The 72,089-nt window shown below is 36.8% G+C and overlaps 1 protein-coding gene and 1 long non-coding RNA gene across 2 annotated transcripts in view; one reads left to right on the top strand and one right to left on the bottom strand.

Moving 5' to 3' along the window:
* Positions 1–31,630: 31,630 nt before the first annotated feature.
* LOC121978327 (probable L-type lectin-domain containing receptor kinase S.7) lies at positions 31,631–34,333 on the top strand (the record flags this gene model as incomplete). Its single annotated transcript, XM_042530687.1, has 2 exons — positions 31,631–32,819; positions 33,243–34,333. Coding segments are annotated over 2 exons (2,055 nt in total), but the record flags the coding sequence as incomplete, so codon positions are not given.
* A 22,800-nt stretch (positions 34,334–57,133) lies between these two features.
* LOC121975230 overlaps positions 57,134–72,089 on the bottom strand; it is a 15,453-nt gene continuing 497 nt past the window's right edge. Inside the window, exons 2-4 of the long non-coding RNA XR_006110291.1 lie at positions 69,198–69,250; positions 57,396–57,478; positions 57,134–57,302 (exon numbers count right to left, since the gene is read on the bottom strand). This is a non-coding gene — a long non-coding RNA (uncharacterized LOC121975230). The remainder of the gene's footprint in view (positions 57,303–57,395; positions 57,479–69,197; positions 69,251–72,089) is intronic.

Consider the following 72,089-nt stretch of genomic DNA (forward strand, 5'->3'; position numbering starts at 1 on the left):
TGAGATAATTTTATTTGTCATAAAGATTTATTGACAAGATAATTAATGGGTAAAACCCACCTCTTACAAATGTTTAAATTTTGTATACGTCCACACTATCGTGGCATGCAAAATTTTACGGTGTTTGAGGTGTTGGTGAATTTAAATAATATTATTTGAGGAATCAATGTTATTTTAAATTCAAAAAGTTTTGACCAAATATTTGATCAAAGACAGATCAACTATTAATTTTATTCGTCATAAAGTAAAGTTGACGAGATAATAAAATTAATGGATAAAATATCCTCTTTGATTTTGTATGCGTCCAAACTATCATGGCATACAAAATTCATGGGGATTTTAAAGAATTGATCCTGACCAAATATTTTTGTGATTTAAAATGTTTGTCAATCCCCTAGTTGTTATACTATAGAAAAGACTTAGTAGTCTCAATTGTAATGATTGGAAATAGGACTTGGACATTAAGGTTGACTGTCTTCTTAGAACTAAGAACAATATAGGTGTATTTAATTCATTAGTAGAAACATGTTTAATGGTGTTATCTACCATAACCTGGAGTGTGGATACAGATGCCATTAATCATGTCTGCAATTCATTGCAGGGTTCCAGGAAACCCGACAACTAAATGAAAATAAAAACACCGTCCACATGGGCACTACTGCAAAAGTAGCAGCTGTTGCAGTGGGAGATGTTTATCCTTTAATAGGAATAAAATATGGATTATTAGAAATTGTCTTTACGTACTAAGTTTAGAAAGAACCTGATTTCAGTTTCTAAACTATTATAGAATAGATATTGTATCTATTTTGATAACAAAGTTGTTATCAAGAAAAATAGAGAAGTTATCTATTCTGGTATGTTGGTTAACAATTTATAATCCAATAACTCTCACGATACAACAAATGGAAATTAGTAACACATCTTCTAACTTTAAGAGAAAGTAACCTTCGGAAATGAACCAATTATATCTTTGGCATCTAAAGCTAGGTTATATTAACTTAAGTAGGATTCATTGGTAGCTGATGAACTTTTGGGTTCATTAGTAGTGAAAATCTTTCCAACCTGCGAGTCTCACTTGGAAGGAAAAATAACCAAGAAGCTTTTAAGTCTAAGGGGTATAGAGTCAAAGATATGTTGAAATTGGTTCATTCTGATTTGTGTGATCCTATGACTATCCAGACAAGAGGTAGTATTGAATATTTCGTCTATTTTATAGACAACTATTCAAGATACAAATAAATTTACTTAATGTACCGCAAGACTAAGTACTTTGATTAGTTCAAATAGTACAAGGCTGATGCGGAGAAATGTTAAAGTAAAAGTCACTATGGTAAGATCGTAGTGGCAAGTACCTCTTGGGAGAATTTAGGAGTCACATATCAGAAGTAGGGATTCAATCCCAACTAACTGCACCTGGTACACCCCAACAGAATGGTGTAGATAAAGGAAGGTATAGGACTCTTATGGAAATAAGTAGATTGATGAGAATATTACCAAAATCATTTTAAGGATATACTCTGGAAACGGAAGAGAATATAGTACCTTCCAAAGACAGAACTCTCTACTCATATAGAATTGCTGAATAGGCGTAAGCCTATTTCGAAGCATATTCGGATTCGGGTAGTCCAGCACATATGCAGAAGAGAGACAATGATAAGTTGGATAGGAATTCACTTGTTTGTGGGTTATCCTAGAGAAATGAAAGTAGGTTTATAGTCTTAAAAATCAGAAGGTCATTGTTAACATCAATGACCGATTTTTAGAAAAGGACTATGTAATAAACCATGTGCCCATAAGAAAATTTATTCTTAAGGAAATAATAAAAGACATGTCTAATCTAGTACCAACTGTACAAGATGAGATACCACAAGGAAACTGCAACACGTATCACAAATGATACACAATTGCAGAAAGTGTCTTGTCATAGTGGGAGGGTTGTTAGACAACCTAAAAGGATTCATGTTTTGGGAGAGTTTTTGGACTCGATCCCTGGAGGACATGAACCTGATCTCCGGACATATGACGAAGCACTCCAAGATAAAGATGCAACATCTTGGCAAAGAGTAATGAATAACAGAATTAGAATATATGTATTCTAATAAAATCTGGAAGCTTGTAGAAACACCAAATGGTGTAAAAGCCTTTGGATGTAAAAAGGTCTATAATAGGAAAAGAGAGATAGACAGGAAGGTAGGAACTTTCAAAAGCAAGGCTAGATGAAAAAGGAAACTTTTTCACTGGTAACCATGCTTAAGTGTATCCGGATTCTTTTATCTATTTGGCAAGTGGATGTCAAGACAGCATTCTTTAATGGAAGTCTTGAAGAAAGCATCCATATAAAGCAACCAGAAGGGTTCATTGTAAAGGGCTAAGAGCATCTTGTGTGCAAGCTCAATCAGTCTATGGACTAAGGCAAAGCTTCAAGGTCTTGGAACATCCAGTTTATCAAAGTAATCCAGACCTATGGATTTATTGAGTAAACGGATAAGTCTTGTGTATATAAAAGGTGTGATGGAAACGTGGTGGTATTTCTTGTACTATACGTAGATAATATTTTTGGTGGTTGAAAACAATATCAAAATGTTGTCAGAAGTAAGGGTATGATTGTCCAAATAATTCGATATAAAGGACTTGGGAGAATGTATATATTCTAGGGATCAAAGTAATAGGGGATCACAAGAAAAGAATATTTTACTTATCCCAAGCTTCATATATCGAAAAAAAATCCTTGTTCGTTTTAAGCATGCAGAACTCCAAGAAAGGTTTCTTACCTTTTGGGCTTGGAGTAGCTTTATCTAAAGAGATGTCTCTGAAGACATCAAAGAAGATAGAGGAAATGAAGGCAGTTCTTTATGCTTCGACTGTTGGAAGCCTAATGTATGCTATGCACGAGATCAGAAATCTGTTTTGCCAAGGGCATAGTTAGCAGATATCAAAATAACTCTAGACAAGGACAGTGAACTGCAGTAAAGCATATATTGAAGTACCTTAGAGGCACTAGAGATTATATGCTAGCTTACAAGGCAGTTAATTTGGTCCCTGTGGGTTGCACAGATTTTGACTTCCAATCGGATAGGGACAATAGTAAGTCAACCTCGGGGTTTTGTGTTTACTTTAGGAGGTAAAGTAATGGAAGAGTGATAAGCATAGGTGTTTTTCTGGACTCTACCATAGAAGCTGAGTATATGGCAAGCCTTTGAGATAGTCATAAAAGCTGAATGACTCAATAACTTCAAGATAGACTTAGATATGGTTTCTGGTTTGTCCAAAGATTATTACAATTTATTGTAATAATATTGGTGCAGTAGCAAACTCGAAGAAACCATAAGTCTATAAGGCAAGTAAACACAATAGAGCGCAAGTACCACCCAATACGAGAAATCGTATAAACGAGGAGAAGTTGTTGCCGTCTAGATTGCATCAGGTGATGACCTATAGATCCTTTCACTAAGGTCCTTAAGGCAAGAGCTTTTGATGGGCATGATGAAGGGTTGGGAATCAGATGTATGGCAGAAGATATGGCAGCTTAGTCTCTTAGTATAAGTGGGAGATTGTTAGGATGTATACTAAAAGTCTAGCTTTTGGTATAAACATTTATCTAGAAATAAAAATCACATTGGTCAAATATCTACATTTATGATAAATGTAGTTGTTCAATTAATTTATATTGAAGATAACATGGTATGTGGTGTCACACACAGAAGATCATGATTATCGGTTCCTTATAAATTATAAACAGTCGCTCACGACCAAGATGGAAAGGAACAAATCATTGGAAGGTCGTAGTGTAATTAGGTAGTAGTTTATCTTAACTATATAATTACACTAATACACTTAGAGTGTATTGAGTAGGACCATTAGAGGTCGTTTCTTTTATACTGACTTTATAAAGGAACAAAGACCTCAATTATTATGGAAGTGTGTGCTCTTAATCCTAATATAATAACAAGCACATATATTTGATATTTATTTCTTTAATTTATCAATGGATGAGATTTAGTTCGATAAATCAATAAGCCCGATAAGTTGGGAAATGATATCACTTATAGTGTGTGTTGTTGATTATAGAAGGAAACTGTGTCCTAGTAATCTAGGTTGAGAATGCCCCCAAGAGGAGCTCATAAGGATTGTCATGTTAAACCCTGCAGGTGAACTTAGTCCGACATGACGATAAGGTTGAGTGGTACTACTCTTGGAGCTAGATATTAATTAAGTGAGTTGTCAGTAACTTACTTAATTAGTGGACATTTGTTATCTTAAACACAGGGAGACTAACACACTCATAATAGGAAGGAGCCCAAAATGTAATTTGGGATTGGTGCGGTAGTTCAATAATAGTTCTCTAGTGGAATGAATTATTATTGATAAAATTAAGTTGTGTGTTCGGGGCGAACACGGGATGCTTAATTTTATCGGGAGACCAAAACCAATTCCTCTTCTCGATCCCTATCGTAGCCTCTTAATTATAGAGTACTATACCCACCTATACCCACCTTCTTACCCATCCCATAGGGGCCGGCCAAGCTAGCTTGGAGACCAAGCTAGGGCCGGCCAAAGTTTGGTTCATGGGTGCTTCAAGGTGGCCGGCCCTAGCTTGGGTTCAAGCTTGGTTTGGCCGGCCCAAATTAAAATAAAAGGATTTTTATTTTTTTAAAATTTTCTTATGTGGATAACATGATTTAAAAGAGAGTTTAAAAATTTAAATCTTTCCTTTTATAAGATTCTACAAAAGATTAAGAGAAGAGCTAAATCTCTTTCCTTATTTGTAGATTAAAAGGTTGATTTTAATTTTGGTAAAAACTTTCCTTTTAATTATGTTCATGTTTTAAAAGAAAGTTTAAAAATTAAAAAATCTCTTTTATTAGTATCTACAAAAGATTAAGAAAAGATTTAATATCTTTCCTTATTTGTATATTGAAAGGAGATTTTAATTTTTAGAGATAACTTTCCTTTTTGGAAATTATCCACATGTTTAAAAGAAAGATTTTAATTTATAAAATTTCTTTTTATTAACCAATCATGAAGGGATTAAAATTATTGGAGAAATTTTTATAAATTTCTAGAAACAAATTAGGAAGTTTTAATTTAATTAAAACTCTCCTTGTTTTGGGGAAAGAGGTGGCCGAACAAATAAATTGGAGAAGAGAAAATTATTTTTAATTAAATAAATTTGTCTTTTCAGGGCAAAAGAATTAAGGAAGTTTTTATTTAAATTTCCTTATTTGCCAAGACCAAGGATTATAAAAGAGGGGGTAGAGGAGGCTTCATGGTGAACGACTCTATTCTATTTTTCTCCCTCTTTTCCTTGGTGTGGTGGCCGGCCCTTCCCTTTCTCTTCTCTCCTCTTGTTGTGGCCGAAATCTATCATCTCTTGGAGCTTGGAGGATGTGGCCGGATCAAGGAAGGAGAAGAAGGAGATAAAGCATGCATCCCTTGGAGCTTGGTTGGTGGAAAATTCTTCATCCTTTGGAAATTCTTGTGCTTGGCCGAAACTTGAAGGAAGAAGGAAGAAGGTGCCTAGGTGGTTCTCATCTTGGAAGATCGTTGCCCACACAACGTCCGAGGTTAGAAGAGGAATACGGTAGAAGATCAAGAGGTCTTTCTAAAAAGTATAACTAGTAATTTTTCTTTCCGCATCATACTAATTATTTTTGAAAATAATACTAAATACAAGAGGCATACGATTCTAGTGTTTCGAATTTGTTTTCGATATAGTGTTCTTTTGTTTTTCTTTTCCTTGTGATTTGATTGTTCTTTTCGGTTGACCTAAAGTTATTTTAGGAAATTAAATATTAGCTTTCCTTAAAAGGTTTTGTCTAGTCGGTGGTGGTTACTCCCATATCCAAGAAGGTCATGTGCCTCGCCACGTCAGTACTGGGAACCAATTTTGGAAATTAATATTTAATGGAATTAATAACTTGGGTGATTTGGATCAAACGTGTTAAGTTCCGCAGGAGATCCAAGTCAAAACCTAAAAGAACAAATAGATTAAGTTTTGGATCAAACGTGTTAAGTTCCGCAGGCGATCCAAAGTTTAATCTAAAAGAACACATGGTAGCTAGGAAAAGGTTCAGACCTTTGTACAAAATTTTTGTACAGTGGAACCATTAGGTTTTCCGAGTAGCAACCAACACTAGAGTCCCCGACTCTAGGGTTTTTGCCCGAAACTCTCGACCCACCAAGACTTTCCGCCTAGGGTTACCACCCCCTAGGAACTAGGGTTACCACCCCTAGGGTTTTCCACCTACCTAACCACAGCTAGAAACCTTATGAGGGTTGGAACATTTTTCTTCACATCCTTTCTTATAAATTTCCTTGATCTTCCCATCATCTTCTTAACATAATGAGTCACTTCACTTGCCGACATTTCATCATCACTATCCGATGATTCTTGCTCGGATTCGGATGATGAGGATTCCACATTCTTTTCTTTCTTCTTTTTCTTCTCCTTCTTTTCTACAATAAGAGCTATACTTTTCTCTTTTAAAGCCACATTAGCTTGTTCATGAAGTTCAAATTCGCAAAATAATTCATCAAGCTTAACTAAAGAAAGATCTCTAGAAACTTTATACGCATCAACCATTGATGCCCATAAGGTGGTTATAGGAAAGGATTGAAGAGCATACCTTACTGGGTCCCGATTATCAATTTTCTCACATATTACATGAAGCTCATTTACTATCTCCTTGAATCTACCGTGCATTTAACTCACGGTCTCATTGGTCTTCATAGTGAAGGTTTGAAGTTGCCCCAACAAGAGATCTCTCTTGGCCCTTCTTGATTCGCTTGATCCTTCATTTAACTCAATGAGTTTTTCCCAAAGCTCTTTAGTGGAGTTGAATGGTCCTACTTTGCTTAGTTGCTCCTTTGAGAGTCCACATTGTAGGGTTGTTGTAGCCTTTGCATTTGCTTGGGCCTTCTTTGCCATCTCTTTTGTCCAATCCTTGGTTGGAAGAGGTGCTCCCAACCCATCTTTTGGCTTCTCAAATCCATCTACAACACTAAACCAATTTTCAATATCATTCATTAAATAATACTCTATCCTACCTTTCCAATATGCAAAATCATTGTCATCAAAGAAGGGTGGTCTAGCGGTACTATATCCCTCTTGAAATGCCATCTTGATGCTTCGGTTGACGGTGAGTTCTTTCGATGCGATCCGGGCTCTGATACCAATTGATAGAACCTTTGCGTACGGTTAGAGGGGGGTGAATAGCCTTTCTTTGATTTGTTACCTACAATTCGTTAGAGGAAGCACAAAAAGAGATGAAATGAAAAATAATAAGAGAACAAGGCTAACTCCTCGATTTACTTGGTCTCCACCTTCTTGAGGTGACTAATCCAAGGCACACACACACACTCAATCAAGCTTCACTATGATCTTCTCCTTTTCGATTCAAGAACGAAGGTGGAGAAACCTTTATAAGATTATCTCTTCCTCTCACAAGATTAAAGATGAGCTTAGGAAGAAGAGAATGAGAGTATGAAGTCTTGGAGGTCACTTGGAGATCTTAACAGTAATTTTGAATGGGTTGAATTTGTCTCTCCAAGCTTCCAACCTTATATACAGGTTGCTAAAATTTTCGATACCAATCGACTGCTGAAACATGCAGTCAACTGGTAGCACGCAATGGCTACTGTTCCCGTTTAAATCTGTGGGAATTCTGTACGTCATCATTCCAACGGCATTATACCAGTCGACTGTTAAAACATGCAGTCGATTGGTGTCTGTGAGCTGAGCGGACAGAAACATTCTGTTCGCTCCCAGTCGACTGTAGCAGTCGACTGTCATAACTATCAGTCGACTGGGGTCAATTTACACATTCCCACTCATCCTCTCCGGAGTTGCTCTTGAAGTCTTCCTCCTCAGCCTTTGTCTCTCAGATACAATCAAGCCTACAACTCTTCTTCATATCATCTTTCACGTCGCCTTGAGGTTCACTTCCCTTTACTCCGATGCTCCTTGTCCATGGTCCTTCGGATGCACCATCCTTCACCAATCTTCAAGGACCTGAGTCATAAGATGAGACTTTCTAAGCTTGTGTAATTTACCAAGTCCTGCACAACTTAAATACATATTAGAACCAATATAAAACTTAACTTAAACTCTTTGACACGCACATCAAAAATAATGATCATCCTAATTAATCCTAGGTCGATTGTATCAACAATCTCCCCCTTTTTTGATGTGTGGCAATATGTTTAAGTTAGGCATAAGAGTAACTTTGAAAATTGTAAACATAATGTAAACATGAAACATAATATCCATAACTTTGAGACTTGTTATCATGAAACATAAAATCATGAAGAATAAAATTTATAACTTTGAAAATTGTAAGTATGGTGTAATCATGAAGCATAAAGCATAAAATCCAAGCTCCCCCTTAACATATGCTCTATCACATAATTTTAAATTATGAAGCATTTTAAATTATGAAGCATTTTAAATTATGAAACATAACATTCAAACTCCCCCTTAACATATGCTCTATCAACAAGAATAACTTTCTAACTTAAACTTGTCGCATCCTCTCCCTTTGACAGACATCAAAAAGGATAAGGAAGGAACAAATCCAGCGAACCTAACTAAATGAAAACAAGGCCTAAAAACACAGGATACTCCCTAAATAACCAATCATAAAACTAACAGTCGAACATAAGCAAAAGGAAGTAGACAAAAAAACATATAAATAGGCATAACAGTCATGCATAGATAAATATACGAAGTCCACAAGAGAACAACATCAGAGGTGTTCGAGGTGATAGATAATAAACAAATCAAAACCAAAGAGGCACCCGACACCAAGTAACAGAACACAGACACTACGTCGAAGCATCATCATGGGAAGGTCGACGGGCTGACCGGATGTCTGGCAGGAAGTTCAGCTAGGTCGACGGGTTGACCGGATAGCTGGCATGAAGTCTAGAAGGGTTGACGGGCTGATCGGACATTTGGCATGAAGTCCAGCTAGGTCGACGGGCTGACCGGATAGCTGGCACGAAGTTCAGACGGGTCGACAGGCTGACCGGACGTCTGGCAGGTAAGTTGAGGTAAGTCACTGGAGGGGAGTGACTGTGAGCACGCGTTCTCGGGAAGGGAACTTAGGCGTTGATCCAACTTAGAACCATTTTAGAACTCTAAGTTGAGATCTTGACTAGATTCCAATCTCGGTGAGACGGAATCTAATTACTAAACTATTCCTTTTTATAACTATACTATACTAACACTTTGTTTTGTATGGTAATTTGCATTTTACCTCGGACTAACACTTTTTTGCAGGTTGCTAGAAAAGTGGAGGTTCGGGCGCCCAGAGGTCCGAGCGCCTAAAAGGGATTCGGGCGCCCGAAATGTAAAAGTTATGACTTTATCGCTTCATCACGTGGAGCACCCTGATTGGCTCGGCTACGTCAGAATCCAGGCGCCTGGAAGGGATCCGGCCGCCCGGAGCCTCCTATATAAGGAGGGTGAAGGCCAGAGCAAAGAAACAACTCATGATAAGATCTTTCATTGTCTGCTCTGCTGTGCTCCTGCGACGCTGCGAAGGCTCTCCGATAAGTGTTATTTTTCTGTCTTCTTAATTATTGTCGGTATTCTTTTTACTAGTATTTCTATACCTCACTTTTGTAATCAACTTTTCGAATTGCTAGTGGATTACCCAATAAAAGCACTCGACAAGTGCGGGCCTTGGAGTAGGAGTCGACAAAGGCTCCAAACCAAGTAAAAAATTACTTGTGTTAGTGTTGTTCATTTTATTCTTCCGCTGTGCACTCGACTCGAGTTTTTACGATAATTCTAAATCTCTATTCACCCCCCCCCTTTAGCGAATTCTCGATCCAACGGTTTTGATGTGGTCAACTAAGTTATGTTAGGTCCTGTATTTTTTATCCTTGTGTCTAAGTGTGCAAGAGCTTTGAAACACAAGAAGTCGAGCGAAAGACGCAGCTAGCGAGAAGGATGACATAGGAAGGGAGTCGACGAGCTCAGTGCATCCGAAGGACAAAGTGCTGCAGAAGAGTACACTTGCAGACAAGAAGGACATGCACGACGATCCGTGGGACGAGAACCCGGGGAGGAAGACTGTGTTGGAGTGTATACTAAAAGCCTAGCTTTTGTAAACATTTATTTGTTAAAGTAAAAAGAATCATATTGATCAATATCTGCATTTATTTATTAAATGTAATTGTTCAATTAATTTATATAGTAGACAATATGGAGTGTGGTGTCACACTCAGAAGATCATATTGTCGGTTCTCTATAAATTATAAACAGTTGCTCGCGACTAAGATAGAAAGGAACAAACTATCAGTATAGTCGTAGTGTAATTAAGTATTAGTTTATCTTGACTAATAAATTACACTGATACACTTTAAGTGTATTGAGTAGGATCATTTAGGTATGTTCTTTTTGTACTGACTTAGTAAAAGAACAAGACCTTAGTTATTATGGAAGTGTGTGCTCTTAATCCTAATATAATAACAAGCACATATATTTAATATTTATTTCTTTAACTTATCAAAGGGTGAGGTTTAGCTCGATAAATCAATATGTCCGATAAGTTGGGAAATGTTATTACTTATAGTGTGTGTTGTTGATTATAGAAGGAATCTGTGTCCTAGTTATCTAGGTTGAAAATGTCCCCAAGAGGAGCTCATAAGGATTTCCATGTTAAACCCTGCAGGTGGACCTAGTCCGACATGACAATAAAGTTGAGTGGTACTACTCTTGGAGCTAGATATTAATTAAGTGAGTTGTCAGTAATTTACTTAATTATTGGACATTTGTAATCTTAAACACAGGGAGACTAACACACTCATGATAAGAAGGAGCTCATAATGTAATTTGGGATTGGTGCGGTAGTGCGGTAATAACTTTCTAGTGGAATGAGTTATTATCGATGAACTTGAGTTGTATGTTCGGGGCGAACACGGGATACTCAAGCTCATCGGAAGGTCAAAACCAATTTCTCCTCTAGATCACTGTCGTAGACTCATTACAGCCTCAAGTCCATCCAAATGTAAGGCTCTTCTTGGTGTCCAAGAAGTGGGCCGGTCCAATGCTTGGTGACCAAGCAAGGGCCGACCACATCCTCTCCTATAGGGGTCGGCCCTTTGCTTGGTGACCAAGCATAAAGGGGCCGACCACAATAATTCAAAAAGAGAGGGTTGTTTTGAATTTTTAAAATCTTCTCTTTGTAGAAAACTATAAGTTTTAAAAGAGAGATTTTAATTTTTAAAACTTTCCTTATTTGAATTAGGTCACATGTTTAAATAGAGAGTTTAAAAGATTTTAAAATTTTCCCTTTTTTAACCATCCTCATGGTTTAAGAAAAAAAGGAAAAGAAGTTTTAAAATTTAAATTTTCTATCACCATGTTAAAAAAAGGAAATTTTATAAGAGAAGTTTTAAATTTTAAAACATAGTTTTAATTTTTAGAACTTTCCTTTTTTAACTCTTACTTTATGAAATAGAACTTGTAAAATTTTATAAGAATTTTTCTTGTAAAATTTTATATAAAAATTATTTATTTCTTTCTCTTGTGGGGGCCGACCAACCTTGCTTGGTGCCCAAGCAAGGTGGCCGGCCATATTAAAATAATAAAATCATTATCCAATTAATTTTGGTGATTGATTCAATCAAGAGGAAAGAAAAGGAAAAATAAAAGGGAAAAGGAAAAACTCTTAGATGATTTTATTTTTTGTAAAAAGTTTTTCCTTATTTGCCTTGGGCAAGTAATATAAAAGAAGGGGTGAGGGGCTTTATGAGATACAACTCTTATTTTTTTGCTTGGGTGATCTCTTGGTGGCCAGCCCTCTCCCTTCTCCCTTTCCCTTTGCTCTCTTCTCCTTGGTGGTGGTGGTGGCCGAATACTAGAGGAAGAGGAAGGACTCTTTTGGGTGGTGTTCATCTTGGAGGATCGTCGCCCACACGACGTCTAAGGCGAGGCGAGGAATACGGCAGAAGATCTCGAGGTCATTAGCTTACAAAGAGAAGGTATAACTAGTAGTTTTCTTCCGCATCATACTAGTTATTTTCTTTATAAGAATTCTAAATACAAGAGGCAATTAGATCTAGTTTAATCGAATTTATTTTTCGATTTTGTGTTTTCTTCTTTTTCGAATTTGTGATTCGATTGTTCTTTTTTGTTAACCTAGTGTTATTTAAGGAAATAAATATTAGTTTTCCTTAAAAGGCTTTGCCTAGGCGGTGGTGGTTGCTCCCATATCCAAGAAGGTCATGTGCCTCGCCATGCAGTCCTGGAAGCCAATTTTGGAAATTAATATTTATGGAATTAATAACTTAGGTAGATTTGAATCAATAGTGTTAAGTTCCGCTTGCGATTCAAATCTAAACCATTAAGAACAAATAAGTTAAATTTGGAATCAATGATGTTAAGTTCCGTCTGCGATTCCTTATTTAACTTCTAAAGAACACAATAGGTTATTTAAGGAAAGGTTCGACACTTGTACAAAAATTTTTGTACAGTGGAACCGGTACGTTTTCCTAGGATTAACCAACAGACTATTCGAGGAGAAGGTCAAAGTTGGGTTTGGGTGATCTCTGTTAGAGTGTATACTAAAAGCCTAGCTTTTGTAAACATTTATTTAGAAATAAAAAAATCACATTGGTCAAATGACTACATTTTATTTGTTAAGTGTAGTTTTCAATTAATTTATATTGTAGATAATATGGTGTGTGGTGTCACACATAGAAGATCATGTTATCAGTTCTTTATAAATTATAAACAGTTGCTCACGACTAAGATAGAAAGGAACAAACCATTGAAATAGTCGTAGTGTAATTAGGTATTAGTTTATCTTGACTAATAAATTACACTAGTATACTCTAAGTGTATTAAGTAGGATCATTCTAGGTAAGTTCTTTTTATACTGACTTAATAAAAGAACAAGACCTTAGTTATTATGGAAGTGTGTGCTCTTAATCCTAATATAATAACAAGCACATATATTTAGTATTTTTTTTTAACTTATCAAAGGGTGAGATTTAGCTTGATAAATCAATAGACCCATATAAGTTGGGAAATGATATTACTTATAGTGTGTGTTGTTGATTATAGACGGAAACTGTGTCCTAGTAAATCTATGTTGAGAATGTCCCCAAGAGGAGCTCATAAGGATTGTCATGTTAAACCCTACAGGTGGACTTAGTCTGACATGACAATGAGGTTGAGTGGTACTACTCTTGGACTTAGATATTAATTAAGTGAGTTGTCAGTAACTTACTTAATTAGTGGACATTCGTTATCTTAAACACAGGGAGACTAACACACTGATGATAAGAAGGAGCCCATAAATGTAATTTGGGATTGGTGTGGTAGTACAACAATAACTCTCTAGTGGAATGAGTTATTGTTGATGAACTTGAGTTGTGTGTTCGGGGCGAACACGGGATACTTAAGCTCATCAGAAGGTCAAAACCAATTTCTCCTTTAAGTCCCTGTCGTAGCCTCATTAAAGCCTCAAGTCCATCCAAATATAAGCCCATCTTGGTGTCCAAGAAGGAGGTCGGTCCAATGCTTGGTGACAAAGCAAGGGTCGGCCACATCCTCCTCTATGGGGGCCGGCCCTTTTGCTTGGTGATCAAGCAAGTAGGGGCCGACCATGATTAATTCAAATAGGAGGGGTGTTTTGAATTTTTAAAATATTCTCTTTGTAGATATCTACAAGTTTTAAAAAAAGAATTTTTAAAATATAAAACTTTCCTTATTTGAATTATGTCACATGGTTTAATAGAAATTTAAAAATTTTAAAACTTTCCTTTTTTAACCATCCTCATGGTTTTAGAAAAAAAGAAGAGAAGTTTTAAATTTTAAATCTTTTTGTAACCATGGTTAAAAAAGAAAATTTTAGAAGAGAAATTTTAAATTTTAAAACATGGTTTTAATTTTTTTAAAAAAACTTTCCTTTTTTAACATCCACTTTAGAAAGAGAGCTTGTAAAATTTTATAAGAGGATTTCTTCTTGTAAAATTTTATAAAAATTATTTTCTTTTCTCCTTGATGATGTGGTCGGCCACCCTTGCTTGGTGCCCAAGCAAGGGGCCAGCCAATCAAAGTTTAAATCAAATCATCATCCAATCAATCCATGATTTGGTGATTGATTCAATCAAGAGGAAAGAAAAGGAAAAATAAAAAGAAAAAAGGAAAAACAAGAGGAAGATTTTAATTTTTATAAAAAGTCTTCCCTTATTTGCCTTGGGCAAGTAATATAAAAGAAGGGGAGGGGAGGCCTCATGAGATAACACAATTCTTATTCTCTTGTTGGTGATCTCTTTGGTGGTCGGTCCTCTCTCCCTCTCTTCTCCCTTTGCTCTCTTTTGCTCCTTGGTGGTGGTGGCTGAATACTAGAAGGAGGAGAAGCTCTTTTGGGTGGTGTTCATCTTGGAGGATCGTCGCCCACACGACGTCCAAGGTGAGGCAAGGAATACGGCAGAAGATCTTGAGGTCATTAGCTTGCAAAGAAAACGTATAACTAGTAATTTTCTTCCGCATCATGCTAGTTATTTTTCTTTGTTAGAATTCCAAACACAAGAGACATTAGATTCTAGTTTTTCATATTTGCTATTTGAATTTGTGTTTTATTTTTTGAATTTGTGATTCGATTGTTCTTTTTTGTTAAACCTAGAGTTATATAAATAAATTAAATATTAGCTTTCCTTAAAAGGCTTTGTCTAGTAAGTGGTGGTTGCTCCCATTTCCAAGAAGGCTTTGTGCCTCGCCATGTTTAACCTGGAAGCCAATTTTGGAAATTAATATTTAATTGAATTTATAACGTAGGTGGATTTGGATCAATAGTGTTAAGTTCCGCTTGCGATCTGAGTCTAAACCATTAAGAACAAATAAGTTAAATTTGGAATTAATAATGTTAAGTTTTGTATGCAATTCCTAATTTAACTTCTAAAAAACACAATAGGTTATTAAGGAAAGGTTCGATACTTGTACAAAATTTTTATACAGTGGAACCGGTACGATCTTCCTAGGACTAACCAACAATCTCAACTCCGGTTAGCCGGAACATCACCCACACGAAGAGATCAGCTAAGGAGTTGATCTACCTTGTGGAAGGCGCCTTTCATGGCTTAGAAGGTGTCTTTGATGAATAGTGTGAAGGCGCCTTCCAAGTTATTGAAAGCATCTTCCAGTGACCGTTAGCGAAGATAAAGTTTTATCTCCGCACGAATAAAACTTGCCACATTGGAGGCCCCTTCCAGCCTATTGAAGGCGTCTTCCAACCTCAGATAGAATATTCCAAGGGCTATAAAAAGACCTCTAGAGCTAGGAAGAACATAACTTGAACTACAACTCTTGAACTCTTTCCTAGTCTATTTCTTGAGCTGTCAACGTCTGTAAGAGACTTCTCCGCCTGCGACGAAGGAGATCTTCTAGTACCTTTTACTGCCTTGGATTAACAACCATTTAAGTTGTAACTAAGTTAATTTCTAGCATTCTTGCATCTTTCTTTTAAGTTGTTTAGTTCAGTTTTATTAGTGTTATTGTAATTGTGTTACTAATCAAGTCCAAAGTATGAGAAGGGGTTAATTTTATTTTATAGGCATTCACCCCTCATACCGGCCCCACTGCTCTAGCACTTTACTTTTTCGCCTATCCATTTTGTCTCTTATATACACAAAAAACTAATTATTCTCCTAATCATCATATATACTACCTCAATTGATTTATAGTGGGGGTTTCTATGCTCCATTTTCTAAATTTTAGATAATTAGTTTTTCTATCATATTTGTTCTTATCCGATCTTTGGTATGAGAACTTTTGTCTATTTAACACTAAACCTAAATTCTCATGGAGATGTAGTAGTCCTTTCCAATACGTTACAGCCGGACATTACAATGTGAACTCTTGCATATTTAGTACTACACCCGAGTTCTAGAGATGTAGCGGTCCTTGCTGAGACGTTATAGTCGGACTCTGCAACACGTTCTTTCCAGAGAATAACCTAGCGTTAGCACAATAGTTTAATGAATTTATTCATTGAATATTTGTCATAGTTTTAGCACTGGCCGATAATTTAATGCAACCCTCCTCTTTATTCGGGCTTAGGATCGACCATGACTTATTCGTCATGGACGGAGTTAATTGATGGATACTGGGACTTATAGATAATATAAAATTCCTATTGTAATAATAAAAAATAGTACAATTAATTAGAGAAGCAGTACCTATCTGATAGCTACATAACCCTAACTAGATGTAGCTTATGCTATAAAAACTAGTTTTATTTTTTATGATTCAAGTCCAATGATTGTACATATAGACCTTAAACTTGACTCTTTTATCAAAAAGTTGACATATGGTTGGTATATTTGTTTTATGCAACTCTCCTCAAACTAGGCAAAGATATCAACCAATCCAATTTGTTACACAAAGCTATAAATCTATTTTCTATGAGTGACTTGAAAATGGGTAAGTATATGATATTGAAAATTTATTCTTCTGAGTGAGTATATGAGATACTTGATCTCTTCCTTTTTCTCTCTCCTAACTCTCTTTCAAATGAAACACAACCTAAGGGATATTCCATCTTTGATTCTAGTATTGATGATGCTTGAGCTATGTTATGGTCTTTTCTGATTGAAATTATGCTTAAATACACGGATGGTATATTCTACTTCAAGAAATTACTTTATTATTTTGTTTATTGAAAGATATAGTCAAATGAGAAGTTGCATGAATAAGCATCAATGTGTCTCTTGAAGATGTTATTGATATTAACAATTAGATATCTAATTTGTACTCATCAGAGTCAAATTCTTGAAGACAATGCTGGAAATATTTGTGAATAATGTGGAATCCAAAGTACCTACTCTCGAGTTTTTTGTTCTTTGTTTGAAATATCTTTATATGTTATTTAATAAGGGTAGATTTTGTCATTTTGTACTTCAGTAGATGTGTTAATTGTGATGTCTCATCGACTTGAGTTGCACTAAGTAATAATAATCAGAGATGATATCTAAATATAGCTTCAACAAAATGTGCGCTTCAAATTTTTTTATTAGTTTATACAATAACTTTCTAATTTGTTTAAATTATGGTCAATGCGACATGACATGTGTTGTTTATTTAGTAATTGATCACTGTGGACTCAGGAGTTAAATATTGTCATGTCACTGGTACAACAATAATTAAATCTTTTCCCATTAGATAGAATCAGCTGTATGAATCATTTTATGTCATTGAGTTCTATCTCCTATTTTATCATCATCTATATTTAAATAAATTGTATCTTATTTTATTGTTGTTAACCAAGTCTTTTTTTATCTTCCTCTTCCTCTTTTGATATGCATATTTGTCATAGTTTCACATCGCCTAATTGGAGCATTTATTGATCGTATAAGTACATGTCTATACCATCTTAAACATGTCTCTCGGACTTTTTCCTCAATAGATGCAACTCCAACTTTCTCTCTAATGCTTTCATTTCTTATTTTGTCCATCCTTATCTCTGCAACTCTCATCTTCTGCTCATGTGTTCGAGTCATAGCCCAACATTTAGCTCCATAGAACATAGCAGGTCTAACTACGGTTTATAGAGCTTACCTTCAAGTTTAAGAAGTACTTTATGGTCACATAAAACATTCGACGCTCTCCTCCATTTCACTCATCCTACTTTTATTCTATGTAAGACATCTCTCTCAATCTCTCCATCGTTTTACAAAAATGATCCTAAATATTTAAATCTCTCGGTTCCGGGCAAACTCATCCTCTCATATCTTAACAATTGTCTCATTACTTCTAATATTATTAAATTTAAATTCCATATATTCTGTCTTTAATCTACTAAGCTTAAAATCTTTCCCTTCTAGTATTTCCCTCCAAGATTCTAGTTTAGCATTTACTCCTTCACGTGTTTCATCTACCAAAATAATATCATCTACAAACAACATGCACCATGGTACTATGTCTTGAATGTGCGCAGTGAGTTCGTCCATAATTAGTGTAAAAAGATAAGAACTTAGAGTTGATCCTTGATGTAATCGTATTTTTATTAGAAATGCTTCAGTTACTCCGTCTGAATTCTTTATTCTAGTCGTTACATCCTCATACATATCCTTAATTAGTTCAATATATATTACGCTAATACCTCTCTTTTCTAAAATTCTCCATATAATTTCTCTTGGGATTCTATCATAAGTTTTTTCTAAGTCAATGAATACCATGTGTAGATCTTGTTTTTGCTTCCGATATTTTTCAATTAATTGTCTACGAAGATGTATAGCTTCTGTTGTCGACCTTCCAAGCATGAACCCAAATTGATTTTCTGTCACTGTGGTCTTCTTGCTTAATCTTTTTTCTATTACTTTTTCCCAAAATTTCATAGTATGACTCATTAGTTTAATACCCCTATAGTTTGCATAATTTTGTACGTCTCCCTTGTTCTTATATAAGAGAACTAGAGTATTTATCCTCCATTGATCAGACATTTTTTCTCGTTTTAAATATCATGTTAAATAATTATGTAGGACATTCAATACCTTATTTCCCTAGGCACTTTCATACCTCTATCGGAATATCATCTGGTCCAACGGCTTTTCTATTGTGCATCTCATTTAAAGTTTGTTTTACTTCTGAAGTTTGAATTCTACGATAAAAATTAAAATTTCTATGCTCATTTGACCTACTTAAATTACCTAAGTTAAGTTGGTCACCTAAACCTTCATTAAAAAGTTGATGAAAATACCTCTTCCACCGCTTTTTAATTTCTCTATCGTTTACTAATACCCTATTATATTTATCTTTAATACATTTTATTTGGCTAAGATCTCTTGTTTTCCTTTCTATTACTTTAGCTATTCTATAAATGTCTCTTTCCCCTTCTTTTGTATCTAATTTTTGATATAATCGTTCAAAAGTTTCATTTTTTACTTCACTCACTACTTTCTTAACTTCTTTCTTGGCTATTGTATATTTTTTTAAGTTTTGCTCGTTCTTACAAACATATAATTCCTTATAAGCTATTCGTTTTTCCTTTACTTTCTCTTGTACTTTCTCATTCCACCACAAAGATTCTTTACTTAGTGGTGTATGCTCCTTTGACTCACCGAGTACACTCTTAGCTACTATTTTCAACTTTGATACCATCTTATCCCATATTGTATTAGAGTCATCGTATATTTCACCTAATGCTTGTACTTCTACCTTTTCCTTAAATATATTTTGCTTCCCATCCTTTAACTTCCACTACTTAATTATAGTAATCTTATATATTTTATTTCTATTGATACTATGTTTGAGGCATATATCCAACACTACTAACCTATATTGGGTAGTTAAGCTTTCTCTAGGGATGACTTTGTAATCTTTACAAATCTTTCTATCCTTCTTCTTAACCATAAGAAAGTCAATTTGCGATTTATTATTCCCACTTTTGAATGTGACTAAGTGTTCTTCCCTTTTCTTAAAAAATGTATTAGCTAGTATAAGGTCATATGTTATCACAAAATCTAATATAGTTTTCCCTTTCTCATTCCTCGTTCCAAACCCATAACTCTCATACACTCTCTCATATTCCTCATTTTTTACTCCGACATGCCCATTTAGATCACCTCCTATTAAAATCATTTCATTTGGTGGAATATTTTGTAATATTTCATCTAAGTCCTCCTAAAACCTTGATTTGGTAGCTTCATCTAATCCTATCTGTGGTGCATATACGCTAATTATATTCATAGTTTCTTTCGCCACTATTATCTTAAGGGCAATAATTCTATCCCTTTTTCTAACTACTCCTACAACTTCATCCTTTAACAAACTATTTACAATAATATCCACTCCATTTCTTACTTTACTCTTTCCAGTGTACCATAACTTAAAACCCGAGTTCTCTATCACCTTTGCCTTCTCGCCTATCCATTTTGTCTCTTGTACACACAAAATAATAATTCTTCTCCTAATCATCATATTTACTACCTCCATTGATTTACTAGTGAAAGTTCATATGTTCCATGTTTCAAATCTTAGATTATTAGTTTTCCTATCATATTTGTTCTTATCCAACCTATGGTGTGAGAACTCTTGCCTATTTAACACTACACCCAAGTTCTCATAAAGATGCAGCGGTCATTGCTGAGACGTTACAGTCGGACCCTGTAATGCGAACTCTTGCATATTTAGCACTACACCCGAGTTTTGGAGATGTAGCGGTCATTGCCGAGATGTTATAGTCGGACCCTGCAACGTGTTTCTTCCGGGGAACAACATAACATTAGCACAATAATTTAATGGATCCATTCATTGAATATTTGTCACAGTTTTGACACTGACTGACAACTTAACGCAACCCTTCTCACTAGTAATGATTGAAATATCGTTCCGTACTGAATGATATAGATGTTTTTTACTATTTTACTAAGGGAGTGAAATTGACACTATATGTGCAGCCATTTCGAGTGGGTCACACATGTGCATCGCGAGTAGCATGCGGGTTGAAGGCGTCTCGGAGGTGTTGTTGGACGCCTTTGGCGTCGCCGGAAGCATTGCCGAACACTTCTAGCGTCGCCGGAGGCGTTGCAAGGCGCCAGGGGCGTCACACAAACATGCATGCACAATGCTCCTATTCAAAATTAATATTGTGATTTAAATCATTCAATTAATTTTCAATTTAAACGTGATATTTCAAAGGGGTTTTTATAAATCATAATTAAATATTCTAATAAAAAATAAAATATATTTAAAATTTTAAAAAATAATAATAAATTTTATTAATTGATATTCTCAATTTTTTTAAATTTTAAATTTTATTTAAAAAATTTACAAAAATTCTAAAAATAATTATCGTAGAGACGTAGACTGACCCTGTCGTCTTCATTGTTTCTGTAAGACCGTTCAATACCAAATTGATGAATATAAATGCATAGGCTTTTTCTATTTATGGATACTTCAACCCACGATTATTTAATTTAAATATTTTCATTAAATTCAACATCAGCGCGTATCTAAGATCGAATTGTAACATCCATTTTATCTTTATTAGGTCTTAACCGTTACCGTTACGTCATGACTGTAGGAGCACCAGAATTGCCTTTTCATAATTACCACAAGTGATCTTGATACCACGGATCAAGTAGTCTGAGATGGTGTTAAGCACATGAATCCAGGAATTCAAGTATGAAAGGACAATGTTTATCCGGAACAAGGGACAGTATCTTTTATCTTCACCGATGAAACTCTATAATACTAAGATTTCACCGCCGGCAAGGGGGGCGACCGTCAATGTCATCCCCCACTGGATCAGCCCCTGCATGGATTGTTGCACGTCAAACCTATCCAATGTGTGGGGCTTTAGTTGATGAATTCATTGCATGGTATAGTTAGATTAGAAGTTCAAATTAGAACTTCAAAAAATTCACCTTCTCGGAAAATGTGTATGGAGTAAGCTTCAACAACATTGAGATATGCTTTGAGGGCTGGAGTCAGCTGAAGCCCTCGTCAAGCTCAGTCGAAGAAGGAGCTATGTAGATTATGGTGGGCTTAACTGCTCTCAGCCCTCACCGAGTGACGGAGTTCCAATCATGTATATATATATAGTCATCTTATTAACCTTGATGCCGGTAGACGGCCAACAATTCAATTCCTTTCTGACTCTCGACTCTCTCTTTCTTCTGATTTGATCAATTTATCATTCCAGATTTAGATCTCAAAACCCCTGCTCAATTGCTCTCCAGTGCTCTCCCTCTCCGCCTCTCACCTCTCACCTCTCACCTCTCTTTCCCTTTGACGTCGAATTGAATTTTTTATTATTAAATATATTTATTATGTCTTCATCCCTTCTTGTTATTATCCGCCCCTGCTTTCTTCAGGTATGCCTGACCCAGCCCTAGCAGCAGTTGCAATTAATCAGAAACTGTCCTTTAGAAGAAAGTGGATGTACGTAGCTAACTAAAACTATAAAAAGCTTAGGCATCTGATAGTGTTTTATCAGAGGACAAAACAGAGTTGTCCATTTGTCAGAGAGAAGATGCAATGCAGTAAAGTTATCACATTTGCTAATCAAAGATAGGTGAATTATCAAATATATATATATATATATATATATATATATATATATATATAAAAACTCATATAGGGATATATACTTAGATTTTCCATTAATGAAAAAAACACACATGTAAAATAGACTACATGGTATATTGACGTAGAAAAAATTATTGAATATGTTAATTTGCATATGAATATCATAATCAATCTTCTAAAACGATTTGATAAAAGAATGCTAGAAAATAAGTAAACAAACTCAATATTCTGAAAGAAGAAGACGGAAAATATTCTTAATTAATCAATGAAAACAGTCTCAAAATAACTAAACAAACATTTAAATAAATCAAAATTTTAACTTGTAAAAAATAAAAATACCCTTAAACTCTAATCCTAAAATTACTAAATATATGAACAAAAATATTTAGAGCCTCTAAAAAGATTCTAAATTATATATTTTTATTAGAAATATAGTCTGTTCCATCTAGTAATAAATATAAATCTCTAAACAAATTTCGATTTGACGCATTGATTATCTAAGTCAAAGTTATAAACTACTTTTGGAAAACTTCCTCAGTTGTCCACATCAGATACTAACCTTTAATATTTTCCCTATTACAATAATCTCCGTATGAAAATTAAGTTATTAAAGGAGTCACTGAAGTTGAATTATTAAGTTAGATTATAAGTCACAATATGGGTCTTCTATGTACTAGAGATAATTTGTACTCTATGTGATAAATTTTATATGACTTGAATGACATTATATATCTTCAAAATTAATGGGATATGTTTTACGAAATATAAACATAAAATAAACGAAACTTGAATATAGTGAAAGTACCATTTCAGGATGATTCTTCTTGCTAATGAAAAATGTGGTGATCTATAAAAAAAAATCTAATTTTATAGGGATCAAGTCCTATATTTAATGATGGATCCAATTCTACTATCAATCCATCATTGATCAAAGATTCAAACCCGTGAATATATTAATTAAATCACTTTATCGAGTTTGATACAATATAACATAATCCAATATGCTATTAAATTAACATGTAAATCCACCAATTCAGAAATTAAATCCAACGGTACATCGGTAAAAAGTTAATTTTATTAAGCATTATCGTGCGGCTCTCAAGAATTCTCTGATTACAGGAATACTGTTCATGAACAGTTGTATCTTTTGAGACGACATAATATCTTCCATTGCCGGACCTGAGATTTTGAGAATTGAGGTGAGCACATGGTGCCCTCAAAATTTAATATTCATATTTTTTTCAATATAAATATAATAATATTTGAAACATGAAATCTAGAAATAAAATATAGACAAAATATATCATCAAAAATAATATCGTAAGCAAATACTAAAAAAAATAAAAAAAATCCAAACAAAATATAAAATTCATGTTTCAAACTAGTGCATAGTCACTTGAATATTATTTGTCTTGCATTTTTTGGATTAAAAGTATTGATTAAGTTTGCATAATCTAACTTTCTCAAAAAAAAAAAAATCTTTATAGATAATATAGCTAACTCATTTAGTCTTTTTTGCGATATAGTTTATCGATAATAAGTTTTAATCAACTTCAACTTGAAAAAATTCCTTTCGATAGATGTAACTGGTATAATCAGCAAAACTTGGTAAGCAATATAGTCATTTAGATAACAATTGTCCATTATTTTCAAATAATTTAAGATACTAATTGCTCTTTTTGCTTCTCCAGGTAATAAGTGTCTTAATAACTTTAGTTCTAGAAACAAATTTGACTCATCAATATCAGAACGTCCATCATGTGTTAATGAATTTTAAAAATTGACACATGAACTCAAGAGACCATCATCATCAATAGATTACAACTTCTCCAAACTAAATAAAAATCCAAAGATTTTTTCATACTTTTGAAATTGCTCAAACTGAATTTGAAATGAAGAAAGAGCTTGATCAATTATAAATATGAAGTAATTAGCTCAAAAAGATTCGTTAATAGATTAAGATACCTTTTCACTGTTGATCTCATCAATTATCTTTTTTTTCGAATGATGCGCTTTTCTTAGAAAATAGGTGCAATTTGTATTTTACTTGCAATATGTTCAACTATAACCAAGGTTTGATCAAATTTATATTTTTTGAACTATTGGAGAAAAGAAATAAGTTTTTCCCTTTCTTCAGTGTGTGAATGTTTGATGAATCTATTGATTTATTCTCTCTTATTCAACGTTTTTTTTAATATGTCTATTTCTTTTCTACATAATCACGCTTAAAACTAAGATAGGATATTTTTTTAAATACAAATTAAGATATGACTTATTTATCAACTAATACTTATGAATTTCTTAAAATTGGGCTCAGGAACATATCAAACTAATAAAGTTTTTAAAAAAAAAAATTGGTGCCCCAAATTTTTTTTGGCCTGAGACACTTGCCTCACTTGTTATACTATAGGTCCGGCCCTAATGTCCTCATGGCATAGCGCAAACGGTGGGTGTATGGTATCTCTGGCGTAATGATCATGGGTCGATTCTCAGGAACTACGACCTGAGGTTTATCTCGTCATGCATTTATAGCTTGTGTATCTATATGAATCTTCCTCCATATTCATGGAATCGATACTAGGGAGATAGTTAAGATAAGAAATCTATTTTTTCGAGCCGACATAATTAAAAATTCAATGAAAGATTGAATGTGGAACATAAACTTATAAAAGAACTAGTACGGCTGGCGAAGGATAAACATGGCAAAAAATTAGATTATTAAAACAGAACTGGGCTTGCATGATTATTCATATATAGCCCACACCTCCCGCAATGTTGTCCCAAAAAAATAAATAAATAAATAAAACCGGAGAAGATCATCAATCTGCATGTTGACATGTTGTGAGCTGACTTTAAGTAAAAAATCAAAAACCTATGAACATTTTGTAAGGTAAGGTGCGAATGGGATATTCAAATAGCTTCGTACTAAGCGGTCCATTCAATCCGTCAATTGAGGTTGAATGTTCCAAATTATTAAATAATTTAAATAGATTTAATTAAAATTTTATCAATACAGGTGAACCTAAAAGAATGACAGAGGCCAAGGCGGACCAGACTCGGATGGGCCTTGAGTAGGAAAAAAACATGAAAAACTCAAAATAGAAATAGACATTAAATTCAAATTTAGTTATGAAATAATTAAATTTAATAAATTAAGAATTTTTTTTTTATTTTTATGGGCATGGCGTGTCTAACTCTCAATCTACCTTGGATTTGACTAAGTACCTGGATTTTTAAATTAAAATATTAAATTTTCTCTAAATTTATTGTCCTCTTCTCCGTTTTTCTTTTCTTTCCAGTATTCCCTTCTTCCCCTCATCTTATTATAATAATAATAATAATAATAATATATTTTATTATTGAAATCGTTTATTTATTATCAAAACTACATCCCTTATCATATCAATTAATTTTTATTTTCAAAATTTCTGTGATGAGATGGATCAGCTCATGCGCATGGCAGGCCAGTCAATTGACAAGATGGGATAGATTGACTCATCATCTTGACGATTAAAAAATTTTCAATCTAACAAAATCCAAGACGAATTATAGATTAGACGAACTATAACCCATAGATCTATTAATTTAAAAAAATATATTAAAAAAAATTATATCTTCAACATTCTATTTTTAAAATATTTCATCAATTAAATATATATATCTAAAAATAAATATTTTAAATATAAATGAAAGTATTCATACTTACTAAAAATTATTATTTTTAATTTCAAAATTATAACAAAGGAAAAAAATAAATTTACATAAAACTTAATTTACATGTATTTTTCAATCCGCGGACTAATACAAGTCCGTCGTAGGCCGACCCGCGCAGGTTGCGAGTCTAGGCATGTCAGCCCGCAACGAACTTGGGTTGATAAAATTCCAATCCAATCCGCTTGAATTATTTGGTGGGGCAGGATTACCCGATAGACCCAACCCAAATTGATAATTCTATAATTATAACAGTTATGATCCAATAGCCGTTACATAATTATAATAGTTACAATTAAGTAGATATTACATAATACTATAATTTTATAATCACTACAATTGCACAATATAATAGTTACGGGACTATAGCTACTACAATATAATATTGATTGACGTTGATTAAAAATAAAATACCAATTATGATTTATAACTATTATAATATAATATAATATAATATTGACCGATGTTAACTACACAATCAATATTGACTAGAAAACTGTTTGTATTATATGGTTATGTAATTGATACATCATAGACAAGGGCGTAGTCAGGATCCAAATTTATCTGGGGTTGATCGTTGATCTCCGCTCAAATTCGTATCTACGCATAATATGAAAATATATATATCAGAAAAAATTAAAATAATATTTAATAATGATAGTAACACGAAAGTATAAGAGATGACTAAAATTCAACTTGATGGATCAAATTGTAATCTCCCTATATTGATTATACTTTACAATTCTCCTTCCACCAGTGAAACAACTAATTTATGATGGTGCCGTTGGAGAAAGAAAATAAGAGAAAATTTGTTATTGGTTTGACTAGAAGAAGAGAAAAAAACTGCTATCCTTGCTTTCACTAAAAGATACATAAAATCATAGAAGAAGTTGGGCGGCCAAAAACCTAGTTGTTATGATTGAAAGAGGGCAGTAAAGTGTGGCTCGGTGGGAGAGGAAGAAGTAGAGAGCAGCTAGGGATGCTGCTGTTATGTTGCTGGAAAAAGAAGAAAACAATGGCAAGATTACATCTGTTGGAGAAGAAAGGAGTAGACTACAGTGGGAAAAGAAAAGGATGAGCGAAGAAAAACGAGAAGGGAAAAGAGAAAAAAAAAAAAAAAAGGCAAAGGTCGGCATCGTACGCGGAAAGAAATTTTTCTCAAGAAATATCTTAAATCATTATCATCAATTTAACTCATTAAATTTGGTTCGATTTTAATTTAACTATGTAACTTAAAATAATTTTAATTTAAACCGATGAAATTGCAGATAAGAGGGAAAAAAAAATTCAGATCTATCTGTTTTTCCATGATTTCCACCTGATTCCTCCACAATCACGGTGGGATGGCGGGAATCCGATAATAATTAATTATGATTCTTCTCTAGATTTATATTCTCATCCAGATTATAATCTAAATCGGGACAGATTACCGAAAGCGGCTAATGATGGATGGGACGACCGGGCTATCGGATGCCAAGTGGGGGGCGACCTTCGGTCGTCTATCCCAATCTAAACTATAATATGAGAATATAAATCCAGAAAGATATTATAGTCAATTGCTACTGGATTCTAACCGGAATTTGATCACAATTACAGAGGGAACTAGGAGAAAATCATGAAAAGGTGGACTACAGAATCTATAGGTCAATGAACTCACGGAAATGATCCGTGAATTAATTATGAGACTAAAAAAGATATTAATAAATATCATAGTTATTAAAAATTTTTGATGGGTAGAGTCCACCTTAGCCAAGGATGGCTCCGTCCATTTAACGTCTTAATAATGATTAGAATTGAAATAAATATATTAAAATGTTTATAAAATCATAACTACTATAGTTCTATATCAACTATTTGATCGTAAGAGATCCAACAACATCAAATATAAAAGTTATTCGGCAATTTACCAAAGGGCGCACTTGAAAATTTGAATTTACCAAAAGGCATACATTACTTTGGTATTTACTAAAGAGCGCATTTTTTTAAAAGCATTTCCTATTTTACCCTCATGATAATTTGACTTTTTCTATTATTTTTCTTTTCTTCATTATATTTCTCTCACTTCTCTCTCCTCTGTCGGCAGAATATAGGAATAACATTAGTCAATCTTTAATCACATTTTAATACATTTGAAGAAGCTAAAATAAATAATGGACACCAGATTTGGACTCCTTGCAATTTTAGAAATCCACAGGAACTTAAATGGGTGCAATCGGAGCTTTCTAGGTCGATCAGTGGGTTTCGATCAAAACCCACTGATGGACCTAGAGAGCTCCGATTGCACTCATTTCAGTTTCTATGGATTTCTAAAATTACAAGGAGTTCAAATATGGTGTACATTATTTATTTTGACTTTTTATAGATGTTAACAAGCAAAATCAAAGAATCGGCATAAAAGCCCACGTTGGGCCTGATATGGAATCATATCAGGCCCAACGTGGGCATGATATCTCTTCATATCATGCCTAAACAAAAAAAAAAAAAGAGATTTAGGGTTTTTCAAAACCTCTGGTCCACCACTAGGAGTGCCAAAAATAATAATGGACATCATATTTTCACTTCTTGTAATTTTAGAAATTCATAGAAACTGAAATGGGTGCAATCGGAGCTTTCTAAATCGATTAGTGAGTTTCGGTCAAAACCCACTGATGGACCTAGAGAGCTCCGATTGCACCCATTTCAGTTTCTATGGATTTCTAAAATTGCAAGGAGTTCAAATATGGCGTCCATTATTTATTTTGGCTTTTTATAGATGTTAACAAGCAAAATCAAAGAATCGGCAAAAAAACTCACATTAGGCCTGATATTGACTCAAATCAGGCCCAACGTGGGCCTGATATGGAATGATATCAGGCCCAACGTGGGCTTTTATGTCGATTCTTTGATTGTACTTGTTAACATCTATAAAAAGCCAAAATAAATAATGGACACCCATATTTGAACTCCTTGAAAGTGCAATCGGAGCTCTCTAGGTCCATTAGTGGGTTTTGACCGAAACTCACTAATCGACCTAGAAAGCTCCGATTGTACCCATTTCAGTTTCTATGAATTTCTAAAATTACAAGGAGTTAAAATATGATGTCCATTATTATTTTTGGCACTCCTAGTGGTGGACCAGAGGTTTTGAAAACCCTAAATCTCTCTTTATTTCTTTTTTTTTTTTTTTTTATTTTTTGTTGTTATTAGGCATTGGGCCTGATATGGGGAGATATCAGGCCCACATTGGGTCTGATATGAAGAGATATCAGGCCCAACGTGGGCATGATATCTCTTCATATCAGGCCTAAACAAAAAAAAAGGAAAAAAGAAAGAAAGAGAGATTTAGGGTTTTTCAAAACCTCTGGTCCACCACTAGGATTGTCAAAAATAATAATGGACACCATATTTTCACTCCTTGTAATTTTAGAAATTCATAGAAACTGAAATGGGTGCAATCGGAGCTTTCTAGATTGATCAGTGAGTTTCGGTCAAAACCCACTGATGGACCAAGAGAGCTCCGATTGCACTCATTTCAGTTTCTATGGATTTCTAAAATTGCAAGGAGTTCAAATATGGCGTCCATTATTTATTTTGGCTTTTTATAGATGTTAACAAGCAAAATCAAAGAATCGGCAAAAAAAACCCACATTGGGCCTGATATTGACTCAAATCAGGCCCAACGTGGGCCTGATATGATTCCATATCAGGCCCAATGTGGGTTTTTTTGTCGATTCTTTGATTTTACTTGTTAACATCTATAAAAAGCCAAAATAAATAATGTACACCATATTTGAACTCCATCGGAGCTTTCTAGGTCCATCAGTGGGTTTTGACCGAAACCCACTGATCGACCTAGAAAGCTCCGATTGCACCCATTTAAGTTCCTGTGGATTTCTAAAATTGCAAGGAGTCCAAATCTGGTGTCCATTATTTATTTTGGCTTCTTCAAATGTATTAAAATGTGATTAAAGATTGACTAATGTTATTCCTATATTCTGCCGACAGAGGAGAGAGAGAAGTGAGAGAAATATAATGAAGAAAAGAAAAATAATAGAAAAAGTCAAATTATCATGAGGGTAAAATAGGAAATGCTTTTAAAAAAGTGCGCTCTTTGGTAAATACTAAAGTAGTGTACGCCTTTTGGTAAATTCAGATTTTCAAGTGCGTCTTGTGGTAAATTACCGATTAAAGTTATTTTTAGAAGAAAAAAAAAATACTCATGCGAGATGGGATGCTATTCTCAATAATAAATTAAAAAAAAAAAACAAAACAAGAATGTCATCGTTTCAATAAAAAAAAGTCCATTTATTCATTGTGACGCTTTCTCGTGATGGTCTCGTCCTAAGGCACGCTGCCACCGAAGAAGAAAGGTTTAAAATGGAAAGAGAGTTCATATATCCAAATTCTATTTCGAACATTAAGATGATAATTTTTTCTGAATCTCATTAAAAGAATTTAATATATATCCGATCAAACAGAAGAGTTTTTTAGATTTTTAGACTCAATTAAATAATTAGATATTTGAGTATAAATATTTTTGAATTCTAATATGTAGATGGATGTGGTAAAAATCAGTAGCTACTTTCCTGATTATTTTTTAAAGAATTTAATAAATATTTATAAATTTATTAAAATAATTTTAATTTTAATATATATATATATATATATATATGATGATGTTAGTACAGGGATGAGAATAAAAATAAAATACCTAATGGGTTGTGATGAATATATATAATAGATGGATATGGATATTGAGGATATGAAATTCAACTAAAATTTTACTCATCGTCATCCCTATCAGCCATAATCCATGTACTTGTGAGATTCATTCAAGCTTCATGGATTGCATCATAGGTTGCCCCTATAGATTAGCGTAGTTAGTATTTGTATGAATGTTTGTTTGAATAGATTTCATAGTTAATTTTTTAACAGATACAAAATATCTCATTGGATGTCTGACCTCATTCACATAAAAAATCGTGTTAGTGTAAAATATCTCATAATTTACCTCTTATATTTTTTCGTGAGATCGATGATACTAAATCGTTTGAGGTAAATGATATCATATTTTATTATAATGGATCTCATCATAGATGCCTTCACAGATTGATATAGTTGACTCTGAGCATGAATATTTATTATAATAAATTTTGGAATTATTTTTAACTGATATAAAAATATTTTATTGGAGGTCGAATCTGATATAAACGATCGCTACCCTAAACTAAATAGATTGATATCGTTCCAAAAAATGTGAAGTCGTTTGAGAGGAACCATTGATCTGGCGATCTATCTTTCCTAGAATACATTGCGTCGTAGATAGGCAGTGAGATGGTTACAAATGTCGATTAGAACTGGAGGTGGAGCTGTAACACCACTCAGTGTCAACATTTTAAGACTGGTGGGGTCCGCTCAACTGTTCGGATGGTAACTGATTACGCGCTAGACTATTTGCCCCCATGTAAACTTTTCTGTTCCGTCTTTGGATTTGCCAAGACTTTGAGGCATGCGTTATTTTGGTAAAGCATTATATTTTTTTATTTAAGACTAGATATGTTGGTTCGATTGAATCAAATAGTGCTTGTTAGATTGATCAATGTGGATGAGCCAGAAGATTGAACAAGTTGATTAATTTGGCCCGGTTAGACAAGCTGGTCACCTTGGATGAGTCGGTCAAACTAGTTGAGTTAGACCGATTAACGCGTTTCCTTCCGGTCCTTTCATTCATGGTTGAGGGACACTACGGCTTTTATAAAATAATATATGGAGTTTAAGCTTCCGCCGTGGCTCGCCGTTTCTTTCCTTACGAAGAAGATGGCCGGCTGCCCTCTTCCACCTCTCCTCCGTCTTCCCGTTCTTCTCCTCTTCCTCCCCCACCTCCCCCACGCCTAATCCCAGACGGTCACCACCAGTGAAGATACCTTCTCCCATAGCGTCCCTAACTTCTACTCTTTCGGCAACGGTGCTAATTTCTCGATATTCAACGACTCCGGCTACAGCCAGGGCACCCGCTATATCGCCTACGAAGACTCCATCTACCTCTTCAATAAATCCGGTCGAGTCTCCTACAACATGCCTTTTAAGCTTTGGCAGATGGACTCCTCTTCCTCCTCCAGCGCCACAACCAAGCAGGTCATGTCCTTCAAAATAAACGTCTTCCGTATTGGCAACATGACCCCAGGCGAGGGCATGGCTTTCCTCGTCTCCTCCAACCTCGGCCTGGCGCCGCCGGGGAGCCACGGTGCCTTTCTCGGCCTCACCAATGCTTCCCTCAACGGGAACCCTGGCAACCACTTCGTCGCCGTTGAGTTCGACACCGTCAGGCAGGCCGATCTGGGCGACCCCAACGACAACCACGTCGGCCTCGACATCAACGGTGTGAACTCCACGAAGACATTCTCCGATTTGAACTTTTCGATCGCGCCTGTGAACGACACCAACTACACCGTCTGGATCGATTACGATGGTGCGATGCGCTATTTGCGCGTTTACATGGCGATCGAAAACAATCCAAAGCCGGCCTCCGCCATGCTAGAAGGGCCGATCGATCTCAGCGATTACCTGAAGCAGGAGTTGTACTTCGGGTTTGCCGCCTCGACGGGGACTAACTACGAGCTTAACCGCATGCTGTCGTGGAATCTGACCGTGCAGATGTTAACCGATGTCCGAAAAGGCGTGCCGGCCTGGAAGATTAGCGCTATCGTTGGGGGAGTCTTAGTGCTCGTGATGGCGCTTGGGGCTGGGCTATTTGTGTGGCTGAAGATGAGGAAGAGGATGCCGAGAGATGAGGCCGTCAGTAGCAGCAGCGCGCTGGTATTGGGTGCGGAGCTGAAGAGCCTACCGGGGATGCTGAGGGAGTTCGAGTTCGAGGACCTCGACAAGGCGACCAACAATTTCCACGAGAACATGAAGCTGGGCCAAGGGGGCTTCGGCGTGGTGTACCGGGGCGTGTTGCCTGAGGAGAACAAGGAGGTGGCCGTGAAGCGATTCTCCCGGGAAGGCACCAGCGCTCCCAACGACTTCCTCAAGGAACTCACCATCATCAACCGCCTTCGCCATAAGAACCTCGTCCCCCTTGTTGGTCAGTACGTCTTACCCAACTTTATCCCCTAAAAAACTTCGATTTTGTTTGCTAATTTTGCCGCAAAATCTTTTAATTTAACCTTTCTCATCTCTCTATATGAGATCCTAACGATGTTTATCATATAAAGAATACATGTTGACACTGTTCTACAATGCTTGCTTAGTATCCAAGTCTTTCCAGATGATTCCTAGCTCGGTGTTCTCTTTTGTTGATTTTTGAACTCAAAACACAAGTTAATTAGTTGGTCAACGTTGATCGCCTGTAAGGTGGTACGAATTCTGAGAGAATTTCTTCAAAAATGCTTTGCGGCAGTAAACTCATAACGTGACCGATCATTTAGCACTACGCCAGAAGTGATTAGAGGTTAAGAAATTGACGATTCGTTTTACGTTGACAATCGTCGTCGTTGTTTGATCGCAGGATGGTGCCACACCGACAGTAGGCTGCTGCTGGTCTACGAGTACATGCCTAATGGCAGCCTTGACCACCATCTGTTCGACGGACCAAACAGCCAGCGGACGACGACCCTGAGCTGGGCGCGGCGATACAACGTGATCGCCGGCGTCGCCTGTGCACTCCACTACCTGCACGACTTGTACGATCAGAAGGTGGTGCACCGCGACCTGAAGGCCTCCAACATCATGCTCGACGCCAAGTTCAACGCGCGCCTCGGTGACTTCGGCCTCGCGCGTGCCATCGAGTCCAACCATACTTCCTACGCCGAGCTGGAGATGGGCGGCGTCCCCGGCACCTTGGGCTACATCGCTCCGGAGTGCTTTCAGACCGGCAGGGCCACCCGGGAGTCCGACATTTTCGGCTTCGGCGCCGTGGTGCTCGAGGTCGTCTGCGGCCGCCGCCCTCGCTGCGACATCGACGGCTTCCTGTTCCTATGCGACTGGGTGTGGAAGCTCTTCCGCGAAGGACGCATCCTGGAGGCCGTCGACGCCCGCCTGGGGGAGGACTACGACCCCGAGGACGCTCGCCGTCTTCTCCTCCTCGCCCTGGCCTGCAGCCATCCGATTTCGTCGGAGCGGCCGAAGACGGAAGAGACGGTGCAAATCATCTCCCGCGCACTGGCGCCGCCAGCTGTCCCGCACTTCAAGCCTCCATTCGTGTGGCCGTCCTCCCCTGCCACGCCGGGGGCATCGAGTGGGGGCACCTTCGTCTCAGCCAGGGCGTCGTCATTCGAAGCCTCACCCACGCGGCGGAGTCCGCATCTCCCCGACGGAGACGAAAACGTGGCGCCTACAGACACCTTCCTTACTGCATCATCGTCCCCGAATTGACCGGTCAGGTGCTGACTTGGCCACTTGGCGGTCGTCCATTTCTCTTGTCCAATTGTTTTTTTTTTTTAATTCTGCATTCCGTTTTTCCTCGCATTGGGATCCACTCTCTGGCAATATTTTTCAAGCCGGTGTATTTAGAGGGAGAGGCATATAGATATAAATTTGAAAATATATGTACCTATATAAATCTTTTTTTATATTGATAAAGCTGATATTAGAGGGACCGCGAAGGTAATGAATCTACCTTTGTTTTTTCAAGTATAAGAATGTTTTCTTCCGACTTTATTTTAGCCGCTATAGCCTCAACTGTTACCAGTGTAGCAGCACAGTTAGAATTACTAAAATATATAATAGTTATCATTATAGTTAAAATAAATTACCAGTGTGGTAGCACAGTTAAAATAAATTAGTTTAGTTTTTATTCAATTTAGTTAAAATTATTTTTTATTATATTTTTTTATTATATTATATTAATTTTAATTAAATTAGAGTTATTTTAATTAATATTAGAGAAGTTTTAATTATAATTATTTAATAATTTAAGTATATTAGAGCAACTATAGTTTGTTATAACAAATACTCAAAATGGAACTATTTTTGGATATATATAAGAACCCTCTTTTAATATTTTTAAAAATAGGATAATCTTTTCAATGTAAGTAAAAGTAGAGGATGTTTTTTTTTTTAAAAAAAAAACAATATATCCTTATTTTTTATGAAAAAAAAAACAATTATTTTAAACTAAAATGAACTGAGGGGAATTAACCAGTTCTTTGTCCTACCTTGAAAAGATATTTATTCTTTATTTTACTTTGAATTTATTTTAAAATATTTCAAATGGTATGTACAAGAAGTTTTATTATCTAATTTCTAATTAAAAATATATTCGAACAATTAGTCATGATAGTTTGACTATTTTTATATCGAATTTGAAATTAAAATGTAGAAAAAATGGAAGCTTGAAAAAAGATGAATTGAATACCTAATTTGAGTATATAGATATACAAATGAGGATTAGTTCATTTGAGTACTTAACTTGTTGGACAAGTGCAACACTTCACCCTTAAGATTTATTAATTAGCTATATCACTATATAAATCCGTGGTCCTTGAAATGAAGGGCTCAACGGTGCCCAAGGGCGAAGCCACGTACCACTGGAAAGTTTTTATCTTCTAACTAACTAAGTATATTCTTAAAGATGAACGGTAAAAGACTCTTAAAATAAATATAATCATTTTTTATTATAATATAGATAATTAAGTAGTTCATGACTATGGCTAGATACACAAGCCAAAGTCTTGTTGACAAATATTAACTTGTGAAAGGGAACGAAAAAAAATAAAAGTTAATCCATAAACTACTACTATGTGATGATATCGATGGAGATTTGGCCTACAATTAAATTATATAAAATATAATGAATTTGACTCTGACCATTGTCTTGATTTTTTTTTCGGAAAGTTCATTTTATTATTTTTATAAACCTTTTAAATTCCAAAACCCTCGCGGCAAAATTTTCTGTGGTGAAAGGCTGCTGAGGTGGATAGTAGTGACTGATGCAGATTGGCAAATGATGTGTCCACTGGGATGGAGTCATTCTACTAGGTCCGATCAGACGATTAACATTCATACATTTATCACGCCAACAAAGAAAATTTTCTATGGTATGTTGTAATTGAGAATCTAATCTTAAATATTATAGTAACGGGATTTTAATCGTGACACCAAAACTCTAAAGATAATTTAAGATCAATCATTCACCATGAGAAAAAAGTTCATATACAATACTCAAACGATAATATTTTTTTTTTAAAAAATATCGTCATTGTTTACAACAGTTTTAATTCAAACTGTTGTCTATATTTTTTTCTTATCAAAGATAATAATTTTTCAAATAAAGTAACTATTGTCTATTAGTTTTTTTTAATCAACGACATCATGTTTTTGAAAAGTGTTATTTATGAATGTCTTTTTAGTGTCTGCAACGGTTTTTAAAAGATATTATCTATGAGTTTGGAAGTTGGACATAGTTTACAAGACAGATGTATATAAAAACTTAAAGTAATTGTGTATAAAAGAGGTGCTTGAATCTGATTGGTTGGCTACATATGATGAGTGATTTGTTTTAAGTAATCCCAGCAACTCCTTTTGTAAACATGATGTTTATTTCCGTAGAACTTAATTGTGTTCCCAGGGCGTAACACAAGTAATAGGCATATGAATTTTTTAACGTAATAATTAAGGGTCGATTTTTAAAAATTGACAATCTAAAATTTATCTCACCTCGAGTAATAGGCATATGAATTTTTTGACGTAATAATTAAGGGTCGATTTTTAAAAATTGACAATCTAAAATTTATCTCACCATGCGAGGTGAGCGAGGAGAACAATAGCAGCGAGGAGAAATTCCACAAAGTTAAAGTGAAAACTGGAAGACAGGCCCGCCCACAGAGATAAGCAACGTTAATGGTGGTTGGCCACGGCGAAATTCGATGCACAAAGTTAAAGTGAAAACTGGAAGACAGGCCCACAGAGATAAGCAACGTTAATGGTGGCTTGGCCACGGCGCATTGTGGAGGTCGTCGTGTAGCGAGATGCTGGGGAAGGGCCGAGGGAAGAGAACATTGGTAAAAGGTGGAACCGTCAACCTAGCGGTCCCCTGGCCCTGATCCCATAAGATTTCAGAGAGAGTAAATCACGGTTAATGCTGGACATAGGTGATTAGGGGTCGAAGGAATTTTTTAACGCAGCAGATTAGGATTTTATCCTCGAGTGTAACTGGCGACCTTCGACCTCACGATTTCATTGACAAATTACAGGTACCTAACCAGCTGATCCAGAACATGATTCGCGATAAGGTGTTGCGAGAGGGAACGGAACGGCGCGGGGTTGGCCACGGTTTGTGGGGTCGGGCCGCGGCAAGTAGAGCCGTCAATTTGGGTTGGGCCCGTCGGGTTGGCCCGCCCCGCCAAACAATTTAAGCGGGTTGGGTTGAAATTTTATCAACCCAAGTCCGCCGTGGGCCGACCCGCCTAGGCCCGCGACCCGCGCGGGTCGGCCCGCGACCCGCGCGGGTCGGCCCGCTTGGGCTTGGGTTGACCCGCGGGTTGAAAAACACATGTAAGATAAGTTTTAGGCCAATTTATTATCTTTCTTTGTTATAATTTTGAAATAAAAATAGTACTTTTCATCCAACATAAGTACTCGTTTGTGTTCATTTATATTTAAAATACATGTTTATGTATACATTTAATTGTAGAAAACTTTTTCAAAGTAAAATGTTGAAGATATGAAATATTTTTTAATTCTTTTAGAAATTTTTGATGGGCCCGCGGGTTGACCCGCCAAACCCGCAACCCGCCTTAGAATGGGTTGGGTTGGAAATTTCCCAACCCGCCAAGTTGGCGGGTTGGCCCGCCCCGCCCCGCCAAATGGTTAACCCGCCACGGGCCGACCCGCCCCGCCATGGGTTGGCCCGTCTGACAGCTCTAGCGGCAAGTATAGAAAGGCGGTTGCATACGATATGCTGCAACGTGAACGCAACTTGTTGGGTTCCTTGCGATCGGAATTGTTCATGGAGACGTGTCCCATCAGATATCAATTTGTCGGTCGGTGTTTCCGTGAAATTGACGGCCCGCGGATTTTTCTTTTAAATTTAAGACCAACAAGCCACGGTGGCAACTGGCAAAACTTGCGCCGGTGGTCGGGATGATTAGGTTTTTTAACCTGTAAGAATGGGATCTTCGAATGTAAAACATAATTTGCCTACTCCACGACCTAAAATTCCACTACTTTCTTTTATTAAGAAAATGTCACACTAAACTATAAAGATTTCACGATGTGAGATCTAAATTTTATGGCCGTGAGCTTGGAACAAGCAACGTTATCTTATTATGAACTGTAATTAGACTTTAAAGCTGTGCTAAATAAGCAGCTTCCCCCGTATTTTCTTAAGAGTGATTGTATCCAAGTGTTAATTAATATTATGTGCTAGACCTAGACACTTATACTGACGGCATAAAATAACATGACCTCTATTATTATGAAAGTGTATGTTCTTAATTTCGATATAATAATAAGTACATATACTTAATATTTATTTCTTTAATTTATCAATGAGTGAGATTTATTCAGTTAGATCAATAGGTCCGATAAGTTGAGAAATAATATTATTTATATGGTGTGTTGTTAATTATAGAATGAAACTGTGTCCTAGTAATCTAGGTTGATGATGTCCCCTTGAGGAGCTCATAAGGATTGTCGTATAAACCCTACAGGTGGACCTAGTCTGACATGACAATAAAGTTGAATGGTACTACTCTTGGAGATAAATATTAATTAAGTGAGTTGTCAGTAACTCATTTAATTAATGGACATTCGATATCTTAAACATAGGGAGATTAATGCACTCATAATAAGAATGAGCTCATAATGTAATTTGGGATTGGTGCGGTAGTTCAATCACTAAAGAGTTATTATTGATGAACTTGAGTTGGGTGCTCGGTGTGAACACAGGAAGCTCAAGCTCATCAGGAGACCAAAATCAATTTCTCCTCTCGGTCCCTGTTGTAGCCTCTATTAAGCCTTGTATCCACTAAATTCACTTCTTACCCAAGTAATGGGCCGGACACATCCTTGCTTGGAGAAGGGGGTCGGCCAAGCATCAACTTGGAGCCCAAGAGGTGGTCGGCCAAACCATGCTTGGTGTCCAAGCATGGGGCCGACCACACCACTAAGAATAAAAGGAGATTTTATTTTGTTAAAATCTTTCCTTTTGTAGTCATTCATGAAGAGATTTAAAAGAGACATTTTAATTTTAAAATTTCCTTTTATAGCCATCCTCATGGTTTTAAAAGAGAGTTTTAAAATTTTAAAATCTTTCCTTTTATAGCTATCTACAAAAGATTAAAGAGAGATTAATTTTGTTAAAATCTTTCCTTATTTGTGGTTATCTATAATGTTTAAAAGAGAGATTTTAATTTTTGATAAAACTTTCCTTTTTTGTAACCATGTTTAAAAAGAGAAGTTTTAATTAATCTTTCCTTTTTGTAGTTGTCTACATGTTTTAAAAGGGAGAGATTAATTTTAAAAATTTACTTTATTGCCATGTACAATAGAAAATTTAGAAAAGAGAGATTTTAATTGTTGTTAAAATTTCCTTTTAATAGGAGGCCACAAATAAGAAAGTTTTAATTATGTTTAAAACTTTCATTTTTTACCATGACCAAGGATTATAAAAGAGAATGAGAGGGTGCTTCATGAGATTAACAACCTAAGTTCCCTCTCTTCCTAATCCCTTGGTGGTCGGTCCCCTTTCTTCTTATCCTCCCTTAGGACCGGCCCTTTCATCCCCTCATCCATCAAGGGCCGGTGACACAAGAGAGGTTCTTCTTCATCTAGGTCCGGGGGCATACAAGGGATCTCTCTTCCTCACCTTTGGCCGGAGGCAATCTCATCCTTACCTTGCTAAGGCCGGCGGAACAAAGAGAGGAATAGGGCTTGTATTTAGTTGCTCAGAGGAGAAGAATAATAGAAGAAGGAGTTTCCTATTTTGGCATCCCTTGGTGGCTCGAGTTTCTTGGAGGAAAAGAAGTGGTTCGGGTGGAGTTATGTTGGTAGATCGTCGCTCACACGACGTCCAAGAGAATGAGAGGAATACAACAGAAGATCAAGAGGTCTATAAGCTACTAAGAAAGGTATAACTAGTTATTTGTTTCAGCATTATAACTAGTTCATCTTCTTTGTATAGATCTTGAAAACCAAACACAAGAGGCTATCGATTTTAGGCTATCATTTTTGTTATCGATTTTGTATTTCGATTTCATGTTTCGATATTATGCTTCTATTGAGGTCTCTGTAGTTAAACCTAGTTTACTGTAAGAAGTTTAAATATCCAATTTCTTTGAAAGACTTTGTCTAGGAAGTGGTGGATGATCTCATACCCAAGAAGGTCTAGTACCTCGCCATGTTTAACCTGGAAGTCGATCTTTGAAATAGATATTTAATCAACTTTTGTAATATGGTTTAACTTATGAAGAACACATCGGTTAAACTTGGAGTAAGAATGTTAAGTTTCATTTCCAATCCAAGTTTAACTTCTGAAGGACAACTTGGATTAATAATATTAAGCATTGTTTGCAATCCAAGTTTGACTTCAGTAAAGCACATGGGTATCTAGGAAAATTTTTGTACTGGTACAAAATTTTTGTACAGGAGAACAGAACGGAATCCAGGTATAGCAACCAACAATTGATATCAGAGCTAGGTTTTCTGCCTCTGTGTATTTGGTTTCAGTTTAATTATGCACAAGTCATACATAATTTAAGCAGGATAATAATAGGATGTGCAAATAGACTAACTCTGTGGTTGCAGGCATCCTAGATCCAACTATTATGACCCTATTATGTTTTGTGTGTGATTGGACCCTCAGACATGTCGAGGGTATTTTATGTGTGTGCATGATTGTATTTATTAAATATAGCAGGAGCTGTATTAGTTTTAAGATGATTATAGGAAATTATTTAGGAGTGTGTGATCTTCTCCATCTGAAGGGGCACAATCCTATTTAATGGACTAAGTATTAAGTAATTGTATACACTTAGGCACATTTAATAATATCCTCCCTATCAGAGTCACTGCTATTATTTGTGTAACCGAAGAAAAACCAACTATTAATTTGTCATAAATCTAGGTTGACAAGATAATAAAATTAATGGGTAATACCCCCTCTTATAAATGTTTGAATTTGTATACGTCCACACTATCGTGGCATACAAAATTCACGGTGTTTGAGGTAATTTTATTTGTCATAAAGTTAGGCTGACAAGATAATTAATGGGTAAATCCCTCCTCTTACAAATGTTTGAATTTGTATACGTCCACACTATCGTGGCATATAAAATTCATGGTGTTTGAGGTGTTGGTGAATTTAAATGATATTGTTTAAGGAATCAATATTATTTTAAATACTAAGGTTTTGACCAAATATTTGATCGATGACAGACCAACTATTAATTTTATTTGTCACAAAGTTAGATTGACAAGATAATAAAATTAATGGGTAAAATCTCCTTTTACAAATGTTTGAATTTGTATACGTCCATACTAACGTGGCATACAAAATTCACGGTATTTTGAGGTGTTGGTAAATGATATTGAGGAATCAATATTATTTTAAGGTCTTGACCAAATATTTTGTGATTCTTAGGATTTCAAATGTTTTTCAATTTCCTAGCTATTATATTAGATAATACACTTACAAAGTCCCAATTATATTGATTGGAAACAAAAGTATACTATCCTCATAAAATTGAGAACAATAAATGTGTATTCTATTTATTAGTTGTTGAAACATGTTTAGTGGTGTTATCTACTGGTACATGGTGTATAGATACGGGAGCCACTGATCATGTTTGTAATTTATTGTAGGAGTTCCAGGAAACCCGACAACTATATGAAGGAAAAATCACCATCTACATGGGCACTGCTACAAAAGTAGCAGCTGTTGCAGTGGGAGATGTTTATCCTTTGATAGGAATAAAACATTGATTTTAAGAAATTGTCTTTACGTATCAAGTTTTAGAAAGAACTTGATTTCAGTTTCTAAACTATATAAGGATGGATATTCTGTCTCTTTTGATGACAAAATTGTTATCAAGAAAAATAGGAAAGTTATCTATTCTAGTACGTTGGATGACAATTTTTATACTCTAAATCCAAAAAACTCCCACAATGCAACAAAAGGAAATTAATAATACATCTTCTAATTCTAATAAGAGAAAGCAACCTTCGGAAATGAACCAAACATATCTTTGGCATCTAAGTAGAATTCAAAGGTTAATAGCTGATGAACTTATGGGTTCCTTTTTCAAGCCTGAGTGGACGTTGTTTATTTTGACAAAATCTCCACCTCAAATAAGCACTGGAAAGAGCATTACTTCTTCGTCCGTCTACCAATCAACTTGCCTTTCCGACCAGTTGACAGATAGAATTGTCGAAACCTCCCTCGCTCGGGAGGTACCGAGGCGAGCCGGCTTACCTCTAAGCAACCACGAGTCTAGCCAGCCAGAAGTATAATATACACAGATTGTTATTGGAGGGAGTCTTGTATGTGTTTGTGCTAAGCCCTATCCAAACACGGTTATCTGCCCCTCTAGGTACGCTATTTTTCTTCCTGTTATCTTTGAATATAACTGATTTTTTTTTCTTTTTTGCAGCTTAAATCATGCTCAGAGCAATGTTGAGCAGCAAGAGTAAGCTTGCTGATGTAGAGGTTAATGCCAAAGGGGTGGTCGAGTTGGAGAGTCGCGGTTTGTTGCCAGTCGAACATTTCGAAGAGTCGATCGGCGAAGCAGGGGGAAGCCAAGTGGTGGCCAGCGATGCAGCGGCCTACACTGGCAAGCTGCCGCCTGAGCGCCCCTCTATAGCGTTGATCGTGGTTCCGTCAGAGTCGGCCACGTCTAGCGAGTCGTTGATCTAGAGCCGCAAGAGGCATCGAACGGAGTCTTCCTCTCGCTCGGCAACTTTGACTCTACAGGTCCATGTTCCTACAATGACTCCCCGTCCTCCGTCCAAGAGAGGCGAGACTTCTTCCTCTACAATCCTTAAGAGGGAAGCTATCATATCAACTCCCCCTTCTTCTGATAAGACTTCCTCTTTATTCGGGTTTCCGATTGGGATGATATTCACGCCGTCAATCGCCTATCTGCCTCCCCCGTCGATCAACACAAAAGCCCCCACTTCCCTTATTCGTTTCTCCTCATGTCCAAGTCCAAGGGTAAGGCCACCTCAGAGCCTTCAGATCCAAGTGGCTGTAGACATGCTAGGGTCATCATCCGCTTGCGAGTCGACAAGTGGCACCATCTAGATGACGCCGAGTTACTCTCCCTAGAGAACAAAATTAAGATTCATGGTCCCTTAGCGTAGATCTGGGCAGACACTAGGACCATAATAACGACCATTCCGCCTGGGGAGCTCGTTGATAGTTTAGTTAGAAATCCACTAAGCTAAATTTAGCCGGATTTCTTATTCACTTTTCCCAATCGACACTAACTGGCTTCATACGATTGTAGTTCTGGGTGGAATGTATGGCTATGTGCCAAAAGTTGGCCTTCCTGGAGCATGAGAACCAGCAACCATGAGCCCCGATTGAGCAAGCAGACACCTCACGAGCTCGGGTCTAACAGTTAACTGCGTAGGTGATCCAACTGAAGAAAGACTTAGACACTAGTTCTGAGTAGTTGCTGGGGTTCGAGTGGGCACTCACGGTGGAAAAAAACAAGAACCACGATTAGGCTCTCCAACTCAACCGGCTAACCAAGCAAGATCATCACTTTGAGTCAAAGATTAATTCTGCCAATGCAGGAAGATCCTAGCCATTGGAGACTTGGATATCAAAAACAAGAGGCTTGACTCTTGGCAAAGAAACTTTAAAAGGCAAAAACAACTTTAGTGGCCGAGCAGGTCAGCCAAATCACTGAGCAGAAGGTGAACAAGCTCCAACTTGGAGAGTACAGACGAATAATTGGTGAGGAAGATGCTGAGCTAGTCGCCCTAAAGGCCTAGTTGGGTCGTCTAAGGCTGAATTCAACAAGTTCAAGGGCTGGAATCTTTCTGAGTGAAGTACCTTCGCTCCCCAAATTTCAACTAGATGTTCACCGACCAGACTCTCCGGCTATTTGACTACGGCATTGATGGAACCCTCCAACAACTGAAGGATGATGGCTACCACTCTCTTGAGCTTTCAGACAAAATTATAAAAAGGGAGAAGATCGCGGATTCACTCCCAAATGACATACTTGACTATGTTGCGTAGTTCTTTCTACAAACTTGATAGCAGATTCTTGTACCTGCTAAAGGCAACTTGTAAAAAATCTTCTAAGTATGAATCCATGCATGCCTGTTCGACGGTTTTGAGTTCTCTCTTATAGAGTTTTACAATATTTTAGCTTATTCTTAGCGTAGGGGACTTAGCTTTTTCAATTTGTTTGTGTAATATATAGAACGAAAGTTGAGCTTACTTATAACACGACCGAACGGCACGTGCACTGGAAGCGTGAGAGCTTAACTCATTTATAACTCGCCCGAACGGGTCAAGAATCTTTGATACTTAGCGCGAGAGCTCTGCTCGCTTATAACTTGGCCGAACGGCTAAAAAGTCTGGAAGCGTGAGACTTAGCTCATTTATAACTTGTTCGAACGGGATGAGAGTCTTCGACACTTAGTGCGAGGGCATCACTCGCTTATAACACGGCCAAGCGGCATGTGAGTCTAGAGGCGTGAGAACTTAGCTTACTTATAACTCGCCCGAACGAGTCAAGAGTCTTTGACACTTTTAGCGCAAGGGCTTCGCTCGCTTATTACAAGGTCGAACGACACATGAGTCTTTGACACTTAACATGAGGGCTTCGTTCGCTTATAACACGACCGAGCGACACATGAGTCTAGAGGCATGAGAGCTTAGTCCACTTATAACTTGCTCAAATCAGTCGAGAGTCTTTGACACCTTTAGCGCGAGGGCTTCACTCACTTATAACATGGCCGAACAGCACATGAGTCCAGTGGCGTAGCTAGAATTTGTATTCAGAGGAGGCGAATTCAAACTAACCACAACACACTACTGAGGTCACGCCCAACCTCGCCACCTCACTGCAATTCCGCAACCAAGAAAAGACCTCACTGTGAGGCTATAACCAAAGCAAGACCTCGCAATGAGGCCACCGCCAAGCAATCACTAAGAGAGGAGAGGGAATGGGAGAAGATCGTGCATACTGGCGAGATGCATGCTCGTGCCAGAGATCGAAGAGGAGAGGAGAGGAGCGTGCCAGAGATCAGAGAGAAGGTCAATCAGAGAGGAAGATTTTAGGGCGCTGGGAAGAAAAATCGAGAATAAAAATCTTAATTAGAAAGTTAATTAGTGACGGAAACTTAATTGAGTCGCTAAAATAGCGATAAAAACTTATTTTATTGCTAAAATAGCGAGGGAATTAAGTTTTCGTAGCTAATTAAATAGGTTAAATAAGTATAAAGATGGAATTGATAACGAAATTTAATTTTTGTCGCTAAATTACTGACCATAATTTATTTCGGTCGTTAATTAGTGACGAAAATTAAATTTCGTCGTTAATTGCAGGTTTTCTTGTAGTGAATTATATGATGAAAAGCAATAAATGATATGATTTAATTGATCAAATTTTGAACGATCGTCAATGAAATTGATCACCTTTATATAACAAATCAAAAATTAAATGCATAAGATCTCAATATCTATAAATATTTGGCATACTTAACTGACAAATAAAATTGTAAATATATGAAAAATTAACACTATATGTTTTTCCAACACTTAAATTCGTAATCGAAAGAGATAAAGCAAGAAATTTTTACCTCAATCAAAACGTGTTTGCTGTGGAGCGTCGGCAAAGCGACGACGACAACACTAGCAGCAAATGACAGCGGTGTTGGTGATAGCGGCGATAGCAACGTGGATGACAACGACATCAATGTGCGGCGAAGGATTTTAAGGGTAAAATTAAGATTAGGGAAAAAATAATAAAGAGATTATGAGAGGAAGAAGACCACAGGAGAAAAAAAATGAGAGGAGATTAAGAGGAGGAAGAAAACACAGGAGGGGAGAGGGGAAAAAGTACAGGCAATGAGAGAGAGAAAAAAATATCGAGAGAGTAAAAAAAAGATTTGCGGAAAGAGAGAAAAAAATGTTTGGGTTCTTGTTTGTTTTAATTGAACATTTTGTGAAAAAATCTTGAAATTTTTAGAATTTATAACTAAATCTTTTTTTTTAAATTACTACATTAATTTTTTTTCTCCAAAATTTCGGGGGAGGGGTGGGGGGGTCGCACCCCCTCGGCCCCATGTAGCTATGCCCCTGCATGAGTCTTTGACACTTAGCGCGAGGGCTTTGCTCGCTTATAACATGGATGAATGACACGTGAGTTTGGAGGCGTGAGAGCTTAGTTCACTTATAACTCACATGTTATAGTCTTTAACACTTAGACATGAGAGCTTTGCTTACTTATAATTTGGCTAAATGGCTCAAGAGTCTAGAGGTGTAAAAGCTTAACTCATTTATAACTCTCCGAACAGGTCGAGAGTCTTTAACACCTTTAGCGCAAGAGCTTCACTAGCTTATAACACTGTTAAATAGCACGTGAGTCTTTGACACTTAGTAAATTTTCATTTAAACTTTCTTGCATTTATAGAATAAATACTCTTAAAACTTACATGAATTCTATTGCACGCTTACTATCCAGCCCAATAGGACTGTAGATGGTTCGCACTCCATGACCGATCGAGATTCCTTCCATTCTCATCCTATAAATAATACGATTCCGAGCTGAGTTGTTGTATCACTCTATACAATTCACCCTATAGGGCCTCCAGCTTGGTAACATCACCGACCGACTTGACTTTTTTCCAGACTAAGTTACGACCTTGAATGATCTGGGAATCACCATTTTGTTATAGTTTTGCTTCATCCTCTGCTAGTATGCTATTAGCCGAATAACTGCTTTATCTCTGAGTTTGTCTATCAAGTCTAGTTCCATGAGTCGTCACTCTAGATTATCTTCATCATACAACTGTTGCCGATCGGAATCTATGTCAATCTCGACTGGCATCACCATTTCTCCCTCGTACACCAAGTGAAATGGAGTTATGTTAGTGGCTTCCCAAGGAGTGGTGCGATAGGCCCACAGCGCACTCGACAGTTCATCAGGCCAGCTTCCTCCCATGTGGTCAAGTCGAGCTCTAATCCCTCTAAGGATTTCTCTGTTGGTGACTTCTGCCTAACCATTACTTTGGGGGTAAGCTACTGAAGTGAAGGCTTGCATAATACCATAGCTGACACACCACTCTTTAAACCTCCGTCCTTAAAATTATCTTCCATTTTATGAGACGAGTTTGTGAAGGACATCGAACCAACATACAATGTTCTGCCACAAGAACTTGATAACCATCTATTCGGTTTTCTTGGCGAGCGACTCTGTCTTCACTCATTTGGAGAAGTAGTCTACAATCATAAGAAGAAATTTATTTTGTCTGGTCGCCAGGGGGAAAGGTCCAACAATATCCATACCCCAATGGTCAAACGAGCAAGAGACAATGCGTGTCTTCAGCTCTTCTATAGCTCTATACGGTAAGCTCTGATATTTATGACAAGACAAGCAAGTTGCTACCATCCGAGCGGTATCGGCTTGCAAAGTAGGCCATAAATAACCCACCAATAGAATTTTCTTCACCTATGAACGATCGATCAAATGACTACCACAAGAGTCTTGGTGAACATCTTGTAGGATGTATTAGATGTCTTCTGATTTGATGCACTTCAGCAAGTGTTTCGAGAAGGATCTTTTGTACAGGTGATCTCTAACTAATATAAACCATCCGACTCTCTTTTTTATTAATCAAGTCTGCTCCCGATCAGCCAGGGCACTGCCCAATCAGAGGAACTCAACCAAAGGTGTCCTCCAATCGTTGGAAGCTTCCATTTCAGCTGTTCTTTCGACGTGAGCCACCAACATCACTTGCTCGATTGGCTTATCCAACACCACATGGCTTAAGGAACTTGTTAACTTGGCCAATTCATCCGCGTATTGGTTGTCCACACAGGGAATTTTTTGCACGATCACCTCTTGGAAACCCGCCTCTAACTTCTTGAATGCTTCAGTATATAATTTTAGTATGACGTTATTTATTTCGAAAGTACATAAGAGTTGGTGTGCTACCAATTTGGAATCCAAGTGGATAAGGACTCGAGTGACCCCCACATGTCTGGATGTTTGCAGACCAGTGATCAATGCCTAGTACTTTGTCTCATTGTTTGTAGCTTGGTAGTTCAGTCGAACGAACAGCTGCATTCGATTTTTGTATAGTGATATCAAAAGTATGCCTACTCCGTTGTATTGCCGGATGGACGACCCATCAACATATATCTTTCAAGTTGCCTCGAGCTCAATGTTCTGCGCTTCAGTCATAAAATCGGCTAAGGCTTGCACCTTGATCGTCGATCTAAGAGGACTCTCCCGAACGTGCTGTTAGTTAACACAATTATGGGATGCGATAGAAAGTATGAGTGATGTGTATAGATTATATATGTTATTTTATATTGTTTAACACACATCTGTCTATATTCATTGTCATAATCTATGCTTTTACACCCTTTATCATATTAATTTCAACATAATTATTATTTTACGTCCATAGATCTGCTCGATGTCTATTTTCATTTTCAAAAGTAGTTTGGAGCAAAAAAAACGATTCAAAAAATGCAAAAGAAGATCATTTGAAGAAGACTATGACCTAGCTATGTCTCCCCCTAGTGAGGAAAGCAAAGGATTGGAGTGTCCAAGTCTTGGGACATAAGCTACAACAAACTTCTAGAGTTAAATTGGATAGGGGCCATGCCATTTCACATGACCAGGTGAAGACTCAGAAGGGTGACCATGCCATTTCGCATGGCCAAAGGGTGGCCACAGGTCTTCGCTGTGCCATTTGGCATGGCTAAGCACATGATACAAACCTTGTCCATGTCAAAGGGCACGGCCAGGAGGAAGTCCCTAACACAGAAGTCGTTCGGGCCATGCCAAATGGCACAGTCAGGAGCAGATTTTTAGAGTAGAAATAAACTTGGTAGTGCCCTGAGGCACGACCATGCCTCCAAAAATTAGAAAAGTGCAGGTTTAAAGATCAGATTGTGCCAAATGATAGCCTAGAAGGCCTAAACAGAACATTTTTGTTCTGGCCATGCTAATTAGCACGACTAAAAGCCAAAGATAGCTTTGGCCATGCCAAATGGCCCGACCAGGCTGTTTGGCCAGAGCCAAATGACATGACTAGATAGCAGAGAGTGGCCTGACTAGTGTCAAATGGCACGGGTCATGCCCCTGGCCATGGCTACCTCGTGCCCCCACCTCTATATAAGGGGCACTCCATCCCCTTTGCAGCGGAGGAAGTTGGAAGGCCAAAGGAGACCCCTTAGGTTGAATCTTTACACTAAGAGTCATCATCTAGATGAACCGAGGCTGTTCTACTACTCCATCCTCGTCGACACTCCAAAATCTGCATCCAAGAGCTTCACTCAACATCAAATTACTCGACATCAAAGGATAAGCTTCTTCTTCCCTTTCCTTAAGTTTTTAAAGTTTCTATCATTTTGAGTCTTTGGATTGTATTTCTTTCTATATAGAGTAGATCAGTAATTGTTCTAGGACGCATAGAGTAATCAAAATGTATGGATGATGTAAAACTCTATGGATTTGCCAATTTCTTTGTTTAATGAAGATTTTATAACACTTGTTCTATTTGATGAAATGCTTACAGGAATGTCTTTTTCTATGCACCTGAATTTTATCTATTTAGCTTGCATTTTTGTATGCATAGATCTAATTTCTATACTAGATACATTGCAGTGCATTTAGATTTGAGCGTGAATCTAAAGTTTTATTGAATGGATACATAGATTATTACTTCTTTTGAGTGTATGTTCTGATATAACTCAGCATGACTTTATGATGCTTGTTTAACGTTGAGTATTTAAGGTAACTATCTTTCTATATGGAGCATAACCTCCTAAGGGAGAACAATTCTATATATGGATGAGTCTTTCAGTTGACCTCATAGGCTTTCCCTAATCATATGTTATGCAAGTGACCTATGTAATCTAGAGAAGTAAACCTAGGGGAGGCCTTGTAACAGAAGGCGTTCTACTGAAAACTCGGACTCTGTAAGTTACTTCTTCACTTGATAACATACTTGGTTACTGGCAGAGAAAGTACTTCGATACACCATCGTGGGATGGTATTCGGTAGTAGTTTAGACTATCCTGTAAACATAGAAGTAGAGAATTAGGATTGGGTAAATTCATTGCACAACATTCACCGTTACAATAAAACTGAAAGCCTATAATATCTTTTTGAATTAAGGGTTTTCTCAATTATTTTTTTTTCTATTTTCACAATTTAGATGATAATCTCAAATCAAGTAATTATCAATTCCGTCTAGTTAAATTCGAAGTGTAAAACTAATTAACATTTGATCCTCAGTTCTCGCAAGATTAACTTAAATAATTTTTATTACTTAACGACGCATGTGCACTCGCGGGAACACATTAATGGGCGTAACCTCTGAGCGACAAGGACCAACCCGTATACCAGTTTCTCATGACAGGTGTAGCGACATTCATCATCTTTCAATAAGTGGCTCAAAAGTACACTGGCAGTTGTTCAACATTGTTCTGTCGGACCAACGTCGATCCGACTGCTCTCTTAGTGGATGATGGGTACATCTAGAGAAGCTCACCAGTGATGGGCTTTACCAGTAGAGGTAAAGAAGTTAAATAACTCTTAAGCTCTTCTAACACCTTGTCACACTCCGTATCCCATTGAAATTTCATAGCTTGGCATAGAACCGTGAAGAATGGGTGGCTCTGATTGGTGTTGGCCATTTTGCATGTCACGTGACACATCAAATTAATAAAGATTGGAACTCATTTGTAAACTAAAATAACAGATGTAGTAAGGAGTCCCAAGTCGTATTTTTTTCCAAGGGCAACTAGTAAAATGTGTGAGTATTCTAGAATTGATTCGAATTGAAATTCTAATAAAATCACTAATATAATCTGAGAAGGATTATTTTCTTCTAAGCAGGATCCAATTTCTTCTCATCAAATGAACAAAAACCAAATTTGGATTCTCCATTCATAATTCAGTAACAATAGATCTAATCACCAATCAAACGTGCAGAAACTAAAATAGCATTCCATTCACCTTTATAATCAGCATCATCAATTAAACTCACATGCTCAAACCAAAGAATGTTGAATAATAGAAACAATCAGAAACTTAAGTCCAACATTCAACACCTTAAACTACAGATCCAAGTGACAACAGATCTAATGTAGATATCAAAGTCAAGCTAACTAATTAACCTCAATTAAACTAACTAATGTTAATCAGATCTCCTACTTCAAATCAAAAACTAATTTGCAAACGAATTGAGAAGTTTAACAAGATTCGGATTGCAAATACTAAACAATATTAGAACCAGGGTTTCAAGTAAGAAAATCATAACAGAATTGCATAAGAAAACTCAAACAAAACAAAATGGCAAAGTAACGGATCAGATCTGAGGATCTGAGCAGGAACATCAACAATTCAAAGACAAAACAAATAAATATAAACCCTAAGCATTCCTCAACTCAAATCTGGGACTCAAATCTCATCAATCTGCTGTGCAACAGAGATGCAATCAGAAACCTCCCCTCAAGCATTCAACAACGATCACCAAGCTTCCAACTATCACCAAAGAATGCTCACAGCTCTTGGAAATCTCCCATCAAGCTCGCATTCATCTGGTAATCCCATCGGCCAAGAAACAGAGCATGGATCTGTGAATTTGAAAACCGGATCGAACGGCCAATTCGACTCAGTTTTGCTATGGAATGGAAGTTGGAAGATCTGACACTCAAAGAAACCTTCCTCTCAAGCTCAATTGATTGTGAAAATCGCTAAACAAGAAAACTCCCTTGCATAGGATTGCGGCGATGAACAGAACCAAGGTGGGCCGAGAAACCTCCCTCTAGCTCTCTCTGATCATCGGAAGATGGACGCCGACAGCTTAGGATCGCTGTCGTTGAAGAAAATAAACTCTCAGATCTGGAAATCGGAATGGAAGCGTCGGCTGTCGCGTGGAGAAGAAGAAGACGGTCCAGATTGCTCGGGGCTTGATCAACGGTTGGATGATCTCAAATCTGGATCAAAATCTCTAGATCTTCATCAACGGACGAGATCTACTCCTCATTAGGTCGGATGAGCCGGATCTTCAATGGATGACTCTGATCTGCTTGATCTTCAATGGACGGTCCAAAATACTTCAAGGCTTGATCGACTTGTTTAGCCCTAGATTTGAGCCTAAATGTGACCTGATCTGATCGGGTCCATGACCCTTTTGATGCCTATAAAATAATAAATAAATATTAGCATCAAATACCATGAAAATAGGCTAATTTACAATTAGGTCCAAAATCATATGCAATTATGAAATATGATGTAAAATGTGAGATTAGGCTATGAATAAACCATCAAAAGCATGCATTATGAATTAAAATAATATAGCAAAATCATGGTTATCAAATCCCCTACACTTAGTCTTGGACGTCCCGTTCAAGTAAAGAAAACTAAAAATCCTACTTAAATGACACCCCCTAAACAAATTCCTAAACATGATTAGAGAATAAAGAAAGTAAACCATCTAAGATTATCTCATTCCAAAATCTCAAGCATTCATGGACTTAAAACTTTACTCTTGGTTAGCAACATAATAATTTCCATCAATCATGAATAATTTGAAATTGATTTCACACTAAAAACCTCACAAGATAAAATTTTTGTGGCCCTCATTCTATCTCACATGTAATCACAAAAATGGAGGGCACTCATGCTACTTATGCTTCTTGAACTACCATATGCTTGCTTATCTTCTACTCTCTACCATGATCATGGATACAAATCACGATATAAAGGTTAATCATGGACAAGAAAATGTAAGAATATGAATTAAGTTCACATCAAAGCATTAATTGCAAGAAAAAAATAAGAAAAGAAAGAATTAGCTCAAAGAAAAGTTAAGAAAGAAAGATTTAGCTTTAGTGGAAGACATGGATACAAAGAATGTTATATAAATGAATTTCAGCCCATACTTCCTCTTTTAACTTCTTCCATAACATTCTTCCAATTGCTTCACCATTGTTCAACAATTTCAATTTCTCATTCCTCTAATAACTAACCCTTGAAAACCATTTCATTCATTCCCAATTCCAGCAATCTTCATTTACTTAGCTTCAATTCTTAGCCTTTCAAAATTCCGGCACAAAACTTGCATTAGTAAAAATTAACCTTCATTGCATTTGTCTCCTTCCTGTTAGCATGCAAAACTCACTGTACACTCCTCTTTTAATTGGTTCTTTCAAGTTCTAAAACCTTCTTGTTATCTAATTGTGCATTCAATCAATGAAACAACTTGGATCATACCTTACCTTCCCCACACTTAGATCCTTGCTCGTCTCGAGCAATGAAAGTCAACAAATTTCAGCTAACTTGGCACAAAATCACTTCCTTCATTAAATTCTACTTTACCAAATGTTGGTCTTAAATTGACTTGATATTTCTCTCACAATTTTGTGACTATAGTCCTTGTTTACTTTTTATTCATTCTGTTGGAATTTCTGGAAATAAAAATCAAGAATACCGTCTCAAATTTGAAACTCACAGAAGTTGGAAATCTAAATTTCAGAACATCAATTCACTCTGAAATCTGACCAATAAAATAGTGCTTTACACATGAAAATCAATTCCTAACTCATAGTCATCAGATTCCAGTTTTCTCATATTTCCTTCATTATTTCGAGTTTTGTATCAAGTGGTTGCTATTATCTTTAACTCTCCCTCTAAACACTTATGAATCCTTCTGAAATGCTTCTTAAATTGAATGGCAATCAATTTTTTTTTTCAGGTTCTCAGAAACAGATACATGTTTCAGCATTCAGCAGTTACAGTTTTCCAACTTGTGTCACTGTTCTGTATCAAATTCTCACTCTAAAAAATTCAGCCAAACTATGGAGATGCAAGATCTTCATTTATCAACACTCTACACAGCTAGCATCTAGATTTCCAGTGAACAAATAGCTTTTAACTCCAGATATCACAGCAAAAGCAGAATTTCTAATTTTCTACACAGTTTCTGAATTTGTATCAACTCACATCATCTAGCCTCCAAAAATTCTAATTTCGTTACATCTGGACTCTTAAGATCCCTATCAAATCAATCGCCAAAGATTTCAAGATTTTAACAACTCTAGCTTGTCATAACTCCTATTCCAAAATGACACAGAATTTTGTTCAACGTCCAGAATTGAACAACTTCATTTTGTCAACTCAGCAGCTAGCTATTTCCAGAACTTCATTCTTCTTTCCTCTGATCAAGCCTTATCTTTAATTCCTTTAAATTTCCTCATTAAGCCTCCAAAAATTCCAGCCTTGAATTCCATCATTTTCTGATCAAAACACTCAAATTGGAACAACCACCAACATTTCAGAAATTATATTGATTGCTGCATTGCCAGATTTTAGTTTAAACTCTTGGTCTTCTTTTAACTTTTCTCATCTACACTTAGTACTTCTCTCTTGATTAGCTAAAACATACTCCCATATTTTATATTTGAAAATAGCAGATTTAATCCCAAGAAACTCTACACCAAACTGTCTCAACCTATTCTTTCAATTTCTTCCTTCACTGTTATGATATCAAGTAGCTGAAAATCATCCTCATTTCTTCATAACTAATGCCTCAATCTGACTGCTTCATAAATGAAATGGTATTTCAAACTTTGAATTTTGAATTTTGCTCCATAGTAATCAGATTCCAGTATCACAACACTTCTCATATTCTGCAGATTCCATTATTCTGCATTCCACTTATTCAATTATTTTTCAACTGAACTCAAGTATCCTCATTAGCATTCAATAATTTTTTTAATGAATATGTCATTAGCACGTCAAATGCTCAAATAACTTTTAAATTCACTATATCAACAGCAGTGTTCAGATTTTGAAGTTCTGCACCTTCAATCAGCTATATTTCACTTCTTTACTTACTGACATAGAATTCCATCCTTAACTCTCTTCTTCAAATTGAATCTTTGAACCAGTTAATCTTTAACTACATAACCCTATAACATAAACAATCTTTGGAATTCATTAGCATTAGCATTCCACATTTTCAGCATTTAGATTTCAATTCTGTTGTACACAGAATTCAGCAACCTGATAAGTATCAATTCCTGAATTCCTAAACAATTTCAGATTGCTTCAAAAGGATACAACTCAAGGGTTGATTCTATGTAGCACTCTAATATCCAAAGTTTAAATTCAGCTCCATGATTCTTCAAAACAGTTAAAACCCTTTGGCACGAGAAAACACTTCCTTGCTTCAACTCATATTCTGTTTCTGCATTCCCAGATTTCATGTTCTGCTTTTCTGTTTTCTTTCAATTCAATCATCCTTTAACAATGTTTGAACAACAGTTGAAAATAATGCTTCATAAATGAAATGATGTCCTCCAATTCAATTCAAATTCTGCTTTCCATAACAGATTTTCTGCTATTACATTCATCATATACAAATAGCTCCCTATTTTCCATTTAAACCTTTTGATACTTTCAAAATAATATTCAAAGCAATATAGAAAAGCATAGGAAGAATTGAGATACCATTTGAATCTATTAATCTTCTCACCTACCAGAAATCTACAGCTTACAGAATTGGCACCACACAAAATTTCAATTTCAGAACTTAGATTTATAATTTAAGTTGTGCCATTTAAATCCTGCACTTCAGGAAAATAATTTCCTTTGAAACTGTCCAGCATCCTTTAATCTCAAGCAATGCATACATCAACTTGAACTCTCAACTTCAGAATTTCCACATAATGACATCTTCAATTGCCTCAAATTATAGCTTTAATTACTGCACATTATATGTATCAAGCAACAATGGCAAGAATATGCAATCATCACGATCTCGAAACACTTGCAACTCCCTCCCCCACACTTAAAACATTGTCCATCTTAGCAAAATATCTATCATATAGCAAACTCAATGTATCCATATCCAAAAGATTTACAAATGAGAAGACATAAATTGATATGATGATTATCAATAAGAATAGCAAGAAATTTTGTGGAAGAAAGAAACAAATAGATTTACCTTCATAAACATGATTTAATCCATTGGATTGTGGTTTTGAAAGAATCAAAGCAAGTTCTAGAGTGCAATAACACAAGAGCATCACTCAATTTAAGGCTCATCCTTACTAGGTATGAAAAAGTATCAATCCAATTACCAATCAAGTGTCCATTATTAAATAGAAACCTTGAGAAAATTAAAAGTTCATTATTTACATTAAGCTCCAAAATAGATTCTCAAATCTAGCTCACTCTCCCTACTTTTAACATGTTATAGAAAAATTGCTAGGGGTGTCATTTTCTTATTCACACTCAAAATTAAATGTAAAAAGAAAACTACCAATTGTAAACATAACTAAATGCAATAAGAAAATCAACCTTACACTCAAAGAATTTATTAAGGAAAAGACTAAACATTAAACATGAATTAAAATGCAAAAAAAATTAAGTTGTAACAAACTCCTCTTTTTTTCCCGGCGGTTGAAGAAGATTTAAAATAAGAAGCCACCCCGGAAGTGGAGTAATCGTGAATACAAACAAATCCTTTTTATTCTTCATTTTTCCCATGCAAATTCTTTCTGGAGGACGGAGACGGTTCAGTTCAAGCATCCACTCTGGAAGCTTGTATTCTCCTACAACATCATTAAACGACAACACCTCCCACACGCATGTGGGGTAAAAAGAAAATAGGAGAAAATTAGTGCGAGTAGAAAATTATCAAGCAATGAATCACAACTAATGAAATCAATGAAAGGTACCTCTATAAAATTTTCTGAAAAATCACAAAAAATACTCACTTTGTCATCTTGAGATGTACCTAGAGTAGTGATTGTTACCTCCTCTTCATCAAATGAATGCTCAAGTTCTTGTTCTGGTGAATGTTCATCATTATGTAGTGATTCTTGGGTGCTTGGCTTCATAGCACAAGTCCCTACACTTACATCTTCAATTCTTGGTGATTCTTGAGGTAATGCTTACAGTAAGCATTCCCCTACACTTAAATCATCTTCAAAAACATGTTCAGAACCTGAATTACTATCAACATCTTCAACAACAAAATCATTAGGATCAGAATTTGCATAATTACATCATTATCACAAAAATTACTAGAAAAAGCATGTGAATTGATAAAAGTATGGTCAGGCCTGACAGAATCGCTACTTTCCATCTCTCCACTGGAATTTTGTGCTTGCAGCTGATTGATGGATGATGCAATTTGATCCAACTGTAACTGTATATTTTGTATCCTTGAGAATTGCTGCTCTTGATGCTCACTCATTTGTTGCATAATCTCCCTTAATTTCCATGCTGACTCATCCATCTGAGGATCGTTCTGTTGAAAAGATTGTGGCATAAAATTTGTTGAAACCTCTTGAAATCCATATGAACTCTGGTAGGCTGGATATGACTCCACAAATTGTCCTTGAGCACTTTCATACCTGAAACATGAATTATCCACCCAATTAACATTAAAACCATTTGAAAATGATTCATACCTATTTTGTTGATCCGTGTTTGGGTAAAACTGATACTCAGGCTGAAAATATTGATTCTCCATTCCACTTCCAAAATTCTGAAAATATGGATCCATGCTAAAGAAATCTCTTGTTCTTCACTACAACACTAAAAATCAAATTAGAAGACTCAACAGCATAAAGTTTCAATCACATGAAACTATGAACAGTAAAAGCACTTAAAAATTCAAGAATAAGCCAACATAAAAATTCAAAAAGAAATGAGCAATCAAATCAATCAACATGCTAACAAAGAAAATCAATCAATGCTCAATGCACAATCTAAAATAAACACACACTACTAGTTAGTTGTTCCCCGACAACGGCGTCAAAATTTGGTGTTGGCCATTTTGCATGTCACGTGGCATATCAAATTAATAAAGATTAGAACTCATTTATAAACTAAAATAACACGTGTAGTAAGGAGTCCCAAGTCGTATTTTTTTTCCAAGGGTAACTAGTAAAATGTGTGAGTATTCTAGAATTGATTCGAATTGAAATTCTAATAAAATCACTAATATAATCTGAGAAGGATTATTTTCTTCTAAGCAGGATCCAATTTCTTCTCATCAAATGAACAAAAACCAAATTCGGATTCTCCATTCATAATTCAGTAACAATAGATCTAATCACCAATCAAACGTGTAGAAACTAAAATAGCATTCCATTCACCTTTATAATCAACATCATCAATTAAACTCACATGCTCAAACCAAAGAATGTTGAATAATAGTAACAATCAGAAACTTAAGTCCAGCATTCAACACCTTAAACTACAGATCCAAGTGACAACAGATCTAATGTAGATATCAAAGTCAAGCTAACTAATTAACCTAAACTAAACTAACTAATGTTAATCAGATCTCCTACTTCAAATCAAAAACTAATTTGCAAACAAATTGAGAAGTTTAATAAGATTCGGATTGTAAATACTAAACAATATCAGAACTGGGGTTTCAAGTAAGAAAATCAAAACAGAATTGCATAAGAAAACTCAAACAAAACAAAATGGCAAAGTAACGGACCAGATCTGAGGATCTGAGCAGGAACATCAACAATTCAAAGATAAAACAAATAAATCTAAACCCTAAGCATTCCTCAACTCAAATCCAGGACTCAAATCTCATCAATCTGCTGTGCAACAGAGATGCAATCAGAAACCTCCCCTCAAGCATTCAACAACGATCACCAAGCTTCCAACTATCACCAAAGAATACTCACAGCTCTTGGAAACCTCCCCTCAAGCTCGCATTCATCTGGTAATCCCATCGGCCAAGAAACAGAGCATGGATCTGTGAATTTGCAAATCGGATCGAACGGCCAATTCGACTCAGTTTTGCTATGGAATGGAAGTCGGAAGAAGATCTGACACTCAAAGAAACCTCCCTCTCAAGCTCAGTTGATTGTGAAAATCGCTGAACAAGAAAACTCCCTTACACAGGATCGCGGCGATGAATAGAACCAAGGCGTGCCGAGAAACCTCCCTCTAGCTCTCTCTGATCATCGGAAGATGGACGCCGACAGCTTAAGATCGCCGTCGTTGAAGAAAATAAACTCTCGGATCTGGAAATCGGAATGGAAGCGTCGGCTGTCGCGTGGAGAAGAAGAAGACACTGTAGCGCAAAATCGCGAATCGAACTCAGCTTCTGCACTGTAGCTTCTCACCATTTAAATCATCCTCACAATTGATCAGACGGTCGAGATTGCTCGAGGTTTGATCAACGGTTGGATGATCTCAAATCTGGATCAAAATCTCTGGATCTTCATCAACGGACGAGATCTGCTCCTCATTAGGTCGGATGAGCCGGATCTTCATTGGATGGCTCTGATCTGCTTGATCTTCAATGGACGGTCCAAAACACTCCAAGGCTTGATCGACTTGTTTAGCCCTAGATTTGAGCCCAAATGTGGCCTGATCTGATCGGGTCCATGACTCTTTTGATGTCTACAAAATAATAAACAAATATTAGCATCAAATACCATGAAAATAGGTTAATTTGTAATTAGGTCCAAAATCATATGTAATTATGAAATATTATGTAAAATGTGAGATTAGACTATGAATAAACCATCAAAAGCATGCATTATGAATTAAAATAATATAGTAAAATCATGGTTATCACTGATCAGAAGACTTGAAGATGAATCTTGACAAGGTTGTAATCCATCCGGTCAGTCGCTAAGTTTTCTTCAAGTTGCGTGGTGGGGGCATGTCTTAGAGCACATTCACTTTGCTCAGATTTGCTTCAATCCCCCGCTCGGTTATGATGTAACCAGGAATTATCTACTTTTTACCCCGAACAAATACTTGTTGGGGTTGAGCTTGACCCGTACTTTCTCAGGGATCGGTAGGTATCCTCTATATCTGCACAAAATCTATATAAAGATCGACAACTCAGATGGATTTTATCAAAATATCATCTATGTATACCTTCATGTTTCAGCCGATCTACCTCCAAAACACCTAGTTCATCAACCATTGATAGATGGCTCCTGCCTTCTTCAGTCCAAATAGCATTACGTTAAGCAGAAGGTTCCATCGGCTATGATGAAACTGACCTTCTCTTGATCCTCTTTGGCGAGCAAAACCTAGTGGTATCCCTGGTATGTGTCCATCGTGCAGATCAACTCGTAGCCTATTGTAGAATCCATCATCTGGTTGATATGCGATAATGGATAGTAATCCTTAGGGCAAGCTTTGTTCAGATCTCGAAAGTCGATGCAGACTCGCCATTTATTACCTGGCTTAGAGACTAGCACCACATTGGCCAGCCAGCTTGCGAATTATACTTTGTGGATGTGCTCATCCTCTAGTAGCTTCTTCACCTTCGCTCGGATGATCTGATTCTGCTCCAAGCTGAAATCTCTTTACTTTTGTTTCATTGGCTTGGCATTCGGTCGGATGTGTAATTCGTGTTGCGCTATGATCGATGAGATACCTGGAAGCTCGTGAATTGCTCATACAAACATATCATGGTTTTACCTCAAACAGGCAACCAGCTCCGCCTTCTTCTCCATACTCAGATCGGTCGCGATAAAGGTGTTAGGACTGAAAAGTAGCTAGGGGGGGTGAATAGCTTCGCGTGTGCTCGTCGTGCTTCGTTGCTTGTTTCTTCAAAGTGATGCGCAGCGGAATACAAAGAAACAAACTACAACAATGCTAACAATAGGATTTTACTTGGTATCCACCTCACAAGAGGTGACTAATCCAAGGATCCACGCACACACACACACCTCCACTAATAAACACTCCTTTTCGGTAACTACCGAAGGCGGAGAAGCCCTACAAGACTCTCAATACAAGTAGAAGAAAGAGTAGTAAAGAATAAGCAAAAGCTTACAAGAGATGCAGTAAAAACCCTAACTTCTTCTTCTTCTCATTGCAACTCGCCTCTTGACTTGGATGAACCTCCAAGAACCTTCAAGAACTGGCGGTGAGGAGCTAGAGAGTGCTGGGGAGGAGCTGTGATGAATCTGGAATGAATCGGTGAAGATGTGTCGAAGGAAATGAACGCATACGGCGCAATCGAATCCCGATCGATTGGAATGCTCACAATCGATCGGGGAGGCTGATCGATCCACGGATCGATCCGGCGCTTTCCTCGGAACGATCCACGGATCAATCCACGGATCGATCCAGCGCTTATCGCGCGGAGCAGCCGCCAATCCACCGATCGATTGGGACCTCTGATCGATCCACCGATCGATCCGGGATCTGTTCGTGAGGACTCACCGGATCGATCGGTGGATCGATCTGACTTCTGGATCGATCCACGATCGATCCAGCACCGGATCGATCCACGGATCAATCCAAACCCGCTGGATCAATCGGCCGATCAATCCGGATCTTGGTTTTGCCTAAAGCCCCTAAACCAACATCTAGTCAACCACGACTTGTTGGTACATAAGACCCAGCATCCGGTCCACCCTCGACCAGCTAGGACTCTCTCACCAGTGTCGTCAATCGACCCACTTGGACTCTCACCGATGTATGGGTCAACCTCGACCCATCCGGATTTCTCTTGCCCGGCTTCACTCACGGGACTTTCCCAATCGCCTAGCTTCACCACTAGGTCTTTCCCCGTCACTCAGGATTTTTCTCTGCCCAGCTTCACTCACTGGGTCTTCACCGGCTTCACTCACCGGATTTTCCTCCCGCCTAACATCCCGTTAGGACTTCCCACAAGTATCCGATCATCCTCGACCTACTCGACTCTTCTTCAACCAACTATCAAACATCGAAATCCAAACCAAGACTCAAGCTTGGTCAACCAGGTCAACCTTGACACCGGGAATCTGCACCAACAATCTCCCCTTTTGATGTTTGTCATATTTACAATACCATTATGTTAGGCTAATCCCATAGCCTAAACCTTCTTCACGCCACTAGGTAATGAATCGTAAGTTAAGCCCTTCATTCTCCCCCAAGAGGGCAAACTCCCTCTAGGTGATAAAAGCCTAACTTACTCCCTTTCATTCTCCCCTATCGCACACATCAAACCATGCCCCATTTTGGGCACACATCAACAAATTCACTTGGAAAGCTCTCTTACCATTCTTCACAACTTCACTCGTTGTGATCGATACGATAATGAAGGTCCCATACCCTTCATTAACCTTAACCCTACATTCTCCCCAATGTAGGCAAATGCCCATCCTCGAGCATTATCCACTGAAACCACTTGAACAACGAGGATATCCACTCCCATTAAAGTTCAAACGCTCAACCTCGAGCATTTTCTTAATGAAGGTTAACCACCTTCCAAGGTTCATGAAAAATAATTTTATGTCTTTAAAGAGTCCCTCCCATAAAGACATGGTGGTAACTTCGGTCATTGCATGACTTGGAATCCCCAAACTTTAGGAAACCCAATTTTAGAAGTTTCGAGGTTCAAATATTCAAATGAAACAAACCTCAGCCTAAACTTCAACTTATCCTTCCTTAACTAATCCATCCTTGTTTTCCACACGAAAACACCCTTTTTATGTATACAAATGTATTTTCGGGGTTTGGAATGGTTACCTAGACTAAAATAGGTTCAAAATCTGAAAATAAGCTTTCCCAACCAAAATCAGCATCTTCAATTGATTGGAGTTGGGCAATCAATGTACTCCGAATCGATCCACCGATCGATTCATCTTCTCGGATCGATCGGTCGATCGATCCAAATACCCCGACGAGAATGCCTTCTCAATCGATCGACGAATCGATTGGGCATCCAATTACCGTCGTTGAACAATAATTCTTGAAATTCAATTTTTCAATTTTGAAACCCCTAGAAAATTCTACAAAATTTCAAAATCGTAAAAATTTGTGTAGACATTATTTAGGGTATAATTTATCATGGAAAAATAGTTTTCTATGAAAATACATCATATTTTCAAAGATTGACACAAACTTGAGAACTTGCAAAAACTTTAGTGTTTTCTTCAAGTTTGTGTCTAACTATTCAATGGTGATTACTATCAAAAGATAGCCTTCACCAAGGTTTTCCAAAATCATTTTAAAAACATTTTCAAAACCAATATCCCACCATGTTCCTTGGGCTTAATGCACATGACTTGTACATTAGCTTTCCCAATGATGGGAAAACACATAACTATGTGTTTTGATGAACTTAAAACTCAAGGAAATGCACTAACTCAGCATGTTGAGTTTTGTTCGTCTTCCTAACATCTCACTTGTATCTATTGTGCATAAAACACATACAAGTCATCTTATAGGTCTTTGTGAGATGTTAATTTTGGTTTTGCTCTAACCTAGGGTTCATGCATATTTATCTAGGCATCTTGTGGATATTGACCATCCACCTAGGATGTCATTTGGTATGCCACTTGATGATAACTGCCATTTGTCCTTAATTTTAAGGAAATAACATAATGCATGATAATGTTATGGCATACATCAAAAAGAAATAATTTTCAGAAGAAAATTTCCTATAACTACATGATGTATGTATGTCATGACATGGTATTTTTGAGTTTTTCATAATAAGTCATGAATGCACAAATAAAACATGATGTCATGGCATATAACGGGCAACCAAACATGGCAAGATTTTGCATAATTAAAATATACCTAGATTATCTATCTAAGTATCCTTAACCCTTAGCTAATCCTAAAGCATAAACCCTAGATTGCCCAATTTCCTTAGGAAAATGTCAAAACCCAACTTGACATTTCTTTAATCTCTTGAATTAATTATGCCAATTAAAAATTTAAAACATTCCTCAAATATTGGCATATTTCATTTTCCCATAAGAGTAATCACTTTAAATTAAGGCTTAGATTTGCCTTAAATTCCTAAGACAATACCAATGTCCCAATTTGGTATTTCTTAACACTTGATTTCTTGTGTCATTTAAAGTCATCTCAAATTTCTTCCTTTATAGCACATTTTACTCTTTCCAAGATTAACAATAAATCCATTTCATTTTCAATGGTTAACAAAAACCTTGAAAATGCTCCTTGAGTGTCAATTTCTTCAAAGTTGGGTTAACTACCCTTCTTCTCAGAGTTGACACTCTCTAACCCATCTATGGGATAGAGAAAATGCTCCTAGGAACCCAAAATCTATTGGTGCTCCTTGGATGCTCTAGGTATTCACTAGGGATAACTTCCCTAGATACCTTCCTAGTGACCTTGTTTGGTTTCTTAGAAGTCTTGGTCACTTTTTCTAGGTCAACTCTAGAGATTGCTTCCCTTGTAACCTTCTTTGTGACTTTCTTAGACTTCTTAGAAGTCTTAGTCTATTGTTGCAAAAATACTCTTAGGGATAACTTCCTTGTATTTTGGCTTGACCACTAGACCTAGGGTTGGTTCCATAACTATATGGAACCATATAAGAGATTACATCCTTCTTAGCCTTGGATTGTATCCCAAACCCCTATGGCCAATAGATGACCTTTGTGCTCCTAGACCTAAGCTATGCTCATTTGCCCTTTTAGGATATTTTCCATCCTTTTAGGTCTTTTCCATTTTATCAAGCCTTGACCTCAAGACTTGATTTTCATCACTAAGTCCTTAGTTTTGTTTTCCATTAAATTTATGAGCATTTTTATTTCTAGGCTTGTAGCTAAGGTCCTTAGTGTGATTGCTTAGATTTTTATCTACCTTCCTAATCCTAGGTGTGGTAGTTTTAGCATGTAAGCTACATTATTTTCCTTAATTTTACCATGCTCTCTATTCTTATGGTAAATAGCATTAAAATGATATAAGTTAGAACTAGCATGCTTTTACCATAATGTAAAGGATAGGCTCAATAAAAGTTACATTCTCTTGAGAGCTCCCCTTGACTTGAGCTTCCTCCTCGAGCCTTGACCATCTTCTTCCCCTTAGGGATTGACGCGGTAATGCCCCTTGATTGCAAGAGAAGCACACAATGTGCTCCTTGTTCCGGGGATGGTCTCCTTTGCTTCTCCTTGCCTTAGGTGCCACTTGGCCCTTCTTCTTGGCCATTTAGGGCACTTGCTTTTGTACAGTGTTCCCTACATTCAAAACATATAATATGATTCTTATTATTAATTGAACTATTTATACCTTCTTGTGTAGGGGTGGCACTTGCTCCTCCATTTGATATGAATGTAGAGGCTTCCTCCCGATCCAAATCGATTTCCTCCAATTGATTTATCTTGACTTGTGGAGGTGGAAGCTTCTTCATCCTCTTCTTCTCGACCCGGATGTGAGGATTCTCCTTCTCTCGATCCGGTGTCACGAGTTGCCCTCAATCCTAGAGGTGGAGGCTTCACCTTCTTCTTCATCCTCTGTATACGAAACAAGGAATATGCTCCTTCCTTGCTTTTGATTACACTCCTTGAGAATGAAGCTTCTTGGTTTTCTTCTTCTTCGGAAGAGCATCTCTCAACTTGAGTCCTCCTCTTGATCTTGCTCCAATGAGCTCTTTGGATTCTTCTTGGTTAGGTACAGTGGAGGGATCTCATGAGCCTTTTCCAATTTGCTCCATAGCTCTTTCTTCAACTTCTCCAATTTTCTCCAAGATGTTGCTCGGATAGATTGACCAAAAGCTTAGTCACTTTGTCATTGGCCTCACATCTTTGGATTTGTTGGCTCCATTTGCTCCTTTTAAGAACTTTGCCCTTTGAATTCCTTGGAGCCTTAAAACCTTCCATTAGAGCAAACCATTGCTCTATCTCCATCATCAAGAATTTTCAATTCTTGATCTCCAAGAAGCTTGTCAATGTGTATGGTGGAGCCACCCTTGTATCAAATCCAAGTCCATCTTGGAATTGCATCTTGAAGTTGAGCTTCTTGAATTCTTTGACTTTGATGAATTTGCTCCAACTTCTTCACCTCTAGCTTTGCTTGTTATGTTTGCCCTTTCCGGCGGTGAAAAGCAACCTTGCTCGATACCACTTGTTAGGACCGAAAAGTAGCTAGAGGGGTGAATAGCTCGCTTTGTCGTGCTTTGTTGCTTGTTTCTTCAAAGTGATGCGCAGGGAATACAAAGAAACAAACCACAACAATGCTAACAATAGGATTTTACTTGCATCCACCTCACAAGAGGTGACTAGTCTAAGGATCCACGCACACACACCTCCACTAATAAACACTCCTTTTGGGTAACTACCGAAGGCGGAGAAGCCTACAAGACTCTCAATACAAGTAGAAGAAATGGTAGTAAAGAATAAGCAAAAGCTTACAAGAGATGCAGTGAAAACCCTAGCTTCTTCTTCTTCTCATTGAACTCGCCTCTTGACTTGGATGAACCTCCAAGAACCTTCAACTGGCGGTGAGGAGCTAGAGAGTCTGGGAGGAGCTGTGATGAATCTGGAATGAATCGGTGAAGATGTGTCGAAGGAAATGAACGCATACGGCTTAAATCGACGCAGCGGTCGAATCCCGATCGATTGGAATGCTCCCGATCGATCGGGGCTGGATCGATCCACGGATCGATCCAGAGCGCCTCTGTGACGAACCACGGATCAATCCACGGATCGATCCAGGCTTATCGTACGAAATCGCAATCGATCCATCGATCGATTGGGACCTCTGATCGATCCACCGATCGATCCGAGGGGTTCGCTCGCGAGGACTCACCGGATCGATCGGTGGATCGATCAGAATCTTCCGGATCGATCCACCGATCGATCCAGATCATCGATCCACGGATCAATCCAACCACGGGATCGATCCGTGATCAATCCAAACTTCTTGGATCAATCGGTGATCAATCCAGCAGCTTTTCGCCCAAAGCCCCTAAACCAATATCTAGTCAACCATCACTTGTTGGTACATAAGACCTAGCATCCGGTCACCCTCGACCAGCCAGACTCTCTCACCAGTGTCCGTCATACCTACCCACTTGGACTCTCACTGCAATGTACGGTCAACCTCGACCCATCCGGATTTCTCTTGCCTGGCTTCACTCTGTCCCGATTGCCCAGCTTCACTCACTAGTCTTTCACCGCTTCACTCACCAGGATTTTCTCACCGCCTAGCTTCACTCACTAGGACTTCCCAATTGCCTAGCTTCACTCACTAGGTCTTTCACCTGGCTTCACTCACCAGGATTTTCCTCCTGCCTAACATCCCAGTTAGGACTTCCCAGTCAAGTATCCGGTCATCCTTGACCTACTTGACTCTTCTTCAATCAACCTTGCATTGTCAAACATCGAAATCCAAACCAAGACTCAAGCTTGGTCAACCAGGTCAACCTTGACCTGAGGAATGTTGCACCAACAAAAGGTTGCGGCCTCCGGTCAGGTGGAATGCACCTGAACTTCTTCCTTTTCTTCATAGACCAGCGTGGGAGGCTCTTCTAGGATTGCATTTACCTCCAACCATTGGGCCTTCCGAGCGGCTCGCGACTTAGTTTTTACCATCTCTACATAGCATCGACGAGCTGCAAGTTGGTCGCCATTAACTTTACCGACCAAGTTATCCACTGAAAACTTGATCTTTTGGCAGAATGTGGAGATGACTGCTCAGAATTCATTCAACGCTGGTCAACCTAATATTTCATTGTATGCGGACGAAGCATCCACCATAATAAAGTTTGTTATTCTAGTCCTCTTAAGTGACTCCTCTCCGAGTGATATGGCCAGCCACATCTAGTTGATCGGTAATACTCTATTGCCCGTGAATCCGTATAATGGCGTTGTCGTGGGCTGCAGCTCACTTTGATCGATTAAAAGTTCATCAAATGCCTTCTTGAATATAATATTCACTGAGCTACTTATATCTATAAAAGTTCGGTGAATATTATAATTATCAATTATCGCTTAGATAAACAAGGCGTCGTCATGAGGGACTTCTACTCCCTCTAAGTCTTGAGGACCAAAATTGATCTCTGATCCCTCTGCTTTTTTCTTTACTGCATCCGACAGCGTGGATTTCCAATCGTCGGGCATGTGATTTCTGAGCCCAGTTGGAATCACCGTCAGTCAGGCCTCCTGCGATCATACCTATGTCTCCCCGAGCAGTGTTGCTGTGATTCTCTTCTTCCCGAGCTGACAAGATTGCCAACTCGGCGAATGCCAAAGCGGGCCTCTCATAATCTCTTTGGTCATCTTGCAGTCAGTGTTGTTCGGTCACCAACCTTACCTTCTAGTGTTGTCCTCTCGATCAGCGGTGATGGTGTCGATCAGGAGACGGGGATCGGTGGTGGAATCTTGAAGGAGTCGATCGGCATGACTTCAATTTAAGATGGTAGCAATCTCTGGTGTTATGGGTTGCTAAGCGGAGATAACTACAAAATAACGGGGTCCACAGTCGAGACTCAATGACTTCGCCTGCTCAACCTCCACATGTTGGATTGCATGGGCCCGTGTCTCTTGGTGTTGCTACACTGTGCCTACTCGAGGCCCCTTTGGTGGTTGGTGTGTATGGGTCGCTCGATGTTCCAAAAAACCATCGGCTTGGGGATTACTTCCTTCTTCCGAGCTGCCTGGGTTTCCTCGTAGTTGATGTATTTGGTAGCCGACCTGAGCAAGTGATCGAAGTCTCTCGGGGGTTTCTGGATGAGTGAGTGAAAGAAATTGCCATCTATAAGTACTTGGGAAAAAGAACTTATCAAAATTTCTAGAGTGGTTGATGGGACTTTCATGGTTACTTGATTAAACCTCTTAATATGGACCCACAATGCTTCCTTAGACCCTTGTTTAACTGCGAATAGATTAACATCCATCTTCTAATAGCGACGGTTACTCGCAACACTTCAAGAAAAACTCTAATTAACAATGATTTTTCACCATTGTCGTAGGCAAAAAATCGTTATTAAAAGACGTGTTGTTAAAAGTGATTCTCAAAGACAACATTTAAAAACTGTTATCTTTTGATCAACAATAATAATTTGATAATGATTTTTCACCGTTATTTTTTAATAATAATTTTAAACTGTTGTCTTTGAATGTTTTAGATAACAATTTCACAACATATTTAAACTAATGTCTTTGGACGGAATAGACAATAATTTGACAATAATTTAAAATCATTATCTTTGGTTGTGTTTTGCATCATTTTAAAATTGTTATCTTATTTAAATAATACATTTATAAAACTGTTGTTTTATATTTAAAAGATAAGTTATTTAAATAATTAAGAATATTAGACTAACATACTTCACACTATATATCAATCAAGCCTTACAGAAAATCAATCCAAACATCATCAAATATCATTGATCAAGAACTTACATGCATGAATTACAATAGATGTATCGTCAATAGACTCGTAATTTATCAACAATTAAACCAAAAAGTATGTAATCATATTTCACAAACTTCTAAGTTAAGTTTACAAAACTAAATAATACCCACAACAAATAGAGAATCACGTATACGAATACCAAAATATCTTACATTGTTGGATCAAATTTCCACTCTTATACATCTTCTAAGATATCATTTTCTACCTATGAAAACAAAAATCACATGATTTTAATAAAATTCAACAACAATTCAATAACAACAATAGCATAAAAAAAGGAATAAACAAGCACATCTATTAAAGTTCAAATGTAAACAAGAAGTGCTCTAAGTAGAGGATAAATAAATATACTTAATGTGGATGCTGCCAATTGGATTCATGTAGTAAGAAAAAGCAAGTATTAGTTAAATCGAAGCAGAAAAAAAAGAAGCCAAGCCTGCCATTTTTCTTTTCTTTTCTTAAAATGAAAATTGAATGAGCAATAATTAATAAGAACGTTCTAGTAGATATGAGTGAGACCATTTTGTCTATACAAGCCAGTACTATAGGGTTGAGAAAAAATCCTTTTACTTGGAGCAAGTTAAATGACTATTATAACAAGCCACTACTGAGGGATTAACATACAAGATACACTAAATGCCATAAAAGGTAAAATAAAAACACTTACGTGTATCTGAAAGTAACTTTGCTTAGCCAAGCATAAATCATAGGATACAACTACAAACTATTTTTATTTGTTGTTTTTTCCGTTATTAGGTTTATTAGTCATACTCGTCTAAATTTGGAACCAGATCAATTACGTGTATGAACATCCCCTTCTCTTAACCAAAAAATTAATAATAAGAAAAATTTATCGAGATGAGAATCAGAATAATCTACATACATGAGCATTAGTTAGCAAGAAATAAATTAAATGACTCATTATGGTTTTAAGCATAATGTCACATCATTAAATTTTAACAATTTAGCTACTTGTATACAAATAAAATTTATCAATAGAGAATCAGAATAAGAAGGCAATGAACCTAACAATCAGAATTGTCTCAGAAACCACCTAAAACAGCCTTGAAAACAATCTCCCAAAACTATTCAAAACAACCTCCAAAATCGTCCCAAAATAGCCTCCCAAATGATCATGAATGCCGCCTAAAAAATCAGTTCCCCAAGTCTAAATATTCAAATTATTACAGACGACACAATACACAAGATATATGTTTATATGTAGAAACAATGAAGGCCAAACCAACCCATGAATAAAAAAATAAACATCATATTTGCGACAACATTTCAACATAAATATTATCATTTTCAAATTCAATTACATTCTCCCAAAGAAAAAAAACTGTAAACTTACAATATATTATCACTTTCAAATGCAATAAGATGAACTCATGTACATATCTATTCATAAATATGATCTTGTATGCATTCGGCTACCTCGAATCACACTTCAACAATTTCTTCTTGAGAGTACTCTGCTATTGTGAACTATGAACACACAAAAATTATATGATCTTAAAGAACAAAACATAATTAATTAGAAAACTGATAACTAAATAACTTATAATTTTTTGAGATAATAAAGATAATATTACTATTGATCGCAGTGCATCCCCCTTGATCATTGTAACTTTTTTAGTAATTTGTCTCATAAATTTCATATGTAATAATCGTATTGTTTCGCATTTGGCTGCCTAGGAGCCTATGTTAAATGCAATTCATATTGTCCATTCTTGTTACAACTAGTCAACCAACAATGAGCTAACATATTTAAAATAGTTGTAAATAATATAACAAAACATTAACACATATACAAGTCTGAAACAATAACAAAAAAGTCAAACAATTAATCAAAATTGTATGTAGCAATATGATTAGTAAAGTAAAGTAAGTAAACAAAGCATGAATACGTAAATAATCATGAATTTTCATTATTTCATTTCGTTAGATTAGGTTTAACCTTTATCTTTTTATAGTTTGAGCATGGTAGGCAAGTGGATTATGCCCCTACACTTAGAAGCAATGAAGTAATACACAACACAGGAATAACTATTTAAGTAAAAAGGTAATCCACCTGCTCATTTGTTTATCTTTGAGGTTAATGTTTTAAATTATAAGCCAAATGAATCATATATCAGGTAGAAAGTAATTAAATTTATGGATATAATAACTGAGATTAATTAAAATATTTAAACTAGATTTTATTAACAAATAGAAAAATCACACGTGAGAAATACTCTATATAGAATACAAGTTCATGGATATAATAACTGAAATAAATTATTAGTACCTCATCAAGTATATAGATAGGTGCAAGTTCGAAAAGAAGCAATGACAAAATTAGAGAAAGTACAAGAAGAGCGTGTTGTCCTCCACTTAATTTTGATGATGACTATTTTCAAATAGTATCAAATGCGACATGAATCTCCAGCCCATCCAAGAAATTGCAACCTTTAAGAGGTTTAAGCTTAGCCATCCTTCTAGGTAAATGTATCCTTAACGACTATAAGTACCTCATTCTTGAAAAGTTTAGGTAACAAAGTCAAGTCAGGAAGTGAAATGAGATCTACCTACTATGATAAATGTGAACATGGATTCTATCAATGTTTTAAATTATAAGTCATTGTCACTACAGTAAAAAGTTGCTAATTAACCACTAAGCTCCAGCTTGTGCAAACATCACATTCATAATAAATTTATCATCATTGATGAAATAAACATAAAAATAGTAGCACAAGGGCATAGTTTGCTCTCACAAAAGACAGAAATCAAACAGAAAGACATATGAAGCTTTTACATCATATGTTTGAAAAAAAAATATTCCATTATACTATCTTTTCCGTTCACACTCACCACAAAGAACATTTCAATCATTTTTGTTATGCAGGGCCAAGAGAAAGATACAAGAAACAAATAGTTTCAAATGACCTACGGGATTCAATTAAGACATGCTACATATGTAATGCCCTTTCCTGTACCAACATCTTTACTTCCTGAAACCTTATGCTCTCTTAAATACATTATTACGTTCTTCTAAGCAAAGG

Source organism: Zingiber officinale, chromosome 4B (assembly GCF_018446385.1).
Source record: "Zingiber officinale cultivar Zhangliang chromosome 4B, Zo_v1.1, whole genome shotgun sequence".
In the NCBI taxonomy this organism is placed as follows: Eukaryota; Viridiplantae; Streptophyta; class Magnoliopsida; order Zingiberales; family Zingiberaceae; genus Zingiber; species Zingiber officinale.